Source organism: Athene noctua, chromosome 2 (genome assembly GCF_965140245.1).
Source record: "Athene noctua chromosome 2, bAthNoc1.hap1.1, whole genome shotgun sequence".
NCBI lineage: Eukaryota > Metazoa > Chordata > Aves > Strigiformes > Strigidae > Athene > Athene noctua.
The window spans coordinates 140078568-140146763 of record NC_134038.1 but is presented as its reverse complement, the minus strand read 5'-3'; the positions used below and the strand labels follow the sequence as shown (position 1 = coordinate 140146763).

At 49.7% G+C, this 68196-nt stretch overlaps 6 protein-coding genes and 1 long non-coding RNA gene across 7 annotated transcripts; 6 read left to right on the top strand and 1 right to left on the bottom strand.

The window, feature by feature from the left end:
- Positions 1 to 5857: 5857 nt before the first annotated feature.
- HOXA6 (homeobox A6) lies at positions 5858 to 7896 on the top strand. Its single transcript, XM_074898074.1, has 2 exons — positions 5858 to 6293; positions 7637 to 7896. The coding sequence occupies exons 1-2, from the start codon at positions 5858 to 5860 to the stop codon at positions 7894 to 7896; spliced, it is 696 nt and encodes a 231-aa protein (XP_074754175.1).
- Positions 7897 to 10053: 2157 nt separating this feature from the next.
- HOXA5 (homeobox A5) lies at positions 10054 to 12015 on the top strand. The gene is made up of 2 exons (XM_074898073.1): positions 10054 to 10615; positions 11649 to 12015. The coding sequence occupies exons 1-2, from the start codon at positions 10054 to 10056 to the stop codon at positions 11897 to 11899; spliced, it is 813 nt and encodes a 270-aa protein (XP_074754174.1). The 3' UTR covers positions 11900 to 12015.
- An 11892-nt stretch (positions 12016 to 23907) lies between these two features.
- HOXA4 (homeobox A4) lies at positions 23908 to 25420 on the top strand. The gene is made up of 2 exons (XM_074898072.1): positions 23908 to 24556; positions 25092 to 25420. The coding sequence occupies exons 1-2, from the start codon at positions 23953 to 23955 to the stop codon at positions 25418 to 25420; spliced, it is 933 nt and encodes a 310-aa protein (XP_074754173.1). The 5' UTR covers positions 23908 to 23952.
- A 10177-nt stretch (positions 25421 to 35597) lies between these two features.
- Positions 35598 to 45918, top strand: HOXA3 (homeobox A3). Its single transcript, XM_074898070.1, has 3 exons — positions 35598 to 35642; positions 43061 to 43649; positions 45097 to 45918. The coding sequence occupies exons 2-3, from the start codon at positions 43178 to 43180 to the stop codon at positions 45864 to 45866; spliced, it is 1242 nt and encodes a 413-aa protein (XP_074754171.1). The 5' UTR covers positions 35598 to 35642; positions 43061 to 43177; the 3' UTR covers positions 45867 to 45918.
- Positions 45919 to 50933: 5015 nt separating this feature from the next.
- On the top strand, positions 50934 to 53577 carry HOXA2 (homeobox A2). The gene is made up of 2 exons (XM_074900451.1): positions 50934 to 51585; positions 52294 to 53577. Exons 1-2 carry the CDS (start codon positions 51204 to 51206, stop codon positions 53037 to 53039), a joined length of 1128 nt encoding a protein of 375 aa, XP_074756552.1. The 5' UTR covers positions 50934 to 51203; the 3' UTR covers positions 53040 to 53577.
- Positions 53578 to 53579: 2 nt separating this feature from the next.
- Positions 53580 to 57457, bottom strand: LOC141958029 (uncharacterized). The gene is made up of 3 exons (XR_012633226.1): positions 57328 to 57457; positions 56122 to 56314; positions 53580 to 54004 (listed from the first exon to the last, which is right to left on the bottom strand). It is a non-coding gene; the product is annotated as an uncharacterized LOC141958029 (long non-coding RNA).
- Positions 57458 to 57601: 144 nt separating this feature from the next.
- Positions 57602 to 59296, top strand: HOXA1 (homeobox A1). The gene is made up of 2 exons (XM_074900452.1): positions 57602 to 58390; positions 58833 to 59296. Exons 1-2 carry the CDS (start codon positions 57778 to 57780, stop codon positions 59186 to 59188), a joined length of 969 nt encoding a protein of 322 aa, XP_074756553.1. The 5' UTR covers positions 57602 to 57777; the 3' UTR covers positions 59189 to 59296.
- The last annotated feature ends 8900 nt before the right edge of the window (positions 59297 to 68196 follow it).

Here is a 68196-nt window from a genome sequence, read left to right as displayed (position 1 = left end):
TAAATCCGTCTTGAAGGTTTGGCTAAAGTTTATTCAAAAATTGTATGTTACAATGTGTTTCGATGTGTTCGTTGTGAACATTTGGATATGCCGTGTAAGTATTGGAAGTGGAAAAAAAAATGTCTGTGAACTCTCTTTGGAAGTGATACCGTGTACAAGTATCTCCCACGATAAATGTGTTTTATGTTACACAGAAAATAAATATGCTTGTTGACAATGAATCGTGTGTCTTTATTAGGGAAACAGTTCGAAGAAAGCATCAAAAAATAATTTACACAGACAAATAAAGAAATTAGACCATATAAATCTTTTTTTTTTTTTTCTTCCCCCGTAATCAGAAGGTAAAAAAAAAAAAAAAAAAAAAGGTGATGAATTGATAGGAATCAGTCAATTTCTCTATCACGACTTCGTGATTTTTTTTTTTTTTCCCTAGCGCAGTTGATTAATAAAGCGGAAAGCCTTTTTATGGGAGGGCTTCCTTCCACCCTGTTCCCGTGTCGTCTTGCAATCATAACGCCAGTCCAGACGGCCGGCGATCAAGCCGAAATCGCATGTAGTGAAATAATATTTTGTAGTGATCAGAAAGTGAGATGCGAAACTTCCAAGTGTAAATGATCTGGTCGGGTACGTGTGGGGTTTGTGCATGCGGCTATCGGGGAGCGGGGGGCATCAGGGTAGCATTAAAAAGCGCGAAAATCACCCCGCTTTAGAAACTAAGTCAATTTTGCCAGGTATCATGTAATGTCAAGGAGATCTAATATTTTCAATCTTTAAAATAAAAAAATAATAATAAGAAAAAAAATCTCGCCCCAAAAGTCCCTTTATTCGGCCGGATAAATACAGGTAGAAGCAGTGCATCATTTGAGCAGAAGTTCCATTTTTCTACTATACTCCGTTCCTGGTCAACGTACTAATTGTAATTTTAATAAAATTAGTACAAACTCCAGGTCTTTTAAAAAACTCCAGGGCTGCCTCTGTGGTAAGATGGCGCCTCTCTAAGACCTGCCTCTTCTTAGTGATGAGGAAAAGGCCATAAATCCGTTGTTGTTTATGAAAATTTACAACTTTGCAATACAACTTTATGAGTTGTTCGGTTTTTCCATTGGTCGTTGTCGGTCATGTGGATGGTAACCGTGAACATGAACTTTTTTATAATTTCCCTTGCGAGAATAGAGCCGCATTCTTTTGCTGAGCTCTGTCCTGCTTCGGATCTCTCTGGCTTTCAATCCCCATTTCATTTGTTCTTTGTAAGGCAATAGTGAACAAAGTGTGCGGAGGTTCGGCATAAGCAGCCGCCTAGAACACAGATCCGGGATGGCAATTTCCAGTTCCCCCGCTGGAAGGTGTGGCATATTGGATTCAAAGCACTGGCGTGGCAGATTTTCAACTTGCAACCTGGCTAATTTCCTGCTTCTTCTGGCACCAAAAGGAGGGCGATTCGTCTCCTGTGCAGCCAAAGCGACAGCTGTCAAAGTCGCAGGGGCTCCTGTGAGCCAGAACCTAAAAGGTGAGAAATGTATATGACACTACCGTAAGCAGGGAAACATGGTTTAATACGTTTAAATATTAGACATGTGCAATTAAACCAAATGGAAATGTTGCCGGCCAAAAATAGAGGTGGCTGCAGCTCAGTTGATTTCGATTTAACCAGTGCATGCAAAAATATGCCTAAATAAAATGTCTACTTTCTATTATTTAGCCAGAAAGCCGTGGATTTTTTTTTTTTTCCCACGAAGTTTATTTCTGTTTGCATTTGCCGGGGGATTGCTGTGACATACACGTTATTTTCTAAGAATTCAGGTTTGCAGCATCAATCCGAGGGGATTTTTTTTTTTTTCCAGCACGAGGGGGAAAAAAATTAACCCCTCCAAACATTAATATATTTTTTATTTCGCAGCATTAACTTAAAGTTCATTTGCGGCAGCTGAAATTTATATGTAATTTATTTTATACTATTGCAGGGGGGAAAAAAAAAAAAAAAAAAGCAAACCAAAAACCACCAGTCAGCAGAATGTCTCCTGGCTCCCCTGGCACGTCCAGGAGGAAGGTTATTTCTAGACGGGGGAAACAGCGCGAACGTGCCTTTGTTTTTTTTAATCAGCTCAAGGGCTGCCTGCAAAATCCCCGTGCCCCGCCGTGGGTCCGTCGGAACAGCCTTCGCGGCGCTTTCTGGCGTGGGTAGCTTGCGCGCCTCTGCTGCGCGGTGCGGGCTCAGCGGCGGCTAAACCGATTTCAGCGCCGGAGACGGAGCTCTTTTTTTTTTTTTTTTCCCTCTGTCTCCCCACCCCCCCCCCCCCTTCTCTCCTTGTTGTGACTGTTACGGTGCGGCGGCTGGGGCGGGGGGAGCGGCGGCTGGCGGGCCGGTGCCCCGCGGTGTGTGGCGGCGGGGGGGAGCGGAGCCCCGGGGACGGCGCCCCCGAGACCCCCCCACCCGCCCCCGCCGGGCCTCGGCTCCCGCCTCCTGATGGCGAATGCGCGGCTCGGGAAGGGCTGGCGGCGGCGGCCCTGGCCGTGCAGCCGGGCCGATAAAGCTCAGCATTTGCATTGCACTGCGGTATCCGCCGGACTGGAGCTGCAGCGGGCGCCGGATTATTTATTGCGGGGCCGCGGGTGCTCAGTGCTGCCACGGCGTGGCGGGACGGCGGAGGCGGGCGCGGAGCGGAGCGGCCTCCGCAGCCCCTGGGAAGGGCAGCGCTGGGAGGGAGCCTATGTTGCTCGGGGGGAAAGCCAAATAAAAGATACACACACCCCTACCCCCCTTCGGAAAAAAAAAAAAAAAAAAGAAAATCAACAACAACAATAAAAATCTGGCCTACCTTTTTCTACGGGAGCATCGGAGCTCGCCTCCGGGCAAGATATTCCGGCAGGACCGGCTCTGCCCCCTCCCCTTCCACCTCGGTGTGTGTCAACTGTAAAATATCACAGTGGGAGCTGTATGGGGAGGACCCGCCCGCGTCCCCCCGGCCAGGCTCCCGATACCCTGCCAGTCTCAACAACGGGTCGCCTTGCCCGAACTGTTTGGATTAGGAGCTATTAGCTAAACGTTGGTTTTGGTGACGCTGCCGAGCATGAGAAGGATTTGTAAGTGGTTTTCGATACGAGGAGAAGGAGGCTTTTAAGCTTAAGAGGGTAACTGCCCCCGCACCTGCGTCCGAGGGCGGCTGGGGCTGCTGGCCGGGTTTTCCGCGGGAGGAGGAAGGCGAAGTGTTTGCTGGAGGAGGTGCTGGGGGTGCGGCGAATTCCGAAAACAAATAAAAGGCGGATGAAATACACGGGTATCGCAAAGTGTGACTTTGTTGCGGTGGAAAAATGGAGCGGCTGGCTTTCTGCTTTCCAGAGGGGGGGGAAATGGTGAAGGGAAACTGCTGAGAAATGTGTGTCCGGGCCGGGCATTTCCCCGGCTGAGCTGGGGGGTAACAGATTATTGTAATTCGGGGTTTTCTGGGGGTAGGGGGAGGAGCGGAGAGGATGCCTGAATGTGACTGAAGCGGAGATTGCAGTGCAGATTGTTTAGCTGTCACTGTAACTACTCTAACACGACCCAGCCGGGCAAACGTGCACGTTTCATTCCTTTTAATATTATGGGATCAACGAAGAAACGTTCCCGTTGCCTGTGGTTGGGCTTTCGACAGTTTGGTTTGAACGCAAACAATAACTTTAACAAGAGGAAAGAAGGAAAAAGAGAGGTGAAAAAAAAAATAGTCAAGCTGTAAACGATGCTATAAAATGTAAATATAACTAAGCCTGGCGCGATTTTTAAATTTTGGTCTCTGTGTTGATGGATTCAAACAAAAGACCGTCTGGCCACAACTTTTTAAAGTGAGGCTGGTGGGTTTCTCTTGCCCCGAGTATTCATTTTCAGCGGTCCGTTTTCGTTCTGACCTATGTTGGCAAAAATCTGCTTTTTTAAAAAAACCCTTGGTATTTAGCCTGCTGTGTGCATGTTTGTTAGTGTTGCTTCCTTTTTAAACTCTATTCGCACTGAGTAAAAAACTTTTACTGCGAAAGGTTGGTTTTCAGGAAATACACGTTTCTGAAATGACCTCTCAACGCATTGAAGCTAGTGAGCTGTAATTCTACCAGGTGTGTTTATGGGTTAGCCGGGCTGAAGAGGTTAAGGAAGTGGGGAGAGGGGGAAAAAAAAAAAAAAAAAGATAAAATTGGAGGCAATCAACATCTGAATGTGAAAGTCCAGCTGAGACTGTGAACAATACAAACTATTGTGGAGCGATGTTTTAACTCACTACTGTTTTATAGGTATCGTAATCTGGCCCCGGAAATGAGACAAATAGTCTCCCAACAACAACAAAACTCCTTTGAAAGCTACTTTAGGAAGCGGGGCTCGTACGAATGTCACTTTCCGTCAGAGCGCGTTTAAAATTAGGCTATTCAATCTGTTGTAATGGGCGCGGATTATGAGTAAACACAGCTTGGAATGAACAACCTCATGTTATCTCCAGGAACTGCAGGGTTACGGCTGAAATAAAAGCGCCTCAGCGAATTTCATCAGCACTCTTACTGTCCCTGCCCTGGGCCAAGAATTATATTTCCGCTATGGGGTAACTGCCATGTTGAAAAATGAAGGTGGAAATGTTTGTTTCATGTATTAGTGTTCTTTCCCTCTTAAAGACACACATCCGCGTTTAATCGAATTATTCGGAGCAACCACGAAACCGATTGGCTTCTGCTGACTCATTAGAGGGGTTGTATTAATTAGGAATAGTCCTACTGGCTCCTTGTTGAATATGAATGTTTGATTCCCTTAGCTCGGCTCTGACGGGGGGAACTCGGGAAGAAGGGACACGTGGAACTTTATCTGGGCTGCTCGGGGGGCGCCGGCAGCCCACCCAGCCCTTCCCGAGGCCTTCTCGGGCATTTGGTGCAAACCAAAAATTCCCCTCCCTAGAAGGCCGCTGTTTCCTGCCCCAGCCACAACCTCCGCGTTAATTATGGGGGTGTTCATTAAGATACGAGACCTCTTCCGTGCAGGACGCGTTAGCCTCTCTCACAAAAGCTGGGTTCAGCGCTAAGGCGGGCTCTCCGAGCTCTGACGGGAAGCCTCAGCGGACGGGTGATTTCGGGAAAAAAAAAAAAAAAAAAAGAAAAGAAAAGAAAAAAGAAAGAAAAAAAAAAGAACAAGAAAATCGCCCTAAAAACTCCTGCATGCTGTTGTGGCATCGCGGTGGGAAAACGGAGAGAGGCCGGGCCGCCCTCCCCCCCCTCCCCGCTCCCCCTTTCACGTGCTCCCTCCGCTCCAAACTTTCGCTCCGCAGCACCCGCCGCCGCCTCCCTCCGCCGGAGGCCCGGGGGCTGCTCGCCCGCCCTGCCCGCGGGGCTGCGCCGCTCCCTCGGGGGAGACGCGCCTGGCCTGGGGCCGCCAACTTTTACGGGCGCCCCCCTCCATCCCCCAGCTCCCCCTCCTCCAGCCGCTGGGGGGGTGTGGGGGTGTGTGCCCCATCCGCCGCTGTCACGCTGCCCGCGCTGCCTGCTCCTGCCGGGAATTATTGCTGTTGCTATTATTATTGTTATTATTATTATTGCTGTTGGAATCTTTTTCCCGTGGAGGGGCGGTGCCGCCCCGGGGGCGCGGCCGGTCCCCGCGGCGCTGCGCGGCGTTGCGCGGGGCGGCGCGGCGGGGCCGGGGCTGCCGGTAAGTTGGCGGCGCGGTGGCGGCGGCCCCGGGGGAGCGGGCGCCGCGCGCGCTCCCATTGGCCGCCCCGCCGTCAGCTGCTCCTATTTTCTGCTGTCGCTTTTGGCGCTCGGCCATCCAGAAACAAACCACTTCGATGACTCCTAATAGTTATCGCCAGATGTACTAATACACAACAAATCACGGTCCGGGAGAGGGGGAGAGCAAATGAGTTCCTATTTCGTGAATCCCACTTTCCCGGGGAGCCTGCCCGGGGGCCAGGACTCTTTCCTCGGGCAGATCCCCCTGTACCCGGCGGGCTATGATGCTCTCAGGCATTTTCCGGCTTCGTACGGGGCAAGCAGCCTGCAGGACAAGACTTACACCTCACCTTGCTTCTACCAACAGTCCAACACCGTCATTGCTTGCAATCGGGCTTCCTATGAGTACGGAGCCTCTTGTTTTTACTCGGACAAGGAAATTAGTAGCGCCTCTCCCTCCGGCAGTGGCAAACAGAGGGGGCCCGGGGACTACCTGCACTTCTCTCCCGAGCAACAGTACAAATCCAGCGCCGGCCAAGCCAAAATTGTAAATGACGAAGGCACCGACCGGAAGTACACGAGCCCTGTTTACCCCTGGATGCAGCGGATGAACTCCTGCGCTGGTAAGGCACTGCGATGCAGTCGGGGCGGGGGGGGGGGGGGGGGGGGGCTGGCAGGAAGGAAAAGTTTCTTTCCCGAGATTTTTTTTTTTTTTTTTTTTGGTCTTAGATAAAGTCCAGGCTGCTGGAAAGCCACGGTTCCTGCAGGGCAACGTGTAACATGAAACCTCTCCAGGTTATTTTAGATCTGGCACGTTGGCACCCTGGGAGCGGTGGCCGAGAGCCCAGCTTGTGGGTCCGCCGGTGAAAGTTACTGGGGAATCCTTAGGAAGCAGGCAAAAAACAAAAAAAAACAAAAAAAAACAAAAGAAAAGGAGCAGGGCAGTTTTACCACCCTCCTAAAGCCACCCTAAAGCCTCTGCTCCGCTCCTTCATTGTCAGAGAGCGATGCAGGGAATATGCCCTCTGCACTGAGGATCCAATGCATTTGTGGCACATTCCTCCTCGCCCCCCTCCCCCTGCTCATTAGCCTGTAAGTATTGGATATTGAGAGCACGTTTCTGGGGCCGTGGGCGCACTTCCATGGCATCGCGGATTTTCTCTGACTTACAAGTGAACTTCACATAATTGAACTATTCTGTCCAAGAGTGGTGCTGGGGGGAAGGGTTGTACTGGGGTGGCACTTATTTTTAATAATCCCATATTAAGACGTTTCCTTCCAGTGTTTGCTAACGACTCCCCTCCTCTCCCCTTCTCCCGAGATTTGGGTTTTCTGGGCTGTGGGTCGCATTTCTTTTTTGGAAAGTTAAACTTTTAGCAAGACCATTCTGGTGCTGCTTTGCATTCGAGGGCAATAAATTCCGGAGCAAATGGCAAAGGCTCTTCTATGATCTTTAGCTGATGTCTATAATTATACCTAAATTACAGACCCTCTGTAGTCACAGCCATGGCGATAGAGTGTGTTTGTGTAAACACCCCCGCGTATGCGAGCACACACACACACACGCACACACACATGCGTGCAGCCCCCCGTTTCGCACGCGTGTGCCTGTGTGTGTGTGCGCGCACAGGCTCTCAACACGCCGAGGGAGACACTGCTCAGCGATTCACACCCGTGCTCCCCACCCTACGTTCCCTAGGTCTACCTTAAAGCCTCCTTGTATCCCAGTTACCCCACCACCGCTAGCACACTGCACATCCGCGTTTGCAGCTGGTCAGGCAGGAGAAAAGGAAAAGGGGGGGGGGGGGGAAGAAAAAAGCAAAAAGCCGCCTCCAGGAAACCAGAGCAGCCCCCCTCCCGCCCCGTTATTGTGCCTGCAAAAGGAGGCAGAATACACTAACCACTCTTTCTGGTCTAAAATCACTGGGCCCTGTCCAATGCGATCGTTTTGTCTTTACTTCTACAGGTACAGTATATGGAACTCATGGGAGACGAGGGAGGCAAACTTACACCAGATACCAAACGCTAGAGTTAGAGAAGGAATTTCACTTTAACAGATACTTAACCCGAAGACGACGTATTGAGATTGCAAACGCTCTCTGCCTTACTGAACGCCAGATTAAAATATGGTTTCAAAACAGGCGGATGAAATGGAAAAAGGAAAACAAATTCATAAATTCCACACAACCCAGCAGCGAAGAAACAGAGGAAAAGTCAGGGGAGTAGAACCACGTTTAATAAATGCTACCAGGCCTTTCCTTAGCGCTTACTCTTACTATTATTATTATTATTTACCTTGTGTTCCTTCTGCTACTAAAATCCTATAGGTTTGTCACAGTCTATTAATTCCCAAAAGGCTTGGTTCAAAGATGTACATCTGCAATCATCTGTGACTTTCTTTAATATACGTGGAAGTCCTAGCTTTTGAGCTACAGGCATGTATGTATATAACCACTTTCCAAAGTGTAGATGGCATTGTGCTTAAAGTATTAGAGATCTAATGGCCCAGATTTTTTAGTATTTGAGGTGAGCATCTGTGTGTGGGTGAGTGTCCCTGGCGTGTGAGAAGAGATGAGCGAGTGATTTTTTTTTTTTTTTTTTTTTTTAAATTAGAAATGTTCATATTGTAGGAATACAAGAGATTTTAGAAAAACTTGGGTTTATGTTTTTGCTAACTCCCACTATGTCGGGCTGTCTCGTTATGCTGTGTTTGGGAGCTTATGGTCTGCAGGGGAGAAAAAAAAAGTTTTACACATGTATAAGATATTTAAATATGAAAAAGAAGAAAAATCCTTTTAAAAAATCGTTGTATAGAGCCCTGGGTATAAACTTGCAGTTAAAGCGAAGATGAATTGCAGGGAGATTTTAAAAAATGCCGCTAAACTGCCTAATCTGCACTACTAGTATCAAAGTAAAAACTCGGCATTAAACTTCAGGGGAAGCGAGGGAAGAGGTTTCAAAGCGGACGAATTTCTGTGGTTCCCGTTGAGCTTACACTGAGGTTTCGGTGAGCTCAGCTCTACACTGAAGGGGCTTTGAATTATGGACTACATTTCTTGGGGCTCCGTGGGCTTGGGTCGATCTTCCTTTCTTTTTTTAAATTTCTTTTTAATGTTTTATTAAAAAAAAAAAAGTGTCTATCATATTATCTCGGGGATCTTCCTCCCCGTTTTGTGGTATCTTAATTCACATTCGCGTTTCTTAGCACTGGAAAAAATAAATAGGTACTCTAAAGAAAAGTAGCTGCCATAAAATGCTTCCACCTCGAGTTCTGTGTAAGTAAAATAAGCGCAGCGAAAATACTGATTAATATATACGTTATATCTGTCTCTATTATATTGTGTGTGCGTGAGTGTGCGTGTGAAGCTGTGTACAAATCCACTTGTATACGCATCAAGGCTCTTTTGTTTGGAAGGCAGCGCAATTTGGGCTACCGCTCTAAATATTTAAAAAGCCAAATCTGGAAAATACTAATGCAAAATGGCTACCGCCGCATTTAGAGTAGTGGTTTGGGTTTTTTCTTTTTTTCTTTTTTTAAAATTTATTTATTTTTTCCCCGAGAGGTGGAAAAATAACGGCGGCCGTACAGCCGCCTGGAATTTGACCCCCTGGTTGGAAAAACGCTGCACGGTATTTATCTTTCATAGGTACCTGCCATTTCGCATCGGCAGGACCCGAGTGCCTCTCGAAACCTCTGGCACGGGGAAAAGGGAGGGGAAACCAATTTTATATCTATTTCTATGTGTATGTATGTGGAAAGGAGCTAAGCGTTGCCAGCGTCTGGGGACGGATCATACCGGATTTGTGAACTGGCGTCACCAAGCCTCGCACGGAGGAGAGCAGAGGCACAAAGCGGAGCGCTCTCTGCACGCCAGGCTCCCCGGCGGCCGCCCCGGGGAGCAAGCCCCCCCGGCCCCGCCGGCCCCGCCGCCCGCTGCCGGTTGCCGCTGGCAGCGGCGGCGTGCCCCGCTCGGCTCCGCGCCTCCCCGCGTCGCTCCGCGCCGCCGTCGGGGGCCGTCACCCCGGGCCGACCCCGCGGAGCCGCCGCCGTCCCCCCCGCCGCCAGCGGGTGGCGCTGGAGGCCGGCGGACGGGCGGGCGGCGGCGGCGGCGGCGCGCCTCGGCGGCGCGCCCCGGGCCGCCCGCGCCCTCCCAGCTCCCCCACCAGTGCACGAGTTTACCTCTAGAGGTCATCAGGCAGGATTTACGACTGGACAACAAAAGCACGTGATGTGAAGCCGTACCCCATATTTGGGTGCCTACGTAGGAGGGAACCAAGTACATGTCCCAGTCATTTCCATAATTCATCATAAATTGTGCAAGGGTGCTATAGACGCACAAAACGACCAAGAGCCACAAATCAAGCACACATATCAAAAAACAAATGAGCTCTTATTTTGTAAACTCATTTTGCGGTCGCTATCCAAATGGCCCGGACTACCAGTTACATAATTATGGAGATCACAGCTCGGTGAGCGAGCAATACAGGGACTCCGCCAGCATGCACTCCGGCAGGTACGGATACGGCTACAATGGCATGGACCTCAGCGTCGGGCGCTCTGCTTCCACCCACTTTGGTGCCAGCGAGAGACCCCGCAGTTACCCGGCCAACGCCACCTCTGCCTCGACAGAGCCCAGGTACAACCAGCCCGCGACGTCTTCCCACTCGCCTCCCCCTGACCCTCTGCCCTGCACCGCCGTGGCCGGTTCGCCCGTCAGCGAGAGTCACCACGGGGTGAAAAACTCCCTCGCCAACTCCACCAGCACTTCGTCCAATTCCAGCAGCAACACGCACATCAGCAGAGACGGGGTTGGCACCTCGTCTGGGACTGAGGAAGACACTCCAGCGAGCAGCGAGCAGGCAAGTGCCCCGACCGACCAAAGCACAGCCCAGCCTTCACAGCCCCAGATCTACCCCTGGATGCGAAAACTGCACATAAGTCATGGTAAAGCAAATACCCTGTTCTTTCTTTATTTCTCTGGAGGAAAAGGAGGATTTAATGTAAACCGGGTGGCTGCGCCGAGCAAGGTCGGGGAGAGGGGGAGTGGAGGGCGTGAGAGCGGGCAGGCTCCGCGCACAGCACAACTCTGCTCGCAGGGAAGCACGCTCCCTTCTCTGGGCGAGTCGTGTGTGTCCCGTCCCCCCCCCGCCCCGAAAGAAAAAAAATAAAAATAAACTGCCCGGCCCCAGAACCGCCGCCCGCCCGGCTCCCGGCGCCGGCCCCGGCGGGCAGCAAGCGGGGGAGCAGAAAGCGCCTTCCCGAAGGGGGGGAAGCGGGGGCTGCTCCCGGCTCTACCCTGGAAGGGGGACCCTCCAGTGGGAACGGCGCGGCTGACCCCATTTATTTCGCCGAGCCGTATTAAAAAGAGAATAGGAGAGGGCGAGGAGGGCAGGTTTCACCGCTGGGAAGCCGAGGAGGGGGGCGGGGGGGGGTGCGGCGAGTCGCCCTAAACTCCGGGTAGAGGGCTTGCGGGGCGCGGGGAAGCGGAGCAACTTTCAGCCCCGGGTACCTGCCCTGCCCTCGCTGCTGGGGGAGCAGCCGGGGGCTCGCTGCCTCCCAGAGCCTTCCCCAGCTCAGCCGTGGGAAAGGGCTGCACGCTGCAGCTCTGCTCTCCCAGCCCTGCAACCCCAGCGAGCAGCAGAGGCATCCTCCAAAGGCAGCTTATCTGGGGGAGGCGGAGGGGGAGGGAAGGGGGGGGGGGGATCAGCCTTCCAAAAAATAAAATAAAAAACTCAAGTTAAAAAAAAAATCGAACCCCCCAGTTCAAGCGAAAACTTACCGAGACCACAAAATCCCCCTCCCCCAAGCCTTTCCTAAAAGGGGCTGGAGGGGAAAACTTGTTGAGCGTTTATCCAAGCCAGAAACAAAACCAGGCAGGACCGAGAATAACGGTCCTGGTCGGTGGTAGCTGCAATAAGACACGACGAAGGCTCCGAGTGGCTGCTGAGAATCTAAATCATGTACTTTTCTCTTCCAGACAACATAGGGGGACCAGAAGGGAAAAGGGCTCGGACTGCTTACACCCGCTATCAGACCTTGGAGCTGGAAAAGGAATTTCACTTCAATAGATACCTGACCCGCAGAAGAAGGATTGAAATAGCACATGCTCTTTGCCTCTCAGAGAGACAAATAAAGATCTGGTTCCAAAACAGGAGAATGAAATGGAAAAAGGATAATAAGCTGAAAAGTATGAGCATGGCAGCTGCAGGAGGGGCATTCCGTCCCTAAGCGTTTGATCAATTAAAAGTACTGAGCAGTATTAGCTGACCCTGCGTCTCATGTCAGTACTAAGTTGACTTTCTAAAACTTCCTTGTGTTACTTCTGTGAAGAAACCCTGTTCTTGTCGCCCTTATTCATCTTTTAATCATGAGCCTGTTTATTACCATTCTCTCGCGTGTATAAGTAGATCTGCTTTTATCGTACATTTCTTTGTCTTGAATGGCTTTGTCTTGAAAAAAATAATAGATGTTTTAACTTATTTATATGAAGCGGGCTGTGTTACTTGAAGTAACTGTTAAAACAAAACTAAACTAAACAAAAAAGAACAAAAAAACGAAGGGTAAAAAAAAAAAAAGAAAAAAAAAGGAGAGAGAGAAAGAAACCCTCCCCCGGTTTAGTACAAATGTTATGTGTTGCACTCAACCTGCTTAACTGTGCATGTGTGGTCAAGTGTTAATGTCTGTATAGCTCCAAGCTGTTAAAAATATTTTTATTCAAACTACCTATATAATTCCTGTGTAATTAATGCTGTTGTAGAGGTGAAATGATGAAATCAACTGAACTTGTCCTACGTGTAGTGAATAGTGAATCTGTGACGAAAACTGTGATTCCAAGCAGTATGTCCTTGCTGTGCCTTTGTATATGACTCTTTGCACGAACTCTTAGAAGTGGCTCTTATTAAGCGCAGCTTCTGTGATGTATGTTTTTTGTGAACAAAGTTACAAATATAGTCAAAGTCTGGCTGTTTGAGCAAACTGTGATCAGCTTTTTTTTTTTTTTTTTGTATTTGTTTTTAAAAAAATCTGACTGGAAATCAACAAAAAAAATAAACTTTCTATTGTAAAGTTTTCGTGATCTGGTTTATGCAAAGCAAGAAGTTGTGCTTCCTGATTTGCCTCTGACCAAAAAAAAAAAAAGAAAAAAAAAAGTGCAGAGTTTGTAATAATATTTTACCTGGCTCCTGCTGCAAATGGTGCGATTGTCCGCTACCAGTATTTTTAAATGAAAGTTTGACCATAAGTTCCTCCTTACTGGTTTCTCGCTAGGTGGAAAGCTGCGTCGCAGGACCACAATCAACACCCTTTGTGGGTGAATCAACTGTTAGCTGTTTGCTGATGGTTGAAAAAAAAAAAAAAACCAAACCCAACATGTGCTTTGTTAAAACACGCTGCTAACTCCAAGACGTCTTTGCATCTCTAGAATTTCTCCTGTGGTTTCTTTAAGTATATTTGCAGGACAGCCACGTCCGAGCCCTCTGCGTCTATTAGTAACCCTCGCTAGCCACGTTCCCACTTTTCACCCTTCAAAAATTTTTGGTTTTCTTCTCTACAGTTAGTTTGCTATAAGCGTAATGTTACTTACCCCATCAGAGCTTGAATGGTTAACTCTTCTGAGCTTCTAAGAGCAACTAAAGATTTGCACATTTACTGACTGGTTACATTGATGCCTTCCCTTAAAAGTTATAAAACAGTAAACTTTATAAGCCCCAGTTCCGGCTATATGACATTTGGGTGCCAAATGAATAGGGTTTTGTCTATGAATTAGATCGTAAAATCATCCATAGCACAGACAGATAGGCTCACTGGCTATAAAAAGTCACGTGGTGCCATTAAAGTAAGTTTTATGGTTTTGGGGAGTTGACATCCAACATTATATACCACATAACATATAATCTCACTGACGCTGGACTTCATTTGACTCTTTTGCAGGCTACGTGTGCCTCCTGGCCATTCAAATTGTCAGGTTTAGGGACAGAAGTATCCAAACCACAAGTTCTCAATACTGTATGAAAAATGGCTCCTTGCAAGTCAAAGGTAAGTTTTGTGCACAAGTTCCTTAAAGTTTATTTGTACAGTGGGGAAGCCGAGGCTCCCGCTCGCTCTGGCTGCCTCTCGCCTCTCTCTTTCTTTCTCTTTCTCTTTCCCTTTCCCTTCCTCTCCGCCTGGAGCTTTTCAGGACGGTCCCACCGAGCCCGCGAGGCAGGATCAACCACTAATGATCCAGGTTGCGCTGCAAATCCCCCCCATCCCTTCACTCGCAGCAGCTAGCTCGCTATTTTAACGATCAAATCAAAGTAAACCACAATAAGCGACTTTGGCAGAGATGGATTTTGGGGCCTAGTTTTAATCACTTTGACTACCGCAGAAGATAATTACTTCCTTTGCTCCAATAGACTCTCCAAGTTTGGAGAGGTTTTGTTTAGCAAGGAGTGGTTACTGCAGGCGATTAAAAAAAGGGGAAACAAAATAGATAGGGCTTGATATTATCTGGGCAGTGTCTTCTGTAGGCATGATAGAGTTGGAGGCGTGCTGATATGGTAATAATCTTTGGACTGGTGAAATATGTTGCACATCAGAGCTAGTATTAAAATGGCACAGACTGTACTGGAGCACTTAAGATTCCTATTTTCTGCATTGAGGTTGTGCAGAAAGATTTAGCTGTGTATATATGTCCATCTGCGAGTGCGTAGTATGTTTCGGGAATGTGCATTTATAATGTTGCTGTAACTTTTTCCAGATCCTATATGTAACAGTATAAATATAAATATATTTATATGTATATTATATATATATATACATATGAACATAACTGCATGCATGTACAGACCGATGTATAAGCCTCTATAAAGCTGTGCACATGCACATGTGTGTCTAATATTGGTGTATTTATGTATACAAGGGGTGTGTATGTGTGTATACATATATACATTTCCGTGACTTTTTTTTTTTTTTTTTTTTTTTTTTTAAAGCGAACCAATTGACTGTAACTTGTAGCATTAATACAAGAGACTACAGGTCATTAGAGTGCTGCAAATTATGAAATACGGGCTTGGTTTATTGAAGATTGTAAATATCCCCCTAGCTCTGCTCTCTCCCTCTCTGCTTTATATTGCTGGCTGCCATTGTGGGGTAGGCCCCAGCTGCGTGTTTACTTCAACATTCTTTTTATTTAAGTGGACTGTTCTCACTAGAGTGTGATTACTCAGCAATAAACTTTATGGCCGGATTTAACTTTAGTCTTTGAATTTCCAGGACTTGAATGAAAGGGTGAAAGGAACTGTCTTTCTCTGGGTAGCATTAAGGCCTGATCCTTACCCTCAGAGCTGTTACTTAGGCGAGTGATCTCAGGGGGTGCAGACAGACTGGTCTGGGACTAGGTAAGAGATTTGAGAATTGCCTCAAAAAAACCCAAAACAAAACAAAACAAAACAAAAAACCCATACATATATATACATACGTATATATCTCTCTTCAAACCAGCTGTAAGAATGTCTTTCCCTGCTCAGGTTTGGAGTAGCAGGGATTCAGCAGATCGCATTGTTTTCCTTCATGTGTGATAAAGTCGGGTTTGCAAAAGAATGGGGAGGTTAAATGCGAGCTGGGAGATGGGCTTTGTTTTATTTTGCTAGTGCTATCCCGTTTGAATATTGTGGTTTAGGCTGTATCTGCTACTGCGAGCAAAAATGAGAGAAAGGCACCGGGGTGCAGGAGGGTAAGGTTGTTGTGTACCTCTGCAAGGTCTGCACATTGCTGACTGATTCCTATTTTTAATTTATTTGCCTTTAACACTAAAGAAACAGTAGTATATAAGGTTATCTCAGCTCAAAAGATCTCACAATTTTACAAATATTTAATATTTAGAGCCAACCCCCTGCATAAGACAAATGGAGTCCGAAGCCTTTGTGTCTGTGTATCCTTCCTATGAACACTGAACAAACACTTATGCATATACTTTATATTTAAAAAAATGGAAAAGCTTTAAAAGTGCATATCCAAATGCACATTTGAAAACCATTTCCGTAATAAACAGCTGGACATTTTATAGTACACTAGCTGTCACAGTTTCGTCAATAGGAATACCAGAAAGTTATATATGATAGGCACGTACTATATTATATTAGATGCCATAAAATTTTATAGTCTGAGGCAAAGGCATGAAAACCCTTTAAAAGTTTCGACTTCGTTTATATACGGGTCCTTTTCCAAGGAAAATCCTTCGCCTGTAAACGGGAATGTTACTAGACACAAACTGTTCACGATTGCTCAATATTCAACAAGACTGCATTATTTGGATTGCCTGGCGAACACACAAACACATACACACACACACCCGTTCGACTAATATTTTTGGAACCTGGATATCATCGCGGATTGTAATTTTTCATTGTCTAGAGCGAAAAGATTTGCTACTACATATTTTCACATATTTGAATGTGACTTCTAGAGCATATTCCACGTAAAGCAGTGTACAGAGATTCAAGAACTACGGAAAAGAAAAATATCCCCGGACCCACAAGCATATAAACCCACCCGTACTGCAAGAAACTCTCTAACAACAAAAGAAAGTTAGCTAGAAATGACAGTTTCTCCAGATTCCTGGCCCTGCCCTTTCCTAAGCAGCATAGTTGAAGCCATTCAAATCCAGAAACGCATTAAGATTTTCTAATCCGCTTTGAAATTTGAAATTCAAACAACCCCAGACTGCCGAACTGCACCAAAATATTCCCAGGTCCTAATTGTTTTCCGAGGGAAAATGTCATGGAGAATAATCGCTGGGAATCAGGAGAGAGGTCTTATCTGTACACATTATTTTTCTGCTGTGTTTGGGGGATTAATGCATGCGAGTTTGTTTTATTTTAGGCATGGCAAGTGGCTTTCTGCGATTTGAAATGTAGTTTACCTTATCCCTTGAAAGAAATACTTGAGTGTAGAGTGTCATGTCTAAGCGTAAAGCCAATTAAAGATTAGGCAACTCTCTTAATGTGTGTTAACTAGTGACTTTGCAAGACATAACTTTCTCTAAACCAGAAGTAGAACAATCCGATGGAAAGTCATCCGTAAATTACAGCTCTGCAGCCTTGCTTAAACCCTGCAAACGCCCTAATTGCAGAACATTACGGGGAAATTATTATTCTGCCATTTCCTTACATTTAATAAGTGTGTATCTGTGGAAGGGTGACAATAGAGGGGTTTGCAATCTGCTCCATGGGAAATTGAATGGAACAGATCATGAGGGGCGGATCTGGAGGTTTCGATTTCAAACCCTGCATACTGGAGCAATGCCTTTTCCCTCCCCGCAAATACAGATTTAACGCATTGAATGCAGACATAAGTAAATCTCCTGAGCAAGTTAAGACGTCGCTTTGCTTTCGTAACTCTACCTCATTCCTGCCCTTAAAATCTCCCCGATTTGTTGCTAGAGTTACTAGCCAGATCGCAAAACCAGAGCTCCCACAGCCGCCTGGACATCTTTAAAAATATTATCCCTTTCAAATTAAAGCATCCTCACCAATGTCTCTCTGGAAGGCAAATACTCATGGACCACCACAGTCATATGTTCCTGTAGCTACACGCACAAACAGTACCAAATCTGACACAGAGAGCGTGCAAAATTTCGCAGGGATCTCGCCTTATAGCACGCGTAAGGAATCTTTTCTATATCCCCTCCCCAAAAAAATGTCTTTTCAATAATAATATTTGCTATGAAGGTTATTGGGTAATTATTGCAATTTTGTGGAACAGTCCTTGCTTGAGGTGAAGTCTGTCTCTGGATAACAAATGGCAGCCCGTGCAGTTCACTGCCAGGTTAAGTAAATGCAGAAAAGATAAATCTGCACACCCTAGGAATCACCAGCAGAGCTCGCTTTAGACCAAGTTCACAGTCAACTCGTTTGCCTAGACAAGGCTTCGCAAACAATTAGAGTTGTTTCTTTATGTTTAAATCAAGGAGAAATGACTAAGCCCTTCGCAGCAGAGAGCTGCAGCTTTTCCCCCAACGCTCGTCGCCACATTCCTTCCAACCTCACGCCCAGAACTTACCCAGCATTTCACCTGCAATTGTAACCATATAGCGCCTTTGAGTAACAGGCTTCCCTCCAACGCTGCCGAAAGGCTGTGCACACTGATATAACAGCATTTTACAAAGCTGCGAGATTAAAGAAAAGAAAAGGAAAGGGGAAAAAAAAAAGCGCGCAACAATTAAAAATGCAAAAGTATCCGATTTCTCAACAGCAAGAAGAAGGAAAAAGGAAAAAAAAAAAAAAAAAAAGCCCTTAGAAAGCTGGGGGAAACGGCAGAACTATTGAAACAAACAGTGCGAGTCTCTTACTCCTAAAAGAAGCTGCATAGCTTTTGTATATCTTTGTGGTTAAGGGCGTTACAACTGCAGGTCAAAAAGTTGAGGGTCAAAAGTTTACGTTTTGCACCACTCTTAGTCATTCGCCCAGACAGAGTTTGATGTCAATGTTATAGCCGAGATCTTGACTATCAGCACAAAAGATAAAATAGCTTTGAGTTACGTGTGTATCACAGTATGGACTCCAGGTGAACCCTACTGGCTGAATGACCTCAATTACCGAGGAAAGGATAGAAAATTCCTCTTTTCAAGAGTAATACACATTGTATTTCATCGTGAATTATCGGCCACATTTGTGTCTGAATATCTCGGGTTCAGCCGCGGCAGGTAAACACGCGTGTTACCCCCACAGCAGCCGCTGATGCTGCCTCCTCCGAGAGTCAGGTAGCAAAATGTTTCACCCTTGTTTATTATATAATAACATGCTTTAAGAGGTTTAATGTTAAGCCTTCTCACTTTGCAAAATGGCAGGAAGATAAGATAGGAGCGAAGCTATTAACGCGTGTATCGATCCCAGCCGCGTCTTTGTTTTCGCTCTCATTTCTGTAGCGACCGCTAAACTGTGCTTAAACAGGACATGCTGGAGATAATGCGGGTTATACGTTTGGTACGAAGGAGCTCGTTTAAAATGCGGAGCGGTGGGGCCGTGTTGTACTACCGATGGCAAATGTTGCGGAGAAGCTGGCGCCTTGCTCCGCTCAGTGATCTGGGGGGTCCTCACAGCCCCCTGGAACTACTCGTGGCAGCAGTTCCCAGAGAAATGGGGAGCGGGGAGGGATTTTTCCCTCCCTCCACCCCCCCGCTCCCGCCCGCCCCCCCCCCCCCCCCCCGAGGAAAAGTTCCGTGGCATTTCTTTGCGCAGGGAGTTATTCCCACACCGCTGGGATTTTCTGTTCCCGGGGCCGCCTCGGTGTCGAAGTTTCAGCTCCCTCGGTCAGGCGTGTGTGTAGGGAGAAATGGCTAATATGGCACGGGGAGTTTCATTCTGGGGGAGACCACTGCAAACCGGATTCAGCCTGAAATGATGAGGATGAGGGAGAGGATATTCCCAAATATTCATAAGCAGCTATGAAAAAGTGTAGAGGAGGGGACTGGGCGACAAGGAAGCCCGAGACAGAGTGCACCTCACCCCATCCGTGTGTTGCTGCCTTCCCACCCCCAAGGCAGGAGGCTACGCCGGCCTCCGTGTAGATGGTCCGCGTGAATTATTTGCCAGAGACACAGCTGGATCGTGGCAAGCGAGCGCTGTTTCTTGGAAGCAATTTGAGAGGTTCAATTTCAGATTAGCCAAAGAGATTTTGGGGGATTTTGCCTCAAGTATCTGCCGAAGCCTGGCAAGTATATAATGCAAGCGTTTGCTCGGCGCGTAGACGTTGGTCACAAGTTGCTGCTGTTGCTCACTTGCAGGGAGCCCTGGCATTGCACTTTCGGGGAGCCTGCCCTCGCTGGAGATAGTATATAACCTTTCACATCCAGAGTATTTATTTGGTGTAAGAGCGAAGCCTGATAACAAGCTAAAAGCCGTAGCCAAATATCTATTTTCTTAGAGAATAGCAGGCGGATTGTTTCCAAGAATAACAATGCGTCTTTGATATACCCAGAACGAAAGCTGTTGCTATAACTGGCTTACTCAAGAGTAGGTGACTGAAATCCATTTGTTTCCTCACCAAAACAATCAGTGGCTCGAATTTCATATTTTCAGTCTGGTTTAGAATATAAATATCAGTGAGAATATTGAAACTGCGACTTCAGTAAATATTGACTCTTCTGAACTCTCGTTTAAATTATTCCTTAATTTTATTTTATTTTATTTTTTTTTTTTAAAGGCAACAACCTGGAGCAGAACAGTTAACAATTTGAGACGAATTCTTTTTGTCCTTTCACTCCCTGCATTCAGCACACTGCTCTCTGGCGTGGAAGGTCTGCTCAAAAGACCATTCATTTAAAATCCGGGCACAAATCACATTTTACGTGTGTTTATTTAACCGCGCCAGGACAGAGCCAGCAAATCTCGCCAATCACCCCGTGCTTACGAGGAGCCCCGGTGCCGGAGAAGTCACCGTTTTTACCCGGTGCTGAACTTGGGGCAAAACTGCCAGCATTGCCCCGGCAGCGAGGATAGGAAAGGAACGCTCCCGCCCGCGGAGGCAGGAGCAGCCTCGGGGGCTGTATCGTTCCCGGGAACAAAGAAGGGAATACAGTCGATACATTCCATAACGTTTACATTTTCCCGCGATTTTTTCTTAATTTTCCCTTAGAAGTAGTGACCTGGGCAAAGCACCCCGCTATCTAAAAGACACTGTTATAGACCTTTTAGAAAAACTAAGTCCAAGGCCGAGGTGAACTTCAGGTCACCGCGTCTAACAAATATGAAAATGTCGCCTGGTGAAGGGCACGCCTTGTTATTTAACAAAGACTGTCAATGTGTAAGATTAATAAGAAACAAAATGCACACGGTGTCACTTTTCGGTCACTTTGAAACTTGGGACAGCCTCGCATTCAAGAGGGGAAAGCTGGGGCTAAATATATTCAAAATGGTTCAAATCAAATTCAAACCAGGCTGCTAGTGCGATTCTTCCTCCTCCTACCGCTCTCGGTGGAGGATGCCCGGGCACGGCGAAAGGTTGACTTGAAGAATTATTATTATTATTATTATTATTACTACTACTATCACTATTACTATTCTTGCCGTTGTTATTATTATTTTATCTTTCGGGGTAATTACGACCTAGCCGCGCATATGGAGGGTAGCAGGAGTGCTTGCCTGTTTCTCAAGAAAAAGGGGATCCCCCTTTTCCCCCTCTTTGGGTATGTATGAGGTTGCCTCTTCTTGGTGCATGAAAATTGACTCTCTCCCTCTCAACTTAATCTCCTTCTCGGCCAGCCTCGGCCAGGAAACTCTCGCTCCTTTATTAACTGATTAAAGTCTCCTTTGCCAGTGAAATCGAACCTTGAGCCCTTCTGGAAAAATAAGGGAGCTGGCCTATTTTTTCCTCTCATTTTCTTTCTTTGAGACCTTAGGATGATGCTACAAGTTTGTTAAAGGGAAGTACCGGGGAAAAAAAGGGTTTCTGAGATTGTTTATTACAGTCATAAATCTTGCAGTAAAATGTCGAAATGGCCGTGTGCAAGATAACACTTGGTGGTCTTGGCTGGGTTCTTGTTTATGATAACAAAACCACAAAGACATGGAACAGGCCTTTTGGAGGTCCTGCCTCAGCACATCTTCGCAGACTAATAGAACCACACGAAAAAACCAGACTTGAGCCGAGCAGCTCAGGTCACCTTGCAGATTTACAATCGTATACAAAATTGCATCTCTCTCTCTGTAACCGAGGGCCAGAGCCCCACGGTAGAGAGAAGCGCAGTGAAACAAGTATACTTTGAGATCTAATCACGGTAAATAATACGAAACAGAGCCCGGTCAGCTCGCCCAATATAGCGCTGAGCTTACAAACCGAGACATCACTTTTCGTTGTGTTTTACCGCGGCTGGGAAGCACGACAGCCTGCTGTAGTGCTCCGGCCACGGGGGCTCAGGACTTACGCCGAGGATAATATTTACGATAACCCGGTGTAGTTCATCTGGTGCTGGCCGGCAGGTATTTGTACATACGTGTCTGTATGTGTGCATGTATCTCTCTACGCCGGGAAAACGCTCTCTGCTCGCCGGGAAAACGCTCTCTGCTCGCGGTGGACGTTGACAATCTTTTTTTTTTTTTTTTTTTTTTTTTTTTACGGTCATGTAGGTGGGAGCTTTATTCTTTTACAACATGGGTTTGCTGTAGGTTTTGTCTTTTTAAAAAATATAAACAAAGCGATCTCCCTTTTCCTGTCAAATGCGTGTTGTTGAGCAGTTGCGGCTGCCTCTGTGTGCGTGTGTGTAACCGCATTTCCTCTCCACGCAGAGTAAATAGAGAAACTTATCTATTACCCCAGTTAAAGAGTTCCGTAGATGTGCCTTTGGAAATGAGTAAGTAAATGTGTTTTAACTCTCTTTACAAATTAGACATTCGATAGGAGGAGGAAATGAGTGATTGTTTAGATAAGTACCCCAGTATACCCAAGTGCTGGAAATGTTCTAACATATTACAAGCCGCCTGCAATGTGAGTGCGTGCGTGTGTGTGTGTGTATAAAATATAAATCGATACGGTGTGTGTCTTGTTAGATAGAATATATATTCAAATAGAATTTTATTGCGTGTATCCATTATCTATAAAACTGCAAAAGACAATAATCTGAATTTAAACCAGGGTAACTGTTAATGTAATATCTTTAGGAGGGCAAGATCTAAACCGTTTCATATTTACGCTTGATATATTAGATGTATTTTCCCATACCGGCAGAAGAGATTACCCACTCAGCAATTATATTCTCGAAGGGTGAGCAAACATTTCTATGTGTTTATACGCTTTCCTGAAAAAGAGCGAAAAAAAATCCGAAAAGTTCGCCTCTAACTCCGAATCTACCAGACTAGCTGACGTTCAATAAGTATTCCTCCCCCCCCCCCCCTTAGAATAAGAGCGTAATTAGTTTAACCATCAAATTTCAATTACCTAAGGTCAGGGCGGTTGCCTCTTTTCCTTCTGAGCTGCAAATATCGTTAACAGTGTCAGTTTTAGCAGCGCAGAAGTGCCCGAGTGCCCTCTCCCTCCTACGCCAGGGTTTGCGAGTTACTTCTGTGAAGGCGCTAGCGATTTCTAGTGGAAGAGATAATTAAGAAATAAACCCAAGACGAGGCATACCAAGCGGACGGGCTTAAATTCGTAGTTTGGAAAACGGCTCCTCCGCGGGGAGGGATGCTGGCAGTGAGCCCTGCTACTGCCGGTAGGAAGTATTTGATACCGTCGTGTCCGCCTTCCCCCCTCTCACTTCCCCCTCTCTTCCCCGTTATTTTCAGGCTCGCTATATCCCCCACGCCCCGCAAGCCCCTCGAGGACTCTTCTCGGCCTCCCCGCCACCTTCACGCTAACTTTTGCATCTGTTCCTCCGGGCAGCACGGCTCCAGCGGTGCCAAGGGCTACTAGCCCTCGGGTCGCCGCCCGCCCGCGGTCCGCAGCAGCGGGGCGCTGGGGGCAGACCCCGACGGGCTACCGGTGGCCTGTGCCCGGGGGCCGCGGCCGCCCTCTGCCTGCCTGCGCGCAGCCCCGGCTCCAGGCGCTGGGAGACGGGCTGCTTTGAGAAGGATTGTGCAACGGCCGCCTTGTGCAATGCCTGCCTGCCTCCCCCCGGACCGCGCAGCTTGGCTGTGCTCCGCTTCCTCGCCCCGCTTCCTACGCTCTGCCGCGGGGGAACGGGGGAACAAAAAGTGCTGGAGGGGGGGGGGGGCAGGGAAAGACTGTCAGAGCTGCTTTAGTTTTATCGCGCTTGACACCGCGACTGCGGGGTGCGGCCCGGCCCGGCGAGCGGGAGGAGCCGGGGATGCTGGTGAGGAGCGGCGGCGGGGCAGGGGCGTCCGGTTGCCCCCGTCGGGGCGCCCCCTCGGAGGGCAGGAGGCCCGGCGGCAGCGGCCCCCGCGGTGGCTACGCGGGCGCGGAGCTGCCCCGCGGTCGCTCGCCCTCCTTCCATTTCCTGATCCGGGGTCCGCGGCCCCGCGCGGTAATTGGCGCTGGCGGTCAGGTGGTGATGGGGTGGCGGGGGGTGCGAGGGGGAGGTGGGGGGGGTGTGCGCGGGTGTGTGTTGTGTGTGTTGTAGGCGCTCCAGGGGTGGGAAGAGAGGAAGGGAGGGGTGTGCTACGGGGAAGGCGGGGGGGAGGTGGGGGGGTGGGGGGAAGCTGGAGGCCCAAACTTTGGCAGCGGCGAGCACTTGACAGCAGCGGGAGGGGGAGAGGGAGGGAGGGGAGGGAGGGGGGGAAGGGGAGGGGCCTCGCCGAGCCCAGAAAAACGACAACGCGAGAAAAATTAGTATTTTTGCACTTCACAAATTAATGACCATGAGTTCGTTTTTGATAAACTCCAACTACATCGAGCCCAAATTCCCTCCCTGCGAGGAGTACACGCAGCACAGCGGCAGCGCCGGCAGCTCCGCCAGCTACCACCCGCACCACCCGCACCACCCGCACGCCCCGCCGCCGCCGCCGCCGCCGCCGCACCTGCACGCCGCGCACCCGGGCCCCGCGCTGCCCGAGTACTTCCCGAGGCCGCGCCGGGAACCGGGCTACCAGGCTCCCGCGGCGCCGCCGGGGCCGCCGGGGCCGCCTCCCGAGGCGCTCTACCCGGCGCAGGCACCCTCCTACCCCCAGGCGCCCTACAGCTACAGCAGCGCCGGCAGCGCGGCCCCGGGCCCCGAGCAGCCGCCCCCGGGCTCCTCGCCGCCGCCGCCGCCGCCGCCGCCGCCCGCCAAGGGCCACCCCGGCCCGGCCCAGCCCCTGCTCCCGGGCCATGCCCTGCAGCGCCGCTGCGAAGCGGCCCCCGCCGCCGGGGCCGGCACCGGGCCCGGCTGCCCGCTGCTGCCCGACAAGAGCCTGCCCGGGCTGAAGGGGAAGGAGCCGGTGGTCTACCCCTGGATGAAGAAGATCCATGTGAGCACGGGTGAGTTGCCCCTGCCGGGGGGGGGGAGGTGGGGATGCGCCTGCAGGGGAGGGAAGGGGGGGAGGGTGCTCCCGGGGCCGGGATGGGTCGTTGCGTGTGTGGCTTTTTTTTCTTTCTTTCTGTCTTTCTTTCTTTCTTCTTTCCCTCCTTCTCCCTCCGCGTTTCCTAATAAAAAAAAAAAAAAAGAAAAAAAAAGTGAGAAACCTTTTGTATCCGGGGTCCTTTATCAAAAGATTTACGAGACGCCAAACTGTTAGGGCAGTAATTATAGCCCCCATAAATTTAATTGCCCTGCAGTGGCTTTGGGCCATGTGTCTTTGAAGCTTTTCTTCTAACCCAAATGCCCATCACCATTTTTTATTGCTCCTCGATTGTCCCCACTGTCGATAGGCTGTGAAACAATTTTTCTTGCCGTTTATGTATCTTATGTGAACCTGGTGTCAAGTTATTATATAATGATTATGTTCCATCGCTCCCCCCCCCCCCCCTTTTTTTTTTTCCCCTCCGCGTGTGTGCCTGTGTGTGCACGTTTCAGTCAATCCCAATTACAACGGAGGGGAGCCCAAGAGGTCTCGCACTGCCTACACCAGACAGCAGGTCCTGGAGTTGGAGAAGGAGTTCCACTTCAACCGCTACCTGACCAGGAGGCGACGCATCGAGATCGCTCACACCCTCTGCCTCTCCGAGCGCCAGGTCAAGATCTGGTTCCAGAACCGGCGCATGAAGTGGAAGAAAGACCATAAACTGCCTAACACAAAGATGCGCTCCTCAAACCAGTCCACACTGAGCCAGCAGTCCAAAGCACAGACACAGGGCCACCCCCATCCGCTCGATGGGGCTACACCCAACGCAGCCGCGCTATAAATACGGTTTTGGTTTGGTTTGTTTTTTAAATATATATATATATATATATATATACCTATCTATTGGGGTTTTCCAGCTGCCCCGTGGTGGGGGCTGGCCGTTTGGACCAAACAACTGTGTAAAACAAAACAGGAGCGGGAAAGGAAGACGAGACGTGCCCAAGAACGGGCACATGTTTAAACCAAAACCCGGACGATTGTCTACATTGTATATAGATAATGGTTCCATGCCCATCATTTTTTTTCTATTTATGGAAACACTCTCTTGCCCTCGTTGTAAGAGAGGGCTGGATGCTGTCGCGGACGAATTCTCTGTACCTAAGATGGACTCTTTTTCTTTTTTAATCTTTTTTTTTTTTTTTTTTTTTTTTTTAAATAAAAGACGGTTAAAACAAAGACCTCGTGAGACACTTGTTTAAGGCATTGACTTGAATAGCGCTGTTTCGTGGCGTGTTCGTGGATTCCCGTGTGCGTGTGTGTGTGTGTGTGTGCGTGTGAGGGTGCACACGCATGTATGCACACACACCAACACGGGACAGAGAACGAACACGTCCACGGGAGTTAAAAGGCTTAAGAAAAATGTCCCCTTACGCTGTCTAAAGGAAAATGTTTTCTGTATCAAAGATAACTTAACTGGTTTTAAGTGTAGCCCCCGCAGTAGCTGTGATCTATTAGTTTTTCTCCACATTCCCTATTGCATTTATTTAAAGAAATATTGCTATAAAGGCTGTTGCTGTCTTCATATTTGGCACCGTCTAAATTGTTTGGGTCCATGTACAATTTGTGGATTTTTGGTGTAATGTATAACAGTGCCAAATGCTGGTAATAAAGATTATTCTGTACAAAAGAATTAAACGCTTGAAACACAAGTCCACTCAGTGCTGTTTCATCCACCTGGTGCTTGGCCGGTGTTGGCACCAGGAAGGGAAAACAACGGTTTAACATACTGTTTTAACTTGGATTCATCTTGTCACTAAGGTAATGGTTGCTTTAAATATAGTGAAAAACGTCCTGACTTCTAATCGCCTGGCTGGGAAAAAGAGCGCTGTAGGACGAGGAAAGGTCTTGCTTCTCTGTATAGGTGAGTGATATTCTCTTCGGTGGACATGGGACAGAACCAGCCCGGCTGTCCATCGCTGTCCATCACTGTCTGTCCGACTGTTTTCATCTGCGTTACAGAGAAACTGTGCTTCTACTGGGAGCCAATAAGCTCCCACGATGGGTTTTGCTGGAGAAGTCACACATGCTCCCCGTGCTAACACTTTCAATCTGTAGCCAGTTGTGATTTATTTGTTCATTTTCGCCCGATGATGATTTCTCAGTTGGCTAGCACCTTTCATGGGGAATACATGGGCGGTAACATAGAGTTTCTCTAAGCTGCCTTTTCTATTTCTGTTTCCTTTTATTTTCTCTTTAAGAATATTTCGAAATGTGTTGAGAAAGCCTCGGCAGAAACATTAATTTGGGTGCAACTCAGGAGGTTTATTTGACCGAGCTTGTCAAAGAGGCTGTGGCAAAATAGGGTTCAAGTGGTTCCAGCTCAGGCTGCGCATCTCACTGCTTCCAGGCGGCTAAGGAGCGCAGGCAAAGCGGAGCTGCTAGTGGGGAGCCTTGCTCAGGGCTTCCCAACAGAGAATAGCACTGAGCCGGGTAGGAAGGGGCTCGGAAAGGAGCCCAAGTGCTAGTAAATCTTCCAGGAAAGGTCTGAAGGCCAGGACTTACTTACTCACCCAAATACATCTGAGAAGGATTTTTTTGAATCGGTGCTTCTCTTCACGCGAGTGAGTCCACCAGGACCGGGTGCATCATCACCCTCTGGGTGAGGTAGCACCAGGCCCCAGGGGTGCTGCCAGCACCCCTGCCTGGCCACCCAACACAGACCAGACCCTCACGGAGGAAAATGTAATGTGCCACTGGCAGAACACGGTCAGCATCAGGGAGGTGGCAACTGTAAATACCCACAGCAAACACTGCTGTCTCCAAACCTGACCAACGAGCAGGCCTGAAAAACACGCTTCTACTCACATATTGCTGTTTACTGAATCCTGAACTGCCAGCTGCCTCCTTATCAAGGCAGAAAAATATGGCTGTGAGGTAACAACTATCCGCAAGTGTGTAACTTTTCGTTTTGTTTATTGTTGAGAATCCCTCAATAAATTTAGAGGAAAAATTAGCACGACCGAACAAAATTCCAGCTGAAACGTATTAACTGGCAATGTAGGATTTCTTTAGTGTTCAGCCTCTGCGTATAAACCTGGTTTGCTCCCATTGTAAGGAGAAATGAAATCACGCTGCAAATAGCAATTTTAGTGAGAATCATTAATCACCTCCTACAATAAATACTTCTTTGTAATTCAACAGCAGTTCTGAAAGGCATTCTCTTGGAAAAGTCTGTGAAGACGCAAAGGATTTTCCTGGAAAAAAAAAAAAAAAAAAAGTGGTCATGTGTAAAGACACAGCATCTTGGCTGTCTGCTAAAAAAATGTACACTCTCTTGTTGGAGATTGAACCGCGGACTGCAAAATACCCCATGGCAGATTATCGTCTTTTAAGGTAAATTTTCCTTTTTCCCCCCTTTTTCCCTCTGCCTGTGCTGGGAGCGGGATGCTGCTCTGAGGCTGGGAGCCCTCTGCTCCCTGTCCGATACTGCCCGTCTTTACAATAACTTTTAAAATTACATCGTCCAGTTTAAATTCTCGCATTGTGCTCCCTTTGCTAAGGCAACCGGGAGTTCACCGAGAGGACAAATTTTCTATCCCATTAATTGTTTTTTTTAGAGGAGCAGACTGACCCTTCAAACCCTTGACCTTTAAAGACAGTATTCTTTTTAATCCGGCACTTGGACCTAAATGTCTCCCCCCCCCCCGCCTCTCTCCCGCTCTCCCCGTGTCTCTCACACACGGATTTATCTGCTCTGGCCACAAAGGCGAGCGCGGCCCAGAACGCTGGAAGTGGAAGTTTGTCAATATTTCAAAGAAAGACCGAATCACCTCGGAGTCAATTTGCTGGCCGCAGGGAACGCCACGCTGTTAACCCCGGTACCCACCTCCCCTCCACCCACCAAGAAAAATGCTCCTTTGCCAAGATTCCCCTCCTCGTTTCTCCTGCAAGCTCTTGCTATATCTGGTGTTTTATTACACGGGGAACTCAGCTGTGACAAGCGCCTTGTGGTATTTAATAACTGGAGCCATCCTGTATTGGAGGACTATCCAGTGCTGGGACTGTTTTTTTCTTTCTCCCCCCCCCCCCCCCCCCTCCCTTTAGGGTGCTTGCCGTCCCGTGGCCTTCTTGCCCGGTGTTTGTAAACGAAGAAGGGGTAGGGGGGAGCCCTCACACAGACAGAGATCTTGACAAACATGAAACTCCAGCCTCCCCGGTTCCCCCCACCCCGCCCCGCACTGGGGCCCGATCCCGGGCCCGCCCGCCGTTCCCACACCTCCGCCGGAGCCGGCGCGGCCCCGGGGGCCCCCGCACGTCGCGACCCCGGGGAGGCGGAGGCTCTTGCTGGGACCGGAGCCTCACGGCCTGGTCGGGCCACGACGGGGTGGGACCCTCTGTGTCTCTCCAAGCCCAGCCCACGCGAGCCCCTGTGGGGTCGGGGCTCCCCGCGGGGGCAGGGGAAGGTCCGTGGCCGCCCCCCCCCAGCCCCGGGCAGCCCTCCCAGCTCCGCCCGGGCCCGCGGACAGGCGGTACCAACCCGCGGAGGGCAGCCCGGGGGATTGCCGCCCCTGATGCTCCCCTGTCCCCCTGCCAGCAGCGCTCAGACAGTCCCTCCCCGCTGCAGACAATGAGGATCTGGGTTCAAGTGGCTAATTTGGGGGTGAGGGGTGTAAAGCTGCCCCATCTCGCCGTACAGAGAGGGACAGCCCCGTGTAATTAATGCCCAAGCGCTCTCCCTAGGAACTGAGGAGCTGTCAAAGCCAGCAGAGATTAGGGGACCCAAATACGAGGATCCCTGCGCTCGCAGATAAAGGTGTTGCGTCTGTTCTGGGGGAGATATTGAAATTTTAATCTTTAGGGTCACGTGACTCATTAAATAATTAATGCAGATAGTCAGGAATGGATCCGTAGCCGTCAGTCCTCACTAGGAGTGATTCTCTCAGAAGTGAAACTCAACTCCTTATTACTGGAGTTTGTTTTTCTTTCTTTCTTTCTTCTTTTTTTTTTTTTCCTTCCCTTCAAAAAAAGCCCACCTGATTTATCTTGAAAGATTCTAAACTTCTTAAGCAAGCAGTAGGGTCTGTGTTGGTAAGTAGGTAGTGTGTATTTCTAGCTTGATGACTTTAATTGTTTGTGCTTGCTTTGTCTGCTGAGCATTTACTTAACAAGTTTAATATTTAGAAATGTTAAATCTTTGTTTTAGCTGCCTTGTGGTCACATTACGGCTTTTGGTGATTAAGTGTTACCGAGGCAAACACATTCGATAATGTTCTAATTCACACTGTGGAAGGCTGGGTGCCACAGTGCAGGAGGACCTGCTTTGTTCAATTTTCCTGGCGTTAATAAATCACCGGCTCCTAATGCAGGGCCAAAAAAGCAATGGAAAGGCAGTGAGCGTTGTAAAGGAAAAGTCATGGGCGAATTTCTCTATGACTCATTAGTCTGAACGATTTATGTACGAACTTAAAGTGCCGCAATGAATATTAGAGTTTGGGATAACAACAAATTAAAAAAAAAATGTCATAGCGTTTGTAAAGTGCTTTATTGCTACTTAGCAACTCTTTCAAGAAGCAGCATAGTTTAAAGGACTGTGGCAGTGTAAAATATGGTGGTGTGACTTAATAGCTCCAAAATAAATAACAGAAAGTAGCTGGCACCATTTTCAGATACATGCTCCATATTTAACACGAGTGGGGCAACCCAGTCACGACACGCTTGATCGATGATTATTGCCGTTTGTAACATGACTATTGATTAGGGATCAAAACGGCTAAGGTATGAGTTTGAGCCTAAAATGCCAAGGGGTTCCCCTTGCGCCGAAGCCGAGCAGAGCAAAAGGTAGAGCTAAGAATAACCCCAGGCAGCAGCGCCCGGGCTCTGCGATTGCAGATTGAACTTTCCATTTTCTTTTGTGTTTGCCAGGAGATTTTAACAGCGCTCTCAAATTTATGAGACGGCAATAAACAGTTTAGTAGGCTATTATTGCATGATTTTATGTAGACTGGAGTTCAACACCAAATTTAAAATTATTAGCGTAATTATGGAACTACTAAATTACCAAAGCAAAGTCTCTGCTCGAAAAGTTCTCCCAAGACAGACTTAATATTTCCAAGGCTTAGATGACACCCTTCCGCAAGAACTGCGTTATTTAATTATTAGCATTTACATCTACTGACAATTTTAAGATGCGTTAGATGGCTTTTATTAGCGAGAATGAATACGGGGGGTACATTATTATATCTGACAAATTCATATGTAAACGTGATTCAGTAAGTGGCATGCGAATAATCTGACTATTGTCTTTTTGGATTGTGCAATATTGTTTATTTTAGGGAAAGAGAAGCCTTCCAGTTTTTTTCCCTCCTTCAATGTCTTGCAGTGTGGGTTTAAAAGAAAAAAAAAAAAAAAAAAAAAAAAAAAGGCTTTGGGCCCGATCCCATTCAGTGAGGTCAATTGTTAGTCTCTTATTGCGCTAGTGGTGGCAGGATCGGGCCCCGGCTAACCGTTTGAATAAAAGACCAACCACAATACGCCCCTCATTTAAACTGGAACACTTTCCGCGTTTTATTCAGCAGAGATGAACACCACAACTTGTGTTTAATGTCTGTTCTTGATTAAATGATCCTAAACAAAGGTTTCCCAGAGGAAAATAAAGCAGACATTCATGTAACAAGAGTTTGGAATGACAATATTTCCAAACACTTGGAGACAGAAGGCATAGCTGTCTATGGGAAAAAAAAAAAAAAAAAACCACAAAACCAAACCACCAACCCAAAACCAACCCACAACCAAACCAACCACACGCTTTTATTTCTCGGCTCCCCGTGTTCTTCACCCGGGTGGGAACCCACGCTCCGCGCCGGGATCCCGCTCCCGCTCCATTCCTTCTCTCTCCCCGCGCACCCGGCAAACCATGTATTGCCAATGAAGGAGCAAAATACCTCCCCCTGCGCTCCCCGGTAAGGCACTGTTTGTTGCTTGTTTTCAGGGAGCCCCGAAAAAAACCCGCTCGGCGGGGGCGGCGGAAGGCGGGAGCGTTCCAGCCCAACTCCGCGCAGCTGGAGGAGGTAAGAGCCGGGAAGCGGCCGCGGGTTTTGCGCAGATCGCAGCTGTAAGAGAGCCATTTGCCCCGTACCTGCATGCAGAACAAGCTTGCTGGAATGAGAGTTTGGTGGTGGTGTTGCTGTTGTGATAAATATTTAACCTAGCTGGATTATTTTTTTTTTTTTCCCCCCCCTGGCTTGGCTCTATTCATCTTCCGTGGGTAGTGAAGGCGCGTGTCTGGGCAGACAAAGAATGTACGGGACCTGAGCGATCGCCATCCTTATAAAGGCAAGGGGGACAGGAAGGATGCAAAGACATTTGAAGAGCGAAAGAGGTTGAGAATTTCTTTGTCCATTCTTAGCTCCTTCCCAAATCAAAGGCGTGAGGCGAGGGAGAGCGGGCTGGAGCCATGTCGGTGTTGAATGGCTTATCGCGGCTTGTCTGTTTGCCTCCTCCTCGAGGAGTTCCGCAGCCGGTCCTGTAAACGTGGAGTGCATGTGGGGATGTTAGAAAACGTGATTTTTGTCCGAGTGCATAAACCAGAACGGATCGCGAATAAGTTTCGGGTATTTGTCCGTCCTGGCCTTGCTTTGCACCGGGCGGAGGTCGGTGTTTGATGGTTCGGAGTTTCTGAGTCCTTGATGCGCTTGGTCCTTTGGCAGGAGAAATGCAGTGCTTCTCATAGTGACCATTTTCTTACGCCGGCCGCCAAGAGGGGAGGATTACAGAGAATTAGCTCAAATTCCTGCTAGATTTACCTACTTATTTTTGGACGCTGCTGTACAATTAGTATATTTTACTACCTTTTAAAAGCGGCCATAAATTACAGGACTACAAGGGCTCTTTGTGTTGGCTTAATGGGCTGCTTAAATCTTAACTACAAAAAATCGCTGCGAATGTCTATTCACTCTTGTGTTAGGAAATGATAAGCGAAAATGCGGTACGAAGGAACCTTTCTCGAGTGGCATGTACCCACAGCACTGCGTGCAGGGATATTTGGGACTGCTGAACTGACCCAACATTGGCAGACTCAGCTGAGTCTGAGGCAGAACTTCTCCCACAAGGGCACAGTCGATAACTCTATTCTTTTTATCTGCTTGGAAATGATCAAAGACCAACTTTATCTCTATCACACGCACAGATGTAGGTAAACAACTCTGCGCCCCAGCAGATTTCAAATCTTTCGAGGAAGCGAGGAAATAAATACTTAGATCGTACGGTGATTCCCATTTCGTCTCCACATGGGAGTGATAGGCTTACCTCTTAACAACTGGTATAAAAGCAAACTTGAAAGACAGTAAAAATTCTAAATCTAATTATACTGAAGGTAACTTTAAATACCGTAAGTGCTAAGAGTGGCTATCAATGCCAGAGCTGGCACAAAGGGTCTCTCTTAATGAAGGCACGTTATGAACTCAGATCTGTTTGTTGTTACTGAGCCTGGAATTTCAGCTCAGCTCGAAGCCATGTGTATCAAGAGCAGAAAAATCAGTAGCAGACCTACTGATAAATTCCACATTTTTCTGCTAGAAACCGCGTTTCAGGTCTCCAAATCATCGAGGTAATAAAACACAATGTTGAATGTCCAGGAACAGGAACAAAGCAATGTATGGGGTGGCAGAGGAAATATAGCGTCTGCGACTCGCGAGATCATTTGAATTTGTGTTTTAAAACTCGGAATCACGATACTAGAGCACAGAAAGCTTTCTCCAAATTCGGCAGAAGGCAATAATTTTCAGCTGCGATCCAGGACAGTATAAAGTTAGGCAGACTCCCCCTTCCGCCCTCCTAAAGCACACCCTGTGGAAGGTATTCACACGTCAAGAAGTTACTTTTCTTAAGAATGAATTAGTTTCCCCACTACATACACGAAGTTAATTGTTAAACAGTAGTTTTAGGATTAACTTGACCATTAATACTAATAAAGACGTTCATAGAAACAGGGTTTTGAAGCCAATAGCCATACCTAGCGTTAAGGCATTTAAGCTGACTTATGATTGTGATTTATTGCTTTTGTAGTTTCTATTTGCTCAGGACTGTAACTTCTAAAGCCATCTCTCTGCTTTTGACGCAAAGCAGTCGATAACTTTTTACAGCAGCCCCTAGAAAGACTTGCTCTGCTTTTTTCAACATCTGCTCCATTCCCCATTAATTTCAGTTTCATTGTTGCAGAATAACTTCTCTGTGTCTTTCTTTTACGGGGTCTAAACTCACCGTATTTAAAAGAGCCTTGAATCCTTCTCGAGTAAATATCAGCCTTGGTTTACGTTAAGCACCAGAGCTGAGAATTTAACCAGTTCTGCTGAGAGTTACAGACTTGGACACGTCGTGCGTGGCTAACACTCTCTCTTTTTCGAAGGTACATAGTTTTTATTACAGCTCTTAGTGAGGGATAATATACGTATACCTTGCTACTAGCTTAGTCACTTCTACATGAAAAATTGCAAATCCTTCCTCTGTTGTAAATGTCACGCTGACTTCGCTGCAATGTCCACTGCTAAACACTGTTACTGGTGGGCTTAAGTTCCAGTGGCCCACTTCTGCCATCCAAGTGAGAGTGTATAAGGCTTGCCCATAACACTGGAGATCACCTTTAAAAAGAAATCCCTTTTTATTTTGTTCAGTGAAGTGCAGGTGAAACAGTAAGAGGAGATATGCAGTTAGCTGAAAGTTTTCTTTGAGCTCGTGGGGGATGGTGGAAAGATTCAGGCAAGGGTGTATACACATCATGATGCAAAATGCTGGAGTCACACAACTGGACCAGGAACACATTAAAAGCGTGAACTAGCCGCTTTTCTTTGACTCCTTCCAGAAAAGTTATGTGAGTTGGGGGGGGTTCTTTTGTTTGTTTAGCTTATTGTGTCAATAGCAAAGTTAAACAATCTTACAGGGAAGATGTGGTGTTTCGCACACAGGCAAAGCTGCCTGGCTCGGGGGCCGCACACAACTTTGCTCTTTTTTTTAATTTTTTTTTTTTTTTTGCCTTTAAGCAAAGCTCCCCCTCCTCTTTTTTTTTTTCTTTTTTTTTTTTTTTTTTTAATCGTTAGAAACCTATAATTTTGTGCATCACTCAAACTAGCTGTATAGGAAATGCGTAAGCACAGGTTTAACAGCAAGGTCCCAAAAGGTTTTCCAAAATTCAGAGCCACGCCAGTGAAGAAAGGTGTATTCTTCATAGTGTGTTAGAAGGACAAAAATCAACTAGCCTCTTAGAAGAGACTCTTTTTTGCCTTTGTCAGGTAATTATAGGTCTTTTTAGTTTCTACAGGAGCCCTGATGTAGCGTGTGGGAGTTGAGCAAGCCCCGTACAATGGCAGGGTAGAGGCGGCTGGAGGTGGGGGGAAGGCTGGTAATCGTCCCATTTAGAAGGGGGTTGGAAATAATAGTATTAAGATTTGGGCTTTCTTCGGGGGTTGGAGAGGACATGCGACGTTGAGCAGCGTGGCGGGCCTGGGGAGCAAATGTCAGTTAATTAGACTAAGTAGCAAAGTGCAGCATAATCCCGTATTATGAGAATAATTATTTTTACCTTCCGATGGGCTTTGTGTAAGGAAATATTGGTGTGGGAGGAAAAAGAATCAAACCAATCTTCCCCCCCCCCCCCCAATAGTCATTCCATCGCGTGAATTTTTTTTTTCCTCCCTTAAAACTCTTCTTTAACATATTGGGTTAAGGCTTTAAAAACCAAAGGCTCGCGCGAAGAAACCCTGTTCCTTCAATGATTCCCTATTTCAAATAAAAGGATTTAAGTTGACGTATGACCACGTGAGCACATAATACAGCGCATTATTGTGGCATTTGGAGTGGAGACCCGGTCTGGCTCTGTCTGCGATTACGCTTTTCCAGTTTCTGTTCAGCGCAAGCACTGCTTTCTATTTTTTTTTTTTTTTCCTCCTGCCCCCATCACCGTCCCCGCAAGAGCTGGCCATTTCGCTGACAGCTTTCATTCCTTATGGAAAGGTTATTGTCGAGCCGAGAGGACGAAATGCTTCGTTAGAAAGGATGGATTTTATTTTAAGGTATTTCCGTTGATTGTTCATTTATGTGGTGAGTTATTGCTGTTCGAGGCAAAGGTCAGTAGCAGAGGCTGGAGTGAGTGCGTGTGTGTGCGTGCGGGTGTGTGTGTGCACCCGGAGCCAGGCTGCTTCCCCCTTTGTTTCAATTTGCTGCGGTAAATATTCAACTCTCCCCTCGCAGCGAGCAGAGCAGGGAGAGTTTGCTTCTTTATTTATTTTTCTCCATAGAGATCCCACACTGCTGTTGATGGCCAGCTGCCTCAGCTCCAGCCCCTCCATTGCCATCTTATCGTTATTTATGATCGGCTAGAGATGGGAAGCGTCTTTTACTGTCGTGTTCGGATTTTTTTCCCCACTTAATTTTGTTTTATTATTTTATTTTATTTGTGTGCTTGTGTGTTTGTTTATTTATTTATGTATTTGGGGAAGTCGAAGAAAACGAGGGGGGGGGGGGAATGCTCCTCGGTCGGGGTCGTGCTCGAGTGTGCGGCGGCGGCGGCGGTTGTTGTTTTATGGGTGTTTGTTCGGCCGCTGCCGCTCTGTAAATCGATGAGCGTGCGATCGTGCTGCCATTTTATTTATGATGCTTTAGTGGTACTTTGTTTACCGTGCGCGGAGGGCTGCATGGGCGCTCAGCTCTGTGGCAAAGCTTCCCCTTCCCAAACGAGCCGAGGGGCTCTTTATTTCTCCTCTGTGAGAAGGACCTGAACCAAGAGCCAGCCACGGCTTCTATCAGTAAATCAGCCTTGGAAATGTGGTTTTGGTTTTTTTTGGATTTTTGTTTTTTTTTTTTTTTTTCCCTGTGGCTCTGAATGGGGATCTGGAAGCCGAGGATAAAAAGGGGAGGAGTGGGAATTATCTTCTAGGAGAACCTATATTAGTCCCAAATTAGTATGCATATCGTCGTTTACATAAATACAGATATATCCGTACGTATAAATACGTAAGTATTTGCATATAGTTATAAATCTGTGTGCGTAGCTAGATAAAAAAAAATGCACTTTAAACGAAGAAAATGAAAGATTACTTGGCTGTCCAAGGAGGACAAAATGCCCTATAAAACGACATTTCCCCGGTGTGTCCCGGCTTTGGGAAAGGTCGGAGAGCTGGGGCTCGTTTTCTTCCAGTGTCCTCTGCGCCTCTCGCCTATTCCTGCTGTACCATTTTGTGCCCAGTTACCGGGTGCCTGCAATTACTCATCTTCTAAGGGGTCAGAAAGGGAGGGAGGGAGGGAGGGAGGGAGAAAGGAAGAAAAGCGAACGATGATAAAAACTCCGCTGAAAATAAACAAACAAACGAGGTTATTTCCACTCGGAGCTATTCGCGGCCGTTCTGCAGAGACCTGCAGGGCAGAGATGTTGGGACTGGTTTCTCCCTTTCCTGCTCTTTAAGCCGCTCTCAGAGCAGAACTGACCCAAATAAAAGCTATTTCCCCTTCTCGCCATCGTGAAGCACGTTGTCCTTTCTTAGACCTGGTGTTTCTCTCTCTTCGGCCAGGGGAGGAGAGATGTTTCGCTCCCAGTTGTGTGTCTAAAAGCCAAGGCTGGCTTTGCCGTCTTTTGAAATGGGCCAAAACGCGCCTCAAAAATAAAGTGCAAGCTTTAATTGCAGCTCAATTACTTGGCAGCATTTCCTCTGATTTATGACCCAGTTAGGATGCATATTGACCCAGTTAGAACACTCATAAATAACACAGTCCTGCTCTAGAGCAAAAGAAAGCAAGAAGAGTTTTGGAGGAGAGGGGGATATCGGCGAGTTGTGTAAATAACCTCAGCCTGCTGAGCAAATAGCAGAGTCCGTTGCCGTTCTTTAGTGTTAGAGAATATAAACAGTAGTTCAGATTAACCACGGCTTGCTTCGATAGTCCAGTTCTTCCCTAAGGTAGCTAATATCCCCTCCTAACTCTCTAACGACTTGAACAGGCACCACTTCCAGAATTGGCCCCCCTTCTCCAGCAACTCCCCACCTTGCTATTTTAGCCCTAAGAGATCCCCCCAAATCAGCCTGAATTATGGTGCTGCCTGCTTCTATTTCAGTGCATCCAAGGATAAAGCTCTCTACAGGCATTATTTTACTAGGAAACGAAGAGTAATTCCATGAAAGGGACTGAGTCCCGCCGAGTGAGAACCTTCGGGAAGAAAAGGCAGCTCATTTCTGAACCGGGAATCAGCCCCAAACGCTGCCGGTCCCTCCCCGAGCTGAGCCCTATAGCTCTCCGAGGAGTGGAGCAGAAAGAAAATATTCGGCCTCTGGGAGGGAAAGACAGATAAAAGCAGCGGGGATCTTTGCGTTGGGACACTTATCCCGACATCATAGGAGACATTAAAAAAAATAATCATCTTCTCATGTTTAAAATGACCTCTTTGGGGAGAGAAGGGGGCGTGGGGAAAAGGGGACTAATAGGCGAAATCTCGCAAAATACCCTTTGCAGGCAGCAAGACGAATGGAGGAAACACTTGAGTATTCCTATGAACCACTTCGGTTCTCCGATTAAAGTCCCTCGCAATTCCCTTCAGTTTTAAAAAGATCCCCTCCCCCCGCTCCCCGTCCCAGCTCTTAAATACAGACATGGAGTCAGAATATCCCGCCGAAGATCGCTCCAAAGTTTAAGCACGCTCCCAGGAAGGGATCGCCCCGGGTTTCGGCAGGGCTCCCCGAAGAGGCAGGCTGCCCGGCGTCCGCAGGTTTCCGCAGTCCCCAGCTCTCTCTCCCTTGCCAAATCCTCCGCTCCAGTCCGGGGGGCTCCGTCGGGGCGCAGCGGTGCCTCTCGCTATTTGGTCGGGCAAGAGGGTGAACGGCAGATCAGCAGTTTCAGAAGAAAGTGTGGGGTTGATTATTGACTAAAAAGACTTTTTTTTTCTTCCGATGCAACATTCAAGGGATTGTTTGAAGCAAAACGCATACGCGGGATTTTTGCCTCTTCTCTCCTCCTACGCTGCCCGCTTCCCCTTTCATGTGGTGCCTTCTCACTTATGCCATAAGGAGCAAGTGTTTTCTGTTTTAGTGCTCTGTTTACAGCTTTGGTGCATGAAGTCATAAATCTTGCATAGCCATAAATGACAAAAACCATTGGTATGCGTAAGAGGCCACCCCAGCCTTATAGTGCTTTTTATTTCTCGCTTCCCCCTCGCTTTGTTTGTGCTTTAAGATGACGCCGGGCTCCCCCGTGCTTTAAACGGACTAGTTATATTTTTAATGCCTTAATTAACGAAGTAACGTCAAATTTACACGTAGGCATTATTCGGAGCCCATAGCCCAGCCACCGTCTGCCAGGGGAGCAGGGGCTGCAACTTTATTTAAGTTCTCGTTTGTATGGTGGCTGCCGTGTTTCTATTGCGGGGAAAGGGGGGGACACCTCCCCACCCTCCCCCCCCCGCCCCCCCCCAACTCGGGGCTCTGGTGAAAGAGGCGAGCGCCTTCCCCGGGGCGGCCGAGGGTGGTAGGCAAAGGCGAGCTGCGCGGCTCCGGGCCCGTGTCCACGCGGGGCTGCCTCCCACGCGTCCCCACGGGGGGCTGCGGGCACCCCGACCCGCCTGTGCAGCACATGTGTGTGTGGGAGCGCCTCTGTTCTCGTCCCGGGTGCTGGGAATATTTGGGGGGCGGGGGGTTGGGGTGTCTGTGTGTACATCTGTGTGTGTGTGCGCTCACGCATGCATGAGTTAATAATTAGTAACTCTAATGATTTCCAGTGTGGCTCTGAAAGCATTGCCCAGAGCGGGGATCCTGGTGGGCTTCGGTTGGCTCTCCGGGCTTTGCTCCCCTCGCCGGGACTCAGCCCGGGGCTTTGCGGGGCTGCCGGCGGCGGGGACCGGCAGAGGGGCTATTCCGCAGCCGCCCCCCAAGCCCACCGGTAAGAGGGACAAACCCAAGGCCCCCCCCCAGCAGCACCCCCGGAGGCTGGTGAGAGAGACCCTTTGTGAGCGCCGTTTGTCTTCATTAGCATAATTTTCCTGGACTTTGGTGACGCCCGGGTGCGGGGGGGGCCGCACTCCTTCACTGCCGCGCTCCTCCGCTCCCTCCCCAGCCCCCACCCTGCCCCAGGCTTCCCCAGGCGGCCGCCTTTCTTTCTTCCTTCCTTTTTTTTTCCCTTTTTCCTTCTTCCCCCCCCCCCCTCCACTCTCCCCCACCCCCCTTTCTCCTTTCCTCTCTCTCCTTCCCTTCCCAGAGCAGCCCTGGGAAACATCCCCGTCCTCCGTGCCCCGCGCAGGGGAGCCCGGGGCGCCGGGGACCGGCTCGGGGCAGGGTGGGCAGCCTGAAGCGGGAGGGGAGCGGGAGAGGCGGGTGTCCGGAGCGACCGTCCCCATCCCCTGCAGGGCAGGACTCGCCCCTCCCGGCCGGGGGGTGCCGGGTGCGGAGGAGCTGAGCCGGTGCCCACCCCGCGGCCGCAGGGACCAGGCAGGGGCAGGCAGCCCCTGCTCCCTGGGTTGTGTCGCCTCCAAAAAAAAAAAAAAGAGGGAGAGAGAGAGCATGCTGGCTTCCGCCTCAGTCGTCAGAAGTTAAGGTAAGCAGGCCACAAATACGCTGCTATCAGTCGTGAATGGCGGAGTTTATGTCCCAGTGATTTATGACCGTAGACTTAAATGTCGGTTCAAGAAGAGTTCACAAGCTGGGGCTTCCTTCCAGGCAGTGACTGATACCCTTACACTTCGTGTTCAGGCAGCTCTCTCTCTCCTCTCTTCCCCCCACCCCCCCCCACCTCCCCAACCTTCTCTCAACTTTGTCTGTATCTTTCAGGAAATATTTCAGGGGGGCTGCCTGCTTTTTCGTCCTAGAGTCAGACTTTGGGGCTCAGATGTGAGTTAGGGCAAAGATCTGGTGTGCTTGGGAAGGGGGGGGACGGGACGAGACGACATGGACACACGGAGGGAAGGAGAGAGTAGAGGAAAGCTGAAGTGGGGAGTGGGGGAAACGGGGGGGACTTGCCTCACCCAAGCAGGTTTCATCTGCTGTCTCCGAGCTGTCTGGGTGGGGGAGAGAAGTTGATAAAGGGCATAGAGGTGTATTGCACAAATGGAGATGGAGCCGATTAAATGGGCGCTGGAAATTGGGGGCCCATCCGTGTTTGTGAGACCTGGCCTTTTGTCTCCGAGGGAGAGTTCTTCCCATCCCAGGCACCGGCTGGGGTGGCAAACTTCTCCCCCCTCCCCGCCCCTCCCGTTAGGGAGCTGTTATTATCAGGATCGTTGTCGCTCTTAATCCCGCTATTCCCGCTTTCGCCAGGAATGGCCGGGCGCTCCTCAGGTTACCCCCGTTTCTCTATAACTTTGTAGGAAGTGTTTAACTTGGCGAAGCCAAAGGCGGGAGCTGATTTTTCCCCCCCTCCCCCCCTTTTTTTTTTTTTTTTTTCCTTTTTTCCCTTTCCTCTCTGGAAGGCGACTGAAGCTTCAATAATATTTTGCCTTCTGATTACAGTTGCCTATTGTCTGCGGGCAGGCGGCCGCGGGAGCTGCGCACCCCGCATCCTCGCTCGCTCCTGCCCGTCCTGCCTGCGCCAGCAAACTTCCAAGTGGCCCGGGGAAGGCGAAATATTTGATGTCGCGATCATGAAAGGCGGGTGCCTTTGTAAAATCACTGCTGGCTCATTATTTCCTCTTTCTCCTCTGGTAGTGGTGTCTATATTCTCTCTTTCAAAGGAATTGAGAAAAATCACACCAGGCCTCGATAGCATCAGGAAGGAGAGGCGAGGAGGTGGAAAATGTGTGCGCGCCTCAGATCTCCATTGGCTTATTACCTTAATAACATCCAAAGAGCTTGATTAGTGCAATAACAGGGTAGCCGCCCTGCTGTAGGTGTGTTACCTTCATTTTGTTACGCTCTAACAAAGGGAATACTGTTTTCTAAGAACTTGTATAACTTGAAAGGCGTAGAATGAGCTCGTTTGGTGCATGTGTTGTGTAAGGCTTTTCGCCCCTAAGCATTTGTCCTCGTTAGATGTTGCGGGGGGGCGGGGGGGAGGTGGTGGGTATCCAGCTGCTTAAGTACAGGGAAAGTGGCAAAAGAAATGAGAGTTCTTCTGATCCGAAAAGATGTGGTTGTTTGTCAGCAAGGGGGTCGGGGGACGGTGAGGAGCACACTTTAATTTCTGAGAACGATGTGAGTGCGTGTGGAAGGAGCCCCTAGACCGGAGATTACGCACAGGTCACCTCTCTCATTAATGCGGGCGATTGTTTAACTGGTTATTTTCAGGCAGGTGAGCTGTACACTTTAATCTGGGAAACAACAAAATCCCAGAAAGAAAGAAGGACGGGGGACAGAAAGGGGAGGGGTGGAGAAAGGGATTCGCCCGGGCAGGAGAAGCATTCTCTGGGTTTGTGTCCACCCTCTCCCCAGCCAAGTGACCCTCATACATCAAATTACATAGCAGTTTCCAAGACAGAACCTATTATCGCTAAGTTGGAAGGAAAGTTCAAGCCGTGGTCATGGAGATGAACGCTGGTTTTTCAGGTTCCTGGTGTGTTTTTTTTCCCCAATCCATCATGTTTTAACAGGTAGGATCTGGCCGATTCCACGAAAAGTTAGTGTCTTGAAAATAATTGCTGAAAAAAACCCAAACCAACAGCGCCAAAGCGCCCGACCTGCCCCTGCTGGCTTCGCCGAAGGGGCTTCGGCGGCGCCGGGGGTCGCTGAGGCTCCAGCCCCGCTCGCGGGTGGGAGGCGGGCGGGGGCTGCGTGGGGCGGCCCCGCCGCGCTGCGGGGCCGAGCGGCAGCGGCCGCGGGTGGAGGCCGGGGCTCGCCCGGGCAGAAGCCGGAGCTGCCGGGGTGCATGGCCTGGGCGGCTCGGGGTGCTGTGCGAGCACGGAGGGGAGAAGGCGCTGCCTTTGTTTATTTGCCTATCAAGCATCTCACAGGCAAGCCAAAATCCGTCACTCGGGATCGGGGTGGGTAAATACCCCCGGGTAGGAAACCTTTCCACCCCGCTCCTGCCCCCGCCACACGTAGGCAGGAACGATCTCATGTGTTTGAAGTTGTACGGAGAGGGGTAACCTGGAGAGAAAGGTTGAAAAAAAAAATGACGCCGGTTACAGGAGAGGGTTTGATCCTAGAGCTGGAAACGAAGGAACAGCCCAGCCCCTTTGCATTACTGATTCCTCGATCACCCTTATCTCAGAGACTGGTATTAAAACAGCCTCTCGGTGATAAACGGTCAACCCCCTTGCCGTGTGGTGCCCTGCACTGTTTCTTAAGAAGAAAGAAAGAAAAAACCCTCGAAAGTCCCTATCCTGGTGAAGCAAAGCACATATTTGTAGCTGCCAGTAAATCCAAGCAGCTTTTATATCGAAATGCTCTGTGCCTGAGGCCAAGTCATGCTGCTAAATATTGCTGACCACTTTTTCTTTTATGGCTTTCATGTCACTTAGCTATTGAAAGTAAGATGGATTTGTACCATTTCTTCACCCTGCTCTGCTCTCCCCACACCCCAGGTCTGCCCGGAGAGGCCATTGGAGGAAGAGCGCCACGTGACAGAGGGGTGCCAATGTTATTCTCCAAGGGTGTCAAGACCCTGTCAGTTTGCGAAATAAATATTGGGAAACAACGAAATGCAAAAAGCGACCTACTACGACAGCTCTGCAATCTATGGTGCCTACCCCTACCAAGGAGCAAATGGTTTCACTTATAATGCGAGTCAGCAGCAATATCCTCCATCTTCATCACTTGTGGAAACTGAGTACCACCGCCCCGCGTGCTCCCTCCAGTCCCCTGGCAGCTCCGTGTCCCACCACAAGGCCAATGACATCAGTGAGAGTTGCATGAGGACCCTCCCCAGCCAGCCTCTCCAGCCCTCCAGCCTCGCCGACCCACAGGCCCCACCGCAGCCACCTCCGGCCCAGCAGACACAACCTCCACCTCCATCCTCTGCCTCACCATCTCAAAATGCCAGCAGCAATCCTGCCCCAGCCAACCCCACCAAGAGCCCGGCTCTTAACTCGCCCACCATGTCCAAACAGATATTCCCATGGATGAAAGAGTCTCGGCAAAACACAAAGCAGAAAAACAGCAGTTCCAGTTCAGGTATGAAACATGGGCCTCCCTCTCCCTGGGTACCCCTGGGCTGGACACGCATCTGGTGGGGAGGAGGGCAGCCCTGCCTACCTTCACTTCGGGCAGGGGAGGGAGGGGGCTTTTTTCCTCTCTGATTTGACCCCCTCAGGCTTTTGGAAAGGGGTTGCCACCACCTGCAAGGGGAGCTCCGTGAACAAACCACCCCCTGCAAAACTTTCCCAGCCTTGCAGGATGGGTCTGAAGTGGTATTTTTTCCTGGTGGCTGAACCACTTGTGCATCTATCACATTTCCTAGGTAATCCCCCTCCAGTAAATCATGTCAGTGCGAAGCAGCCCAGGCCTTAAGCCAGAGGCCTGTCCCAAGTACTTTGTTGGCACGGTGCTGTTAGATTAATAAGACAGTGACCTATCTCTGCTGAAGTGTAACAGGAATAAAATAGCTCATAATCATGTGCAGGCAGGATCAATGCCCTGCGTGCAGTCAGAACCTCTTCCTATTTTAACAAGCTGATTGGCAAAGTTACAAGCTTGGTAAACAAAAATCATTCTGGAGTGCCATAAACTTCAGCCCATAAAATAATATCTGAGGGATGGAAGTGTATATTAACGCTTTTATTACCAGAAGAAACCCAAATCAATAACACCGGTGCTAGCTCCAATGCTCAGTAGTTGTGCTTATATTAACCTCTTCCTCTTTTTCTCTTAAATGTGCCTTGGAAATAGAGTCCAAAACTTTAGTGGATGTCTTTGTCAGAGTGCTATTTAAAGCTCTGGTAATACTGCTGTTTACAACCTTCCATATAATGTATTTATTTTATTAAAAAGTAGTAACATTCAAATATGCCTGTATGCCTGCACGCAAACCTAGCCACCGTATGTTCTTTTTATGTATATTGTACTTCCCAATCACTACCATATGTTTTTGCTATATGTTAGATGTGACAGAAACGCTGTACTGTCAATTCTATGCTTATATGTTATAATGTTACATGTAGATACCTAACCTTCAGCATCTCGAGCTGAAGTGTATATATCAGGGTTTTGGGAAAAAGAGGGCTGCGGATCTTTACAGCGATGGAGAAGAGCTAGTTTTTGAAGACCCCGATTCCCCTATGGTAGCAGAGTCCTAGGTTCACCTTCAGAGTTTCTAAACCCTGTTGTATTTCCTTGAACTTTTCTCACTCCTTTATGCAAAGCTCAAGATGGAGTGTATGCTGTCACCCTTAAAGGAAGCAAGCACAGTCATATAGTGGCACTGATGAGGTGAAGGAGTCTATCGAGGCTCGTAGGTTGGCACAACTGAGCTGGTGCCATGGGGGAGTACTCGTTGTGCATGTGGGCGTCCATCTTGCGTCTGAGAGCTGGACTCTCCGGGTGCTGGTGTTGTTGGCCATTGTGTCTGGTTGCTGTGTCCGGGTTCGCCATGCTGATTGTGTTCTTTGTGTGATTTACATAGGTGAGAGTTGTGCTGGTGATAAAAGCCCTCCGGGGCAAGCCTCCTCTAAGCGAGCCCGTACAGCTTACACAAGTGCCCAGCTGGTAGAACTGGAAAAGGAGTTCCACTTCAATAGGTACCTTTGCAGGCCACGAAGGGTAGAGATGGCTAATTTGCTCAATCTCACAGAAAGACAGATCAAAATCTGGTTTCAGAACCGCAGAATGAAATACAAAAAGGATCAAAAGGGCAAGGGCATGATGACCTCTTCAGGAGGACAGTCCCCGAGCAGAAGCCCTGTCCCTCCAGCTGCTGGGGGATATCTAAACTCTATGCATTCTTTAGTAAACAGTGTCCCCTACGAGCCCCAGTCGCCTCCGCCATTTAACAAGCCTCATCAAAACACCTATGGCATCCCTGCATCGTATACCGCTCCTCTTAATAATTGCCCACCTCCTCAAAAGAGATACACGGGGACGGCAGCTGTGACACCTGAATACGATACTCATCCTCTTCAAGGCAATGGTTATGGGAATCCACACATACAGGGAAGCCCCGTCTATGTAGGGGGCAACTACGTGGAGACCATGACCAATTCTGGGCCTTCCATCTTTGGTCTAACTCATCTCCCTCATCCTCCCTCTGCCAACATGGACTACAGCGGGGCTGGGCCAATGGCCAACAATCACCACCATGGACCTTGCGATCCGCACCCAACATACACAGACCTTACCGCTCACCATCCTTCTCAGGGAAGAATTCAGGAAGCGCCCAAACTCACCCATCTGTAAGAGACAGGAGTCACTAAGTGGAACGCCAAGCCCCCAACTTTTGGAAAGTACTCACCCCCCACCCCGCTTCTCTCTCTCCTCCTCCTGCCATGTGCCCTCCCCTCCCCTTCTCGTTTATTTTGTTCGTTTGGGTTTGTTTTGTTTCCTTTGGTAAAAGCGTTTTCTAGTTTATGTGACGTAGCAATATTTGTTGCTTGAATTGCTCTATAGTTTCACTAGTGGATATTTATCTTCTTGAACTGTAGCCTTGTGTCTCACTTTGGGAGTATGCAGAGGCTTTATACTTTACCTTCTACACTTTTATCAAAACAGGGTATATGAACAAATTTTCTATAAAAGGAATTCTTAAATGTGAATTTGTTCGTACATGATTGATCCCACGGGGAAGCAATTTTTTTTATTGCACTTCTTTTAAATAGCGAGAAAGACATCAAAAGCGCTTGGACAGGGACTCCCTGGACAATTATTAATACGTGTAAGTCTTTCAATGTGTGTATGCTGGTGAACATTCAGATTTATTTATATTTTTTTTTTGCAAACATTGAATAATCTAAGTGTTTAAAATTTTATTTATCCCCATTTGTTCATATTTATATATATATAAAAAAATCTGTACCCTGAATATTCAGGAAGTATTTACCTGGCCATATGTGAGATGGCATATCGGCACGCGTAGGAAATATCATTTGAAAGGAAACTATAACTCCTTTTATTAAAAATGGCGATAACGATGATGATGACGATGCAATAAAAGCTGGGAAAAAAGATCACGGTTTGAATACTTTATGCTTGTAACATCCAGCTAGGCGGAAAGCGTGTGAAGCTGAAAAGGCTAGATTTGTTTTGAAAGTTATACATTCCTTGCTGCTCACGTTCTGAAAAAAAAAAATAAAGTTTTTATTCTGAATAATAAAGAGTTAAGAACATGTTATTCACAGCGCAAGGGAAGGGAGAGCCCTTCATGACGTGGGGAGTTGGGAAACTCGTCTGTAAATTCACACGAGGATCCGCTCGCCCACCCGAGGGCCCCGCGACGCCTTTTCAGCATTTCATAGTCAGGGAGAGGGACTGAGGGACTGAGTTTGTTTTTTTTTTTTCCTTTTTTCCCGGTGGGGTTTCAGGGCCCGCGGCTGCGGTCGCCTCCTCCCGTGCCCGCTGCGCGGTGCCCGCCCGGCGCGGAGGGCAGGCGGGCGCGGATCGCCGCCTCCCCGCGGGTTCGTTGTGGGGATCGGCCGCGGAGCAGCGCGGGGAGCGTCCCTGCCTCCCGCGCAGGCCAGCCGGGTGGGGGGGGCGGGGTGCGTGTGTACGGGTGAGTGTCTATAGCACGCGGGAGCCGATGAAGCCCCGCGTGGGTGCGGACGCGGAGGGTCCGCCTCGTCCCCGGGCTCTCCCGCGGGGCCGGAGAGGAGCCGGGCGGCGGCGGAGCCCCGGCGGCACTCGGGAGCGGCGCCCCGGCCAAAGCCCAAAGGCGGCTGGGGGGTGGGTGCGAGCACCGCTGCCTCCGGACACGGCTCCTTCCCACCAGCCCCGCCGCCGTGTCTGCCCTTTTCCTTAAAGAAATGGATTTTATATTTTTTCTTTTAATTTAATTTTTTTTATTTATTTTTTTTTTTGGGTTTGTTTCATTCTTGCTGAGCCGCCTTCCCTCCCCACCGCAGTCTGAAGCTGTGGGGGAGGGGCGCCTTGTGTTCCCTGTTTTCCCGCGGGGGTGTGGATGTGTGTGTGTGTGTGTGTGTGTTGGGGGCGGGGGGGGGGGGGGCACACACGGTACTGCAGAAGGGCGACTGTCCTGGCCCCAAACCGGCACCCGCGGGGGTCTCCGGTCTGCCTCGGCTCGAGGTGGAAGGCAGAAATCCGCAAGCGTGTGCTTGAATCCGATTTTTCTTCCTTTCAGGCGAAATGTCTGTAATTTTTAGATTGAAACTTGAAAGATAAATCAAAACGGACCTTAATAGACTAGGTAAAATATACCCCTGCACGTTTATAAAGACATATTCATATGCTGTGTAGATAATAACGCACGCTGTTCACCATCTGTATCTTTTAGAGCACAGCAAAAAAAATGTCGCCATTTTGGTCTCATGCTGAAATATTATTAATCTTTGGGCTTTATCTAGTTCCCAGAACCATCCTTGCCTGATGCTGAAACATTGTCATGCATCCATGAATCTATATAGAGCTTTTCTGCATAAATAGATAAAGCATGCTCAGTCAAAGAAAGGGATTGCAAATATATTTATACGGCGCTGTTTATTGTATACAGAGATATGTAACCGTGGAAGGAAGGGTTATGTAGTCTGCTGTTTTTCATTGAAACCTGGTTATAACCCAATACGGACCAACGACTGATTATTATTTTGCAGGCGAAGGAAGCGTTTTTGCAACATTGCAAGACGTTGCTCGTTTCAAATGAGCTCCCGTATAAAATTCCAGCCGGCCCCCCACCCCTCGGACCGGTTAGGTTAGCTACAACAAAAGGTAACGGTACATTCGGTGATTCTTACTGTGTGGCTCCTTTAGCACCACGAATTACATTTAGAAAAATGTTCAAAGAGAAGGAATTTGGCGTTCCACCCCCCCTCCCACTTCGAAGAAAGAAAAACACAGGCGATTTTGCCCCCTGTCCAGCACCTTCTTCGGAGCTTGTAGGTTGCAAATAAGAATTTGTATTTTCGCATTTAAGATTCGCACGATTAAAAGATCCCTCTGGAGGCAGAAGTAATTGATTTGCCCAAGAATTTCGCGTCCTCTCGCCAAAGGTTTCGTTCCAGGTGGTTTTTGTATTACACTGACCACAAGAAACAAATGTGCAGAATAGAGACACCCACACAGGTTTTACTCACAAAGCCTGGTTAAAGTCCAAACCTCTCTCTTTATTATTTGTCATCCTGCTGTTAATCCCAATATTTTCCAGAGGGAGGGAAAAAAAAAAAATTAAAGAAAAGAAAAAGAAAAGACCGACCCCGAGGTAGGCACTGAGAAGCAAAATAAAAACGGACTTTTCTCACAAGCAGCCCAGTCCTCTGCCAGCATATTTTAAAAGCAGCTTTTTTCCTTGTTTACTTGCGTTTCTTGCTCTGCCTCTTTTCTCGGCCACATTTGATCTTGGAAAGAGCAAGAAGCTTTAAATGTGTTCTTAAGGGCCAGTAGCTGTCAAACCTTTTGGCGGCCAAGATTGATCGCACGCAGACACCACCAGAGCTTTGTTTGGACTAAAAGCAAGAAAATTAAACCCCTTGCATTTTCCAACAGCATCGATATTTGTAAGGCATCCCTTTTCAGGGATTAAATGACAAGTCTCGTTCTATATTTTATTTAAACAAGCAACCACCAAAAAGCCCATTTAAAGCCTCCCGGCCCCTCCCCTCCCCCTCTCTCCAATGCCTTCGCAGATATGCTACATCTTGTGGGTGCATTAACTTAAAACCGATTTTTTTAAATGCACTTCGTGCAGTCTGGATGCAGACTGATCCGCTGAGTGCTTGTGGTCTTGTTTTCTTCCCCCCCCCCCCTACTTTTTTTTTCTTTTTTTTTTTTTTCTTAAATTACGAAGACACTTGCCGACCCCTTTTTGGCAACTTCAAAAATAAAGCGAGACGGCACCGCATCGCGCTGGCGATGGTCCCTGACTCCTCGAGGACGCGGCGAGCGGCTCGGAAGCGCCTTCCCCCCCGGTCCCTCGGCGCATCCCACCCCACCCCGCCGGGCACCCCGGGCTCCGAGGGAAGGCAAGCCCCGTCCGGGCTGCCCGGGGCGGCTCTGACCATAGGATTCATCGGGCTGGCGACTGTGGCCGTCATTGTCATCGCCCTCTCGCCTCGGTCTGGGTGGAAAACTGTGCCCAAAGTATCCAAATTCGGGACTTGCCTCGACCTAGCAGGGGCGACTGGAGACGGCGGCGGCGAGAGCCAAGCGTCGGAGGCGAATGCCGTCTCTCAAGTCATAACCCGGCGGCATTTTCGCTCTGCCTGGCCCCGTGAAAACAAACCCGCTACCAGCCCATATAGTTCCTGGTAATCGAAAATACTCACCAGACCCAGCCTACTACGGTTATTAAGCAAATTATGCCAGCAGACGGGAGTATCGTTTGCAAGCTAAGGCACAGGATTTGGGGTTTTTTTTAAAGAGGCAACAGCCAGACGCGTTTGCAGCCTCGCGATTTGGCTCGCCCAGAGAGGTACTCCTAGGGTTATGTTTTACGGTCCAATCCCGGGAAGCCAACTGGAGAGGGAAGTCATGAAGCACAAGGGCTGCTGCCTATGTGATTCTTCCCCTAGAAGCAAGGTTGCTGAGGAAGATCCTGTGAAACAATGGCTCGGCACCGGCGGCCAATTGTTCTCCGTACTGTACACCCGATAGCCACCAAAAAAAAAAAAAAAAAAAAGGGGGGGGAAAAAAAAAGAAAAAAGGGGAAAAAAAGAAAAAAAGAAACAAACAAGAAAAAAAAAAAAAAGAGGAAATAAAAAGGAGCCCATCGAGGCTGAGTCGGGAAGGAGAAACTAGTTTTGGAGGAAGTGCTATTCCTAGGAAAAAATCAAGACCCTCTGCTTCAGACTTCTGCCTGGGTGCAACTTCTTATGCGGGGGCCTGGCGGTGTCAAAACTTTGAAGATTAATGGATTACTTTGTTAATGACTCAAGGCGTCAGATTGAGGTGCTTAAATGATTTGTGAGGTGCAAAGCGTTTTCCTGACAGTCCCAAACAATGAGAGAAGAGTGTGCGGGTGGAGGCGAGGGAGGCAGCAGGCTGCAGGACAAGCAGCCACACACACACACACACACACACACACACACACACTCTCTCTCTCTCTCTCTCTCTCTCTCTCTCACACACACTCTCGCACACGCACACACACACACACACACACTCACAGCCTCGCACACAAACATATCCACGCACACGCACCCTCCCCCCCGCCCCCGATCATTTCAGATTAGGACGCCAAGGGGATAGATACTCGAGATATCATTTCCCTCTTTAAAAAAAGTGTAAATAAAGCCTTTCTGGCCCCCAATGAGGCGTTCCTTCCCGACTTTTTTGGATCAATCAAACAGACAGTGGCTTCTTTTGATTAAAGCCCAAATTGTCATTGGGCAGAGGCAATCATGTGACAGCCAATTCGGTCCAATTTCAACCTTGTCTCCATGAATTCAATAGTTTAATAGTAGCACGGTCCCCATACGGCTGTAATCAGTGAATTAGAAAAAAAACACCCCACCAGCGATCTTCTATGCTATATTTTTTTATCCTCTCTCTCCTTTTTCCTGGGCCTTCCCCCCCCCGAGCCCCCTGAATCCGAGGGAACTTTTTCTCCGCGGGGGCTGCCAGTTGAAGGCCATGAATTTCGCATTTGAGCGAGAGATCGGTTTTATCAATAGCCAGCCATCGCTTGCTGAGTGCCTGACATCTTTTCCCCCTGTCGGTGATACATTTCAAAGTTCATCAATCAAGAACTCGACGCTTTCACACTCGACACTGATTCCTCCTCCTTTCGAGCAGACCATCCCCAGCCTGAACCCCGGCAGCCACCCTCGCCACAGCGGCGGCGGTCGCCCCAAGGCGAGCCCCCGCGGCCGCAGCGGCAGCCCGGGCCCCGCCGGCGCCCCGCCACCCCCGGAGTACCCCTGGATGAAAGAGAAAAAGGCGTCCAAGCGATCCGCGCTGCCGCCCGCCTCGGCCTCCGCCTCAGCCGCTGGACCTGCCTGCCTCAGCCACAAAGGTCAGTCCAAAGACTCGCCGCCGGCCCCGCCGGGCCGCTTTTTTGGCTCCCCGCAGCCCCCCGGCTTCGCGGGGGGACGAGGCGGAGGGGCGGGCGGGCGGGGAGGACGGAGCTGGCGGGGCTCTCTGGAAACCCGAACTTTCCCCAAACTTGCCTAATGCGGGATGATTTATTTGAGTTGGAGCTGACCTCTCTTGTCTCGCCGTCCTAGAGTTGGGATATTTGACAGTAATGAAGAGTGATAGATTGCTCCCGCTCAGCTAAGCAGCTGATGCATTAATTATAAATTGCGGTATGGCTAATATAAAGTTTGCTCTGGTGTGGGGAGGTTGGGGAGCTGGAGGCGGTGATTTGCGGAGGTGGCCGAGGGGCACACGCAGCACCGGGCGCTCAAGCAGCGCAGCACAATGGGTTTACTGCATCCAGAGGCGGCCATTTTGTTGCAGTTCCTATTTTATGCTATATGGACATATAGATATAGACACAGACGTGTGGAGAGAGCACTGCCCCCCCCCCCCCCACCGCCCCCCCCTCCCCCCCCCGGGATGCGATGTGCTCGGGTGCTGAAATTCAATCCGTGCATTTATCTGTTTTGTGGGTGCGTGCGTGTGGTTTTGCTTTCGCTGTTCCGGCGGTGGTGCTTTGGGGTGCGTATGCCTGTGGTGGTTGTGGTGGTGTTTTTCTTTTTCTTTTTTTTTTTTTCAACAGACCCACTTGAAATCCCCGATAGCGGTAGCGCTGGATCTAGGCGGCTGAGGACGGCTTACACCAACACCCAGCTTCTGGAGCTAGAGAAAGAATTTCATTTCAACAAGTATCTCTGTAGACCAAGGAGGGTTGAGATTGCAGCCTTGCTGGATCTGACTGAGAGACAAGTCAAAGTCTGGTTCCAGAACAGGAGGATGAAGCACAAGAGACAGACCCAGTGCAAGGAGAACCAAAACAGCGAGGGGAAATTTAAGAGCTTAGAGGACCCCGAGAAGGCGGCGGAGGAGGAGGAGGAGGAGAAATCCCTATTCGAGCAAGCCCTCAGCAACGTCTCCGGCGCTCTCTTGGAGCGGGAAGGCTACGCTTTCCAGCAGAATGCCCTCTCCCAGCAGCAGGCACAGAATGCGCACAATGGCGAGTCCCAAACTTTCCCCGTTTCGCCTTTAACGAGCAATGAGAAAAATCTGAAACATTTTCAACATCAGTCACCCACTGTTCAAAACTGCCTCTCAACAATGGCCCAGAACTGTGCAGCTGGCCTGAACAATGACAGTCCTGAGGCCCTAGATGTCCCTTCTTTACAGGACTTTAACGTTTTCTCCACAGATTCCTGCCTACAGCTTTCAGATGCAGTTTCCCCCAGTTTGCCAGGATCTCTGGACAGTCCCGTAGATATTTCTGCTGACAGTTTTGACTTTTTTACAGACACACTCACTACAATTGACTTGCAGCATTTGAATTACTGAGAAATTAAAGACATCCTCTCCAAGGGTCCTGCTTTCTCCTCCTTATTCTTCTTTATTTTCCCCATGAATTAATTTTATTTTTTTCCCCTTCCCTCTTCCTGGTCAGTATTTTCTGTTTATTACCTCCCTCTGCTGTGCTATTTTGCTGTTTCTGACAAAGTTTTAGTTGTGTTCAATTTTAACCTAGCCACATTCTAGGTCCTTCTATGAAAGCAATATATGAGGTCTGTAAGAAAGTGATCATATAGGAATTGTATCTTCACTTTCTTTTTATTTTTGTATTGCATTAGGATGCGTTGTCATAAGTATTTTTGGTAGAATAAATTCTTGTTTGCTACAAGGAGCTTTCTCTTTTTTTTCTTTCTATTTCTCCCTCTCTCTTTCTCTCTCCTTTCAAGACTGATAACATGATGGGTGTTTCTTCCCCTCTCTCCTACTCTTAATTTACTAGCAATCAAAATCCAACATTCTGACTACAAGCTCTCCCCTTTTGGCAATTTAGGACATTTATTTGAGAGGAAAACCACATTTGAACGCTTTATTGCGAGGGTTCTCACAAGGGAAAAAAACCAAAACAAAACAAACAAAAAACAACAAACCAAACCAAAGAAACTAAAGCCTTTCACAGCTTTGATGGAGATCTCTTCCTTTTAATGTATAAATATAGCATTTTATCTCCGTGAGGATACAAAGCTTGGAGATGCTGAGCTGTAACAAAAGCACGAACGAGCACTTTCTCTGTTACAGGCAAAATGTAAGAGAGACTCAGTAGGATAAGCGTCTCCTGCAGAAACTAGCCTGCTCCATACACGGAAAGCTCTTTTGGGGAAATAATGCTGTTTTTCTAGAAAGTAGTGCTTAGCAGCCAGCAAGCTGTTTCAGGAAGTGTATCTTAAAAAATATCAGAGCTCACAGAGAATGCGCTTGGTTACTTCTCACGTGCTGAGCGGTCCAAGAAATCAGCCCTGGAAGGAGAGGAAACGGAGAAGTTAGTGCCTGTAAAATCAAAAGGGTGGCAGAAACGCGGGGGGGGGGGGGGGGGGGCGGGGGGGCGAAGAAGCATTTAGGGAGGAATCCGCCCCTCCGCTCGGTCCTTTAGAGAGGCGGTGCGGGGGCACAGACGAAGGTATTTTTCTGTTCAAATCTTCTTGCGGGACGAAGGACTGATAACGAAAAGGGGAACCTCTGACTTTAAAATTACAATTTCCTCGGGGGTCACCACTCTCTGCTGGAGGCAGCGAAGATGGGCTTTCGGAAATCTCCACCGAATCGCCTGCCACACGAACCCCAAAGAGGAGGGTGAGCCCCGTCCTTCGGGCTAAAGCCGAGCAACAGATGCCAGCGGGGCTCTGCCGCTCGGGGCCGGCGGATCCCGGGTGGGTGCGATCGCGGTTCCCCGTGTGCGTGTGAGTGCGTGTGGTTCCATCACACAGGCGAGCGGGGCTGGAGCGGGGGGTTTGTGGACGGGGCTCTGCTGCCCGTCCATGCGGGGAGTGTTGTCTCCCAGCCCTGCAACACGTTGTGGAGCTGGGATGCGTGGGTTATAGCTGGAAGGGCTGAACGCAATTCTTCCGAAAGTCATAAATCAAACTCTTTCTATGAATGAGAATGTCATCAAAGAGATCAATTGCAGGAACACATGCACAAATAAAAATCCTCTTACGTATTTGCCGGGGCTGGGGATCCCCGTCTAAAACCATTAAGTGAGAAGGCGTTTAGTCATAATTCATTTTTATTGCTCTTTTAAAACAACAGCTTGGCTGAGCTGCGGACTAGGCGAAACCTCGGCCCTGCTGCTTCTCCTTCTCCCCGCTCCAGCCCTGTCCCTGCGGAAAGCGAGCAGCCTCACCGGCGTTTTAACTCCTCTGCCACTGGGTTAAACTGGATCGCAACGTGCACGTACGGGTTGGGGTTTCTTTTGTGCCCAGATTTTTGGATACTGACAAAGCTGCTTTTTTTTTTTTTTTTTTTTTTTTTTTTAAAGGAAGGAAAATACGCTACAAGATTTAAACTTCTCGCAAACTCCATTTAAATAAATGGGGGGGCTCGGCGAGCGGGAGTCGTCTCCGAGTCTCCCGGTGAGCCCTGAGGCCATAGAGGGGACACACTCCCACGGAAAAGCCTGAAGAGCCGGGATCGCCCCCTCGGCCCCAGTCTCGGGGCAGGAAACGCGGAGCGGAGCGGCGGAGGGGCGCGGAGGGGTCGGGCCGGCCTGCGGGCAGAGGGAAGGGGCGGCAGCTCCCCCTCGCCGGGCTGCGGAAGGGGGGGTGGGGTGTTCCCTCTGTTCTGGCCCTTCTCAGTGATGTTGATCCCACGCACAGCACAGGCAGCAAACCCCCAAAGCCCCACCAGAGATACGATGCAACAAAAGAGACAATGGCACGAAAAAGGGAGAGAAAAAAGGATTTCAGGATGCTGGAGAGTGTAAGAGAGGTGCTGTAATTCGGCGGAGTTTACGGGTAAACCCGTTCTATTTATAGTAAAATATATTTTTTTTTTTCTTGGCTGGCTGAAAAAGCGCTGAAAAGATGCCAGCTCTTTTATTAGTAAACAGTCCCAGCGGCCTGTCTTTTTTCTCTGCCTTATGCAGTATTTATCACAACTGGTTTACAAGAATGAAATAAATGTGTTTACAGCTGTAACTGTAGCCAAAATTGGTGCAGTATAATGCCATAAATGCCTCTAGAGTGTTGTTGCTCTTGTCCTCCACCCCGCCCTCCTGGAGTTTAAGAAACTGAACCTTTCCAGAGGGCTGTTAACCACCCGTGTTTGCGTAGTAAATCAGAATAAATAAAAATACTGAGGGCATACGGATAGATGCGTGGTGGAGAGAGCAGCCCTTCAGTTTTGGCTGGCAATAGAGAGGCCATGGCATGAGTTAAGGGCTGACCTAGTAGTGGTAGGAGAGCTTTGCACCTAGGAGAGGATGTTGTAGTTCATGTGGGAGGGAGGAGCTTGAGGGTTTCTCTGTGTGTGTGTGTTCATGAGCAGGGAGAGGTGGCGGGGTAGAAGAGCCCTTTGGATTTTAAAACAAGAACCTAGAGTGAGAACAGAGAGACGAAGGCGCCGGCTGGAAATGCACCTGCAGAAATAGAGGGGGCAGCCCCTCCTGGGACTGGTGGCAGGGGACGTGACTTTCCATCCATCCATCCATCTATCCTCGAGGTTAACGCTTCGCAGGACGCCTCTCTGAAGTGTGGTGGTGCCGTCCTCTCTCCCTGCAGACGACTGGATGCCCCGGGACGGAGAGACGCCCGGCCTTTACCTCCCCTTTCCTTTTCCACACACATAAACCGAATATGAGGTCGCAACCCACATCCCACCACAGACCATTTTCTTTTTTTTTTTTTGCTTCCCGTGGGGGTGGCGAGGGGTAGGTTTGAGTCGATGCTCAGCGCGGTTCCCGAGGGTCCTGGGGCCGCCTCTGCCACTGGCCATCTGCCACCTCCCTCCACCGCCGGCCCGGGTGGCGGAGGGCAGGGACAAAGGGGCCGGGGCGGCGGGCCCTGCGCCTCCATCCACCCCTCTGCCCCTGCCCCGGGCCGCCTCCCCGGGCTGCCGGCCTGCGACCCGCGGCACCCCGGGCAGCCTTCCCCTCCGCCCGGTCCCAGGGCGTCAGCGACGCCGCGGGGACCCAGCAGATGGGCTGCGGAGCCCGCGGGACCCCGCCCAACCACCCGTCCCCCTGTCCCCGGCTCCTCCTCCCCTACCCCAGCCCCGGGCTGGCGCGGGTGAGCCCGGCGGAGGTGCGGGGGGAGCGGGGACGCTAGCCAGGGGGAGGCCGGTGGGCCTGGGAGAGCACAATAGCCGTCAGTCCCAAAAGCGGCTCATTTCCATGCTAATGTCCGCGGCCGCCTGGTGATGCGGCTGGACAAGCCCCTTTAACTCTTGGCGTCGCGTCGCGTTGGGACTGCGGTGGGGCAGGACCAGCGAGATCCCTCGGCCCCGTTCCCATCCCCATCCCCGTTCCCATCTCCATCACCACCCATATCCTCGACCCATCCCTGTTTTCCGCCTTATTCTCATCCCCATCTCCATCCCCGTCCCCATAGCAGCCCCCAGCCACATCCGCGGTCCCATCCTCATGCCCCTCCCCACGCCCTCAGCGCTGTCCCCGCCGCCCCCCTCGACCCCCCCCCGGCCCGTACCGCGGACCCAGACCCCCTCCCCCCCTCCCCGCGGCCCGGGCCGGGAGACGGGCGGCGGCGGAGGTGCCCAGCGCCAGCTTGACAGCGCCGACAGCCGGGGGGGGCGCCGGGGCACCCTGGCTGTAGCAGCACTCACTCACCCTGGAGGGGACGGCCGGTGGGCTCGGCGGGCCGGGCGCAGCCTCCGGGTCTCTCCTGCCTTCCCCTCTCGGCCGGCGGGCGGGACCACGGCGGCGGTGGCGGCCGGGGGACAGCTCAACCCAGCCCAGCCCAGCCCAGCCATGCCCGCCCTTCCCCCCCTCCCCGGGGGGCGGCCGCCGCCGCCCTGCCCCGCGGTGCCGCGCCGCGCCGTGCCGCGCCGTCGGAGCGCTCGGCGTTTAAATGCCCCCGACGCGGCGATCTATCAGCGGCAGGAGCCGGGAAAGTCCCGCAGGCGCCGCAGCCATTGGCTGCCGCCCCCCACGTGCCTGCCCGCTGCCTGTACCTTCGTGTCATTTTCCTGCCGGCCCCATGGAGGAAGTGGGAAAGTTGGCGCGGCCCCGCCGGACGCTGAAGACCCGGTGGCGGCGTGACAGAGGGACGCGGCGAGGATGAGCTCCTTCCTCGAGTACCCCGTCCTCGGCGGCGAGGCGGGGGGCTGTGCCGCCCGCGCCTACCACCCCGACCACGGGATTACAACTTTCCAGCCCTGCGCCGTCAGCGCCGGCAGCTGCAGCGGGGAGGACCGCTTCCTCGCGGGCCGCGGGGTGCCCATCAGCCCCCACCGCCACCACCACCACCCCCCGGCCCAGCCCGCCGCCTACCAGCACCACGGCGGCCTGGGGGTGTCCTACGCGCACCCCGCCTGCGGCCCGACCTACGGCGCGCAGGGCTTCGGACCGGCGTACGGCCCCTACCCCCTGGGGCAGGACGCGGAGCTGGGCGGAGGGTTCCCCCCCTGCGCCCCCGCCGTGTACTCCGGGAGCATCTCCTCCTCCGCCGCCGCGCAGCACCCGCACCAGGGCTATGCGGGGGGCCCCGCTCAGTACGTGCCTCCCCCCTACGGGCAGGAGCAGCAGAGCCTGCCCCTGGGCACCTACAACCATGCCCTGTCTCCCCTCCACGCCGGCCACCGGGAAAACGCTCGCTCCCCCTCCGCCGAGACCTCGCCGCCGGCGCAGACCTTCGACTGGATGAAAGTGAAAAGAAACCCACCCAAAACAGGTCAGTGGCCGGCTGGAGGGCCGGGCCGGGGGCCGCTGCTCTCCGTCTCTCTCTCTCTCTCTCCCTCCCTCTGCCGTGGGTGCGGGGACAGCGGCGCGGTGGGCGCCCCGAGGGGCGCGGAGCGGGTGGGGCGATCCGCACCTCGGGGAGCGGCCGCGGCCGTCTGCCCGCGGCGCTGGCGCCCAGCGCCGCTTATTCCCGGCTCCCCCTCTCCGCCTCTCCCGCGGTCGTATTTCTTGTAATTCATAAACCACTTATCAAGTTTCCTCTGACACTAGAGGCTGACTCCGGTTTAGCACCTCGCACTCCATCACTCACCCTGCCGGGGCTTCCCTCTTATCCTGAGAAGTTCTCGCTCCCTATCGCTGAGCCGGTGTGGACATATTGATTACGTCGCCTATAAATCATTTGCGCTTACTTACCGCTGCATGTCCCCCCGCAGGCAAGGCTGGCGAGTACGGCTTCGTGGGGCAGCCCAACACCGTCAGAACTAACTTCACCACCAAGCAGCTCACCGAGCTGGAGAAGGAGTTTCATTTCAACAAGTACCTGACCCGGGCCAGGCGGGTGGAGATCGCCGCCTCCCTCCAGCTCAACGAGACGCAGGTGAAGATCTGGTTCCAGAACAGGCGGATGAAGCAAAAGAAACGGGAGAAAGAGGGGCTGCTGCCCATCTCCCCCGCCACCCCCACGGGCTGCGAGGAGAAGGCGGAGGAGTCCTCGGAGAAGTCCTGCTCCTCGCCTTGCAGCGCCTCGCCCGCCTCCTCCGCCTCCGACACGCTCGCTGCCAACAACTGAGCCCCGATGCGCCCCGACGGCCGCCCCTCGCCACCGCCCCGCCACCGCAGCTCGTCTCCTCTCGCCGCGTTATGTCCGTCCCTCGCTCGGTCCCTCGCTCGGTCGGTCTCCCCGAGAGGTCCCGCCGCGCCGGCGCCCCCCCCTCCGCCCCCAGCCGCCTGGCCCCGGGGGTGCCGGCTCCACCGCCCGCTCGCCTTCCAGCCGGGTCCCGGCGCCTTGGTGCCGGGGGATTTTCTTGCGCCCCCCCCCCCCCCCGCCCCCTTTCTGCTGGAGGAGCTGTGCTGGCACACGCGTAAGGGTCTCCCTCTTCCGTTGCAAGGACGCTCCTCCGAGTTTCCCTGAGTGAAAGACAGGTTATCTAGGGTACATAACCTCACGAAGAGATGCACTATTGCAAGTGTTTACATGACTTATAGGACTTTCATCCCCTTAATTTAATGTATTCTTTGTTCGTGTCTATGAGTTTATTGCTTGTAAATACTTTGTCCGAGAGATTTATCTTTTTACAGATTTTTCTAGAAATGACGTTTCGATTATCAGGTTAAGCAGGGTGAGCTCATTCGCCAAACTGGATCCACTTTTATATTGGTAAAGCCGACGACCGCATCAAGTAAACCGTCTTAAGATCAAGCAGATACCTCAAAAAAAAGTAGCGCTATTTCTTTAAACGTGACAAACAAGGCTTCAATTGCACTAGGTTTTGTAAACCTTACCCGGTGTGCTTATCCCCCTCCCGCCCCCCCCCCCCCCCCAAGCTGTGCTGGATTATACTCAACCGAAGGGTATAAGCGTCCAAAAGACCTCACCTCTTCCTATTTTCATATTAACCTTCCTCTAGACTTGATGTCTTTTCAACCTACTCGTGAATGTGACGAATGGCCAAATGAATGTATCATTTCTGTGGTTGGTGTCTGGACCATTGCATGACGCACCGTGCTTTGCTGTACTGCGGGTACACTGAGTTCTATCAGTTGTTGTGTGTGAGCGAAATGTCCTCCTGATTTTCTGTACAATCATGAAAGGCTCTGGGATTCCGCTGGTGATGGAAGCCAGGGCAGGATTTACGGGTCCTTATAATGTCTGTAATAAATATATTCCACTTTCAGGTAGCCCTCGTCTGCCTACCTCTGCGTGACGTCAGCGCTGACTCACAGGCTCGGCTCAGCAGTTTGGTTTCCCTTATTTCCTACTGCTGGGGCCTTTCCATGGGGAAAGGGAGGAAGAGTCTCCTAGCACTACTCCTTATGTGTTGTTTTGCTGGTGTCAGAGCTCTGGCTGCCTGGCCTCACTCATAACACAAACCTTCTTCCTGTCCTATGCTCAAATAATATTATTTTTAGAAAATATAAGGCCCTCCTCTCCCTCCACCGTAACTGGGAGGAATTTATGATCCCGATCTATTTCTGAAGCACAAACACGAGAACTTCCTGGGTCAAGTGCTAACCTTTTCACCTCGGGATGGATGATGGCACTTATACAAACAGAGCACCCTTCAAAAGCAAAACTGTCCTCATCTAGTCTGTCCTTCCATCGCAGGCCCCTCGCCAAGGGCTGCACATTTAGGTAGCCCGGGCACTGAGCTGGTCCAGCTTCTCTCCCCCTGCCCGGTCCCAGGCTGTAATCCCCAGTGGGAGATGGCTCCCAGGTGCTTGGCAGTATGCTTCTGGCATTAACTCCGGTCCGTTCTCCCCGCTTCTTTTCCTTTCTTTTTTTTTCCCCTTGTTCTTTCCTCCCCCCCCGTCCCCGTCCCCGTCCCCCCCGTGAAAAAGAGCATGTTCTCGCAGGTAAATATCATAAGATTTCCAAGAAGTGTCAAATGAACAGTGGGTCGGGGAGCTGGGGGGAGCGTGTGTGCGGAGTAAGCGGGTGGCAGGACGGAGCAGAGACATGCTCAGCTGGACTGGGGGTGTCTCAAGTCACTGATGCCTCTTGAATTTCAGCGCAAACACGCGCAACGTCTCCATCACCCGGCCCAGCTGCGGGGGAGAGCTGCCGCACCGCTCCCGGGCTGCTCCCGGGCCGGGTTACCCACGCAGGTTTGGCTTTGCGGGACCCGCAGAGAGTCAACGCAATTTTCTTCACTTCGGTGTCAAAAGAGACAAGCCCTGATTTGCAAGGCGCGGCGGCCATATCAAGAGCTGAGCTATCTGCAAGGGAGAAGGGCTGTCTCCAAAGGCTCCCGCCGATGCCTCTATTTCTTTCATTTCCCCGCCTGCCATATACTTCACCTTTTGTTTATTAGTGTAAAGCCACAAAGCAAAACAGATGGCCTTCTTCCAGAGACTTGGATGTGTTAAAGTGGCATTTGCATGCCAATGAGGGCATTTCAATATCGAAATCTGGATCTAAACATTGCCGGAATCCGGATCTGCAACCCGGCTCCCTCTGTGTTGACTTAATGCCTTAGAAAGAGCGGCCATAAATTATAGCCTAAATGCGAGAGACAAGACACTTGTCAGTGCGTCAATCTGCGGTGAGCGATTCATCGGCAAAGAATCCCGTTTTCTTCCAAGTCCAAACCCCGGTTTATCTTCTCTTTTTTCTTTCTCTCTTTCTTTCTTCCCCTCGCCCCCTCCCCGCCCGCAGCCCTCATCGATTTCAAGCAAAGACACCCCAAACCTCTGGATTCTGGCTCATTTTTTTCGCGTTACTATTATTTCGATAAGATCAGCCTTTCGGGTCAGGGAGTGTGAGGAAGAGAAATTAAAATCTCTAGTTTAGATTTTCTACCACAAGAATACCGCTGGAAAAAAAAATTCAGTGTGCTTTGGCCTGACGGAAACACTAATTTGCCTTTCAGGTAGTAGGGATTCTTTTGTTTTTACACCTTTTAAAATTTCTTTAAAATTCTCTCTCTAAAGTCTCAGGGGGGGAAATGAATTAAAAAAAAAGAAAAACAAAAACACCCAAAAAACCCATCCCGAACCTCGTCCAAACGTCAAACGGAGTTTAGCATCTTCCTATCATACTTAAGGCCATTTCTGGTGTTCACCTTTAAAGTTTACTTTTGGAGGCTATTGAGATGCTTTGGTGTTTTCCTCTGGGGCAATCAGATTGAAACCGATCAATATTTACTCAGTCTGAAAGGGCTGTTGAAAAGGCAGCTAACAACAAACTGCTTAGCTGCTCTCCCCTCTTTAATCTCAGGTTCACCGAAAGTTCAAGCAGAAATGAATTCGGTGATGGGTCACTTTAGAATAAGTCCCAGTGGTTAATCTCACAGCCTTGGTAAAGGCAACAATTACAGAGTCATCGCTCTCCTTCTCTCCCTCTCGCTGTCTCCCCGGCAGCGGCAACTTTCCTCTCATTTTTGCCCAGCAGTTTTTACTAAATCTCATCCGCTTGCCGCTATTTTGCGGAGACAGCAATCCCCCAGCATCTCCCCCGCGCCCGCGCTGCAGCCGACGCCGGCGTAAAGGCGGGGAACCCCCGGCGAGAGGTACCGGGGGTGCGGGAAAAAAACCCTCCCGCAAAGGATCTGGCATTTTCAAGGCGGAAGGGGGGGTGGTGTGTGCGGGAGCAAAAGGAGAGAGGTGCTTGGGGTTTTCTCCCCGGCAGCGGCTGTGGGGGGGGCGGCTGGAGCCGCGCCCGGCGGCTGGAGGCGCTGGCGGAGCCGCGGGGCTGTGTCCCCTTCTCCATCCTTTATGGGAAAAGAGCAGGGAGAAATCCGGGCAAAACGCGATGGACGTCGCTGCTAATTGCAGGGACTCTTCAGAGGCCAAAGTTCACGTAATCACCGCATAAATGCATGCGTAATAGGGATTTATTAGCACCTCTCTAATGGCAACTCACGTTCGGGCTCTAGACTCGAGCGGGTTTTCACCCACAAATCGGTCCTTAGGAGCTGCCCCCCTCCCACCCAGGCATTGCCGGGGGGGCCCGGGCACTACTGGAGATGAACTCCCGGCCGGGCCCCGGGGAGGCTCTGGGCCGGGCCGGGCCCCGGGGCCGCCAGCGGGAGAGCCTGGGGGGCCGCTCCCTACCCGCGGCACGGCGGGGACGGGGGGGTCTGTCATCTTTTAGGGAAAAGAATAGTTTCAGAATGTTTTTCCGCATAAGCTTAGGAGCAAGATCTCTTGTTTGTTATCCCTTAGCAGTTGGCTCCGTCAGATCGCAGTGAATTGGTAACCACAAAAAGGGATACATAAATAATTCAACGAATAATATATGAATAAATAGCAATATCATATTTTCCTTCCTTCCTTCCTTCCTTCCTTCCTTCCTTCCTTCCTTCCTTCCTTCCTTCCTTCCTTCCTTCCTTCCTTCCTTCCTTCCTTCCTTCCTTCCTTCCTTCTTCTTTCTGCCTTTTTCTCCTTCTGTCTCACTTTTTCTCTTTCCCTCTTTCTCTCTCTTTTTCCCCTTTCTCCCTTTCCAAAGCAAACATTCCTTTTCTCCCCCAGGCACACTACTTGGCCGACTTTCACTGTTAACATTATTCTTTTATGGTTTATGTGTCATAAAATATTACGGGTCACAGTTACTCCTGTTTCAGGCTCAGAAAAACCATTGAAATCAATGGGAGCTCTGGGAAAAGAAGTCTTCCCTTGTGCCTAAGAATTTTGGGGCAAACTTTGTTGATTTTGATCATGTGAGGAGTCCTCTTTGCCATATAACTTGAAAAAGGATTACACATTTCAGTAATACGAGCAGAAATTGGCCCGGAAAATACTTCCGCGCTATTTTTTTATAAGGCAGTGTCATATTTTAAGCATTTCCACACGAAGAATGTTTCAGCCATTACTGTTACAATTATTTTGGCTTTCTGATCTACTTTCCCTGAAAGTGTGTGTCTCGTGAAGTTAAATCGGGACTAATGATTCTTACAAAAATGTGGCCGAACAGCGATGAACCTCGTTTATGATGAAATCAATAGCCAGTTTTCGGGTGCTCAGTTCATAAATGCAAACTCAACGTATTGCAAAAATTCTCCCCGTTCAAGAAAGTAAAAGTAGCAAAAAGAAACAAATCGAATAAAACCAAATACAAGCCCAAACGAGGGACGGCGAGGGGACACGAAGCCACTCTCGGCCACAAACTCTTTTGCCTGTGTTCACATCGGTCTAAAACGTGGTGTAGCCAGCGGGAAGCGGGAGGGATTAGGAAAATACAGGGACTCATGGAGCGTTTCTCTCACAAGTTGTAGGAAGTGTCCGAGCGGTCGGGAGCCGGGGGACCCACCCGCCCTGCCCCGGTGCCTGCCCCGGTGCCTGCCCCGGTGCCTGCCCCGGTGCCTGCCCCGGTGCCTGCCCCGGTGCCTGCCCCGGTGCCTGCCCGGCTTCCCGGCGCTGAGCACCGCTCGCTCTTTGCATCCGCTACGCTTTGCCCAGAAGAATTTATACCTTTACTAGTTCTAGCCTACGCGGGGTTGTAACTCGGCGAGCCACTCGTCGCCCGAAAAAAAAAAAAAAAAAGCTCAGCAATATGCTATCGATTATTAAAAAATAATAATTAAAAAAATTCCAAGGAAATGGCTACTTTGATTGAACGCTTCCCTAACGCATTTTGTAGGGATCGATTGCATTCGCAGCTGTCTTCGGGTTTGATCTTCGGGAAATGACTAATACGGAGAAAATTCGTTGTGTGCTTTGTAATAACAACGAAGCGGGGCTGCGGCCGCTGGGTCGCTCCGCACCTCTCCGCACCTCTCCGCTCCTCGCCCGGAGGAGGGGGGGGACACAACAGCGGGGGCGCCGTGCCCGGCGGCCGCGCTCCTCCGCATCCAGCTGCACGGATCCCTCCTTCGGGCCCCCGGCTGCAGGGGGGTCAAACGGAGAGCCCCGCCGGGGGGTGCCCCCGGCAGCCCCCCCCGCCCTGCCGGCTGGCTGCGAGCCGCTGGGCGGGAGGCTGGGGGCCGGCTGGCCGCGCCGGCGGTGGCATCGCAGCGCCGAGCCAGGGGCATCGGTTCTGATCTCCTTTGCCTATTAATACAGCCATCACCGAATCCCGGATAACCTCCTTTTCCCTCTGTCAACACCCCTCCGCTCCAGCCCGTGCTGGGGGAAGAGGGATGGGACCTGCCGTCGGGGTCCTGTAGCAAGGGGGTGCCCCTTTTAGGGGTAACTTGGTGACAGATGTTGACGTTTCTAGGGAGCTCGGTAAACAGAAAGTTGGACTGGACTTTTTCATAGCCCATGTGGTTTTCATCATTCCCCGTCAGGCTCAGACCAAAGGCAGAAACTTCCCTCTTCACACTCCTCATGCCCTCTCATCTTCAGCAGTCACTCAGCCCCGGTGACATGGAATGAAGAGCAGAGAAAACACAGGAGACCAGGTTCGTTAAGTAATGAAAAGAGATGGGGGTGAGGATGAGGCTGGCGGTGGAAATGGGGGGCGGTGGGGGAGTGGGAATCTCTCCTCTGCTGCACACCAGCGAGCGTTCAGGTGCAAAGCACATCTGTGTAAATCACAGACTCCAGCTGGGGACAGATCAGGGGGAGGACATCGGAGGAGTCTCAGAGAATAACCACTTGTCCAGACTTCTCGCTGCCTTCATAAGAATGTGAAGGTTATGGAAGGGGGTAAGCCACAGGGGTGGGGATTTCTACACAGTTTTAATTGAAACTCCTCTGTACCAATATAGCAAAGCTTTTTCCTGACTTTTGCGACACGTCTACTACCTCAGCTATCTCCTGTGCAAAACATCAGTTGCAGTGGAAATGCCATCCAAGCCTCAACTTATTTTCTTAGTGTAGTTGAAAAATATTCCCTCTAGCACCCAGCAGAGATGGAGACTTTAACCAGACTAGTCTATTTTGCAGAAAATAAAGTCCCTGCAGCACTGCTCTGTAGTATCAGTGGATTTAACATCCATGCACGGTTCTGAGGACAGATAGATCATAAAACAAAATGCATTGGTTGGGGTAGTGTTGTGATCTTCATGCTGTGCCGGGAAAAAAAAAAAAGAAGGAAGTAATAAAAAAAATAACACTATTAACTGGAAGGTGATACCATCCGAGCTGAGCAATCGAAGAGCCACACATATTTCACTGTGCAAAAGTGTTATCTTGGAGAAACACTCCTTCCAGCAAACAGTATTAGCATGAACAATATGTTTAGACATGGACCTGGGTATTGCAGGCAGGCAGGACCCTGTGGGGGTCTGTAGTTCATTTCATCACCCCAAGCATTTTTTTTTTTTTTGGGGGGGGGGGGTGTGTGTGGGATTTTTGACAGTGCTAGGAGGCAAGGCAACAATCACAAAAATAGAGAGTGAGGCAAAAAGGGTCAGAGAAGGGCTATCCTCAGTGACACACCTCAGCTCATGCTGCACAGGAAACATGCAACATCTTTATTTATGGGAACATGTTACCCCAGAATTTAGATTCATCACGCGAGGTTCTTTCAAGTCAGCTCACAAACTGGAAGACCTGAGTGTTAGCAGAGGCTTGTACCTGACTCGACGCATACATCGGTTTTGAGTGTGACCTACTGCAGCTCATTGCCTGGGGAGATTCAACTCACCTGAGACCCACAGCTCTACAAATCAAAAGATTAGGTTCATTGAACCTGGTAATCCGCCAATAAAGATAACGTTTCTCTCTTCAGATCACGCCTTTCTCACCCCAGGGTTTGAATAACATAGTAAAGCACATACAGAACATAGGCAAAACCCACTGAAAATTCTGCTGAGGCTCTAGTAACAAAACGGCTTGATTGTAAATCAGACGTAAAACTCTAGAAATCCAGATAATCTCATGTAATCCCCTTTTTGAACACGGTGATGTGTTTTGAGACCGGTCAACCATACAGGTTGACTCCCACTTTCGCTGGAGCTGAAACAGAAGGTGGCACACCCATTACCCTGGGCTCTGGATCAGGCCCTAACTGCAAACTCTGTATTCAACAGTGGGCAAGGGGTTTTTGTATTGTATATGTGAGCAAGCACAGGGGAATCCTGCTTGTGGAAGGGGAAGATGATGAGTTTAAAATATTTGCGTTTATCAGAAAGAACAATTTTGCTCACCCTAACCAGTAGGTGTGAATCGAATTAAATGCAAATCATTGAGGCTTGAATACAAATCTTAGCTGCAATCTTAACTATGAGATCCTTTTCGAAATATAGGAATGGAGGAGGCCCTTTAGTAACCCATCTTAACCAGGATTAAATACAGAACACATAATGGGACTCTCTTCTGCAGACCTTTTTCATTAAAATCTGTGGAGTTTTGCCTCAGAAAATACTGCAGACAGGATTTTTTTAGCCACTAACCATTTTTCAATATGACATTTTACAATTTAAAATAAGTGAAAATTAGTTACCACAAATGCAGCATTTAAAGCAACGGTGAGCCCATGTTAACATTGATTTCTCTCTGTGTGTCTCCTTTTCTCTTTCTTTATAAAACTTATGTACTCTGTCGATACAATACTACCCACTTGGATAATAAATCTGTTGTTTCGAGCTAGGATGCTACCATTTCCTTTTCCAGGTAATTTATAGTTATATTGATTCTAAAGCTGTGGTTCTTTATTTCCCCCCTGTTGTATTAAAAATGAGTTCTAATTGCAAGGCAAATGATCTCTGGTCGAAGCACCTCACAGAGTATTTTAACTGTGGCTAAGGAGATTTAATTTGATTAATAGAGAAATGAAAGCCTTGAACATTTAAAATTGTAATTTTCAGTTTAGGAAAAAACGAGAGACAGAGAAACAAGGGACATTAATGGAGCCAGGGAAAGCATTCATAGATCAGCACGAGCAGATGTTCTTTTACTTTTCTGTCAACATTTCTGGTTTGTTGTGCATATAGAAAAACAAGCTTTTCAACTCTCACCACGATTTCAGCCTGTTGCCAGATTTGCTTGCCTGCAGGATATCTGCTTATCTAGCATGGGAGCAGGATCAGGCCTCCTCCCCTTTGGTCTAGAAGCAAAACAACCTTTCACATGGGCTGGGAGGTTTATCACACTCCCCCCTCTTTTGCACACACATTTTCAACCCTTAGATCTTTATTTCATAAAATTCCTTTCCTCTTAGAGACTGAAAAAACATCCAGGAGATGAATGGAA

Coding starts and splice junctions, on each gene's coding strand:
- HOXA6 (XM_074898074.1), top strand. CDS start 5,858: ATGAGTTCCTATTTCGTGAATCCCACTTTCCCGGGGAGCCTGCCCGGG. Junction 6,294..7,636: donor GCGGATGAACTCCTGCGCTG/GTAAGGCACTGC, acceptor TTACTTCTACAG/GTACAGTATATGGAACTCAT.
- HOXA5 (XM_074898073.1), top strand. CDS start 10,054: ATGAGCTCTTATTTTGTAAACTCATTTTGCGGTCGCTATCCAAATGGC. Junction 10,616..11,648: donor AAAACTGCACATAAGTCATG/GTAAAGCAAATA, acceptor TTTCTCTTCCAG/ACAACATAGGGGGACCAGAA.
- HOXA4 (XM_074898072.1), top strand. CDS start 23,953: ATGACCATGAGTTCGTTTTTGATAAACTCCAACTACATCGAGCCCAAA. Junction 24,557..25,091: donor GAAGATCCATGTGAGCACGG/GTGAGTTGCCCC, acceptor TGCACGTTTCAG/TCAATCCCAATTACAACGGA.
- HOXA3 (XM_074898070.1), top strand. CDS start 43,178: ATGCAAAAAGCGACCTACTACGACAGCTCTGCAATCTATGGTGCCTAC. Junction 43,650..45,096: donor AAACAGCAGTTCCAGTTCAG/GTATGAAACATG, acceptor TGATTTACATAG/GTGAGAGTTGTGCTGGTGAT.
- HOXA2 (XM_074900451.1), top strand. CDS start 51,204: ATGAATTTCGCATTTGAGCGAGAGATCGGTTTTATCAATAGCCAGCCA. Junction 51,586..52,293: donor TGCCTGCCTCAGCCACAAAG/GTCAGTCCAAAG, acceptor TTTTTTCAACAG/ACCCACTTGAAATCCCCGAT.
- HOXA1 (XM_074900452.1), top strand. CDS start 57,778: ATGAGCTCCTTCCTCGAGTACCCCGTCCTCGGCGGCGAGGCGGGGGGC. Junction 58,391..58,832: donor AAGAAACCCACCCAAAACAG/GTCAGTGGCCGG, acceptor GTCCCCCCGCAG/GCAAGGCTGGCGAGTACGGC.